We start from the raw sequence: 72,089 nt of genomic DNA, 5'->3' as shown, positions 1-72,089 counted from the left end.
CCATACATCAAAGAGTAAGGGGTTGCCCTAGTTGATACTCGAATAGAAGTCTTGTAGCCCCATAAAGCGAAAGGGAGCTTTTTGGCTTAATCCTTATATATTACTACCATCTTGGTTTATATTCTTTGTTAAAGACATATTTTATGTAGTTGGCTAATCCTTTGACAAAATGCACTTTACTTGTATTTGGGTAGATCTAGGATGTGTTTAATACTTTAAAGAACATGTTGTTCAAGTCTAGTATTAAAGCCATGAAGATTGGACCAAGACACAAGTGAAGAAAAGGTGTTTACTAAAGCTGGACACCTGCGGATAGCTGCTGGACACCTGGTGGACAGTTGCTCGACAGCTGCTCAACAGATAGCTATCTATCGAGGTTTAATGAGGCTCGACAGATGCTATCTATCGAGGTTACGAAAATCAGAATTTTCAGATCTGATTTTTGGACCAGGCTTTTGTATTTGTGTAGGGTTTCTTTTCTCACAACCCTAGACATATATGAGGCATATTTTAGAGGCCGTTACATAAGAGAATACAAGGAGAACATATGCAAAAGGTGACTGAAGCCTTATTCTCTCATAAAGAAGCTACTGCGTCTTTGCGCCTTAGGGTTTTGTAACCAAGTGCTTCTTGATCTTCATTGTCGATGAAGTGAAGAATTTTGTAACCAACATCTTCTTCTCTAGTTGGTGATTGAAGTCGCGTACTGGGATCCGCGCAATTGGTTAGTCACGTACTGGGATTCGTGCATCAAAGGGTGGCGTTTATATATTGAAGAGTTCAGAGGTTCTGAAGTAGTAGAAGGTTTCTGTTGTGAGTTCATCTACGGGGATTGTAGATTCTAGGGACAAAGGTTTTGTACTAGATCTGAAATTTCTTTTTACTATAGTGAATTCCTTTTTAGGAAGGCTTCCCCCCAGGTTTTTTACTGTGAAACTGGTTGGTTTCATTGGTTTTCCTAGGTCATCATATCTTGTCTTATTTATTTTTCCGCTGCACTTAGTTTTGACATAATATTGGTGTTTATTTGTTTTAACAAGTTTTATGCATAATAAATCTAATTAACAACTTGGGTTTAAAACTTGTTAATTCTATCAACTGAGGTCTAGATTTCCCAACAAGTGGTATCAGAGCGGGTACACTCTAATTGGATTAATTTCTTGAGTGTGATCCTTGACCCCCGTTGTCATGGAAACTCTTGGCGAGTTATTAAAATTTTTGAGCTTTTTAACTCAATTTAAGGGGAATTCTGATTCCTCTATGTCTTTTAGTAGTCATACTAGGACACGTGCATTTTCATCTTCACGGCCAAAGACTCGTGCTGTGTGGGTGAGAAAGGAGCCTAAGACTTAATTGTCTTTTCTGTTTGTCCTCTGCTTTAATTCTTTCTATTTGTAGTAGGACTCTCTTTACTTGATTTCTTTTCTGCTTTTAGAATCATGCTTTCATGCATCTGCATCTTTTCTTTCTTGCTTTCATGCATTTGCATTTTTCTTTCATGCTTTCATGATTGTTTATCTGTTTTTGTTTGATTGTTTAGTTTTTATTTTGTTGTGTTTTCAAAATAAAAAAAAAGGAAAAATCAGAAAAATACAAAAACAGTGTGTGTGTGTGTATATCGGTTCTTGTGAACCTTAAAATGGCCATTGAAACAGAGTTTTCTAAACTTTGTATCTCTTGTAGCTTAGATGAGCATCTCTATGCACAACTAAGCAAGTGAGCTTTGTAGCTCTTTGTTTGTGATGAGTAAGGTTAAGTGATCTCTTGAACTTAACTTTCGTATCACACTTTTTGATGGGTTGAACTAGAAAATCCTAAGAGAAAGGCATAAATAACCATCTCACCACTGTTACTCACCAATCATGATATGACATCTGTATGCTTCAGCATAGCAAAAGTGCAATGTCAATGACATTTGTTTGCTTCGACATAGCAAAAGTGCAATGTCAAAAGCTTAACATAACTGGGTATCCCTTTTCTCTCTTTCATATACCCATGCATGATATGCTTAATAAAAAGAAAATATGCAAGGAAAATAAAAGTGAAAAGATCAAAAATGCTTTAAATATGATTGCAAGCGTGTTTTTTAGGAGATGTGGGAGTTATAAGATGTACCTTAAAGGTGATAGTCCCCATCAAACAAGTTATGATTGTGTGTGAGTTAAAGTGATTTTCTCATATCTCAAATCGTCATAACTTAGAGACACTTATGCAATCTTGCGATGTTTTACACACACAACACGCAATATTCTTTGCTACTTTTGATACATGTGCAAGTACAATGTGATTTGGCCATCACAAGGTTTACATGTGTTGATGTATACTCTCTAAACTGTCCTGACTTGTTTTTGAAATATAAAATCGGTTAGATTTGTTTAGTGTGTGTGTGTGTGTTTTGGATCAAATTGCATGACATTTTTCTTGTTGAGATATGTTTTTGAGAGGTTAAAATGTTGGTTGGATCATTGGCTGAGTTGCATGTTTGATTGCATTCATATTTGTGTTTTTCTTCTCTTTGAAAAAATGGTTTTAAGCCATTTCGACACCTCCTCAACACCTCTCGATACCTGGCTTATCTATCGAGCTCTTCTGTTGCATCTTATCGCAATCTTGACACCTCTCAATAGCTAGGTGGATCGATCGAGATAGTTCTTGTCCCCTCGACAGCTTCTCGATAGCTGTTCGATCCATCGAGGTATGCTCGATAGCTTCTCGACACCTCTCGATCCATCGAGATCCTCTGCATGCAATTTTTTTCATGTTTTGCATGTTTCTTTTATCTTGTCATCTATAGCATCTTGTTTGATTACATTCATGCATTATTTATGGATTCTTTGTGCCCCCTTGATCATTTTTTGTCATCTTTATGTTTCTCGAATGAAACTTTATAGCTTCATGTACCCTCTGTCAATCATGACAAAAAGGGGGAGAAATTGGAGAATTTGTGGTTTCTTTTTAAGATTCTACAAGTTAGGGAGAGAAATACATGACCTTGTAAGGAGGAGATGTGTTTCATCTTGTTAGGGGGAGTGTTTACCTCTTTGTTGTTATAGGAGCTACTTTTAGCTTCTTATTCTTGTACCTTAGGTCTTGTGACCATTTTTACATACATGATGCTTATCAAATGGTATATGTGATGATGTATGTTTTCTTCACCTACCTCTACATGTGTTGTTTCTTTTCTATCTTTATACACATGCTTCCTTATTTTGTATGCAATCTATTATTTCTATCTCGCATTAAGATGCCTTGATGAGTTTTGTTTAAAGTGTTTCAGAAATACAGGTTGTTAAAGTCTTCCATGCCATGAACTCTTTTCTTGCAAAGTTTTTCAAGAGTTTGTGTTAGGGTAGATTTTATTGTATTCAACAAGTGAGAATGAGTTGAGTGATTTATGACTTCTCTTATATATTCATTTGTTTGTTGTGGTTTTGTCACGGATTGCCAAAGGGGGAGATTGTTAAGGACATATTTTATGTAGTTGGTTAATCCTTTGACAAAACGCATTTTACTTGTATTTGGGCAGATCTAAGATGTGTTTAATACTTCAAAGAACATGTTGTTCAAGTCTAGTATTAAAGCCATGAAAATTGAACCAAGAAACAAGTGAAGAAAAGGTGTTTACTAAAGCTGGACACCTACTGGACACTTGCGGATAGCTGCTGGACACCTGGTGGACAGCTGCTCGATAGTTGCTCGACAGATAGCTATCTATCGAGGTTTAATGAGGCTCGACGGATGCTATCTACCGAGGCTATCTATCAAGGTTACGAAAATCAGAATTTTCAGATCTGATTTTTGGGCCAGGCTTTTGTATTTGTGCAGGGTTTCTTTTCTCACAACCCTAGACATATATAAGGCATATTTTAGAGGCCATCACACAAGAGAATACAAGGAGAACATATGCAAAAAGTGACTGAAGCCTTATTCTCTCAGAAAGAAGCTACTGCGTCTTTGCGCCTTAGGGTTTTGTAACCAAGTGCTTCTTGATCTTTATTGTTGATGAAGTGAAGAACTTTGCAACCAACATCTTCTTCTCTAGTTGGTGATTGAAGTCGCATACTAGGATTCGCGCAATTGGTTAGTCACGTACTGGGATTCGTGCATCAAAGGGTGGCGTTCATATATTGAAGAGTTCAGAGATTCTGAAGTAGTAGAAGGTTTCTGCTGTGAGTTCATCTATGGGGATTGTAGATTCTAAGGACAAAGGTTTTGTACTAGATCTGAAACTTCTCTTTACTATAGTGAATTGCTTTTCGTGAAAGTTTCCCCCTAGGTTTTTTACTGTGAAATTGATTGGTTTTATTAGTTTTCCTGGGTCATCATATCTTGTCTTATTTATTTTTCCTCTGCACTTAGTTTTGACATGATATTGATGTTTATTTGTTTTAAGTTTTATGCATAGTAAATCTAATTAACAACTTGGGTTTAAAACTTGTTAATTCTATCAACTGGGGTCCAAATTTTCCAACATTCTTGACGTTCTTGATGGCTGCTTCTACGGTCCCATTAGTCTGTGTTTGATACGGTGAAGACATATGATGCTCGATCTTGTACAATTCAATGATCTTTCAGACTTCTCGTTCAAAGTAAGACCCATTATCGAAGATGATCTCTTGTGGCATTTCAAATCAACAGATGATGTTGTTTTCTATAAATTGGGCCATATGCTTAGGTTTTAACACAAAATAAGAGGCAATTTCTACCTATTTAGTGAGGTAGTCAATTGTAACCAAAATTTACACATGTCCATTCAATGCTTTAGGAGCCTTCCAATTTCTACCCTTCCAATCACATTTATGCTCACTAGGTGGTACACGATTTAGATTAGCATATGTTTGGCAATCATGGCAACTCTTCACAAAGTCTATGCAATCGATCTCCACTGAGTCTATGCAATCGGTCTCCATTGTAATCTAGTAGTATCTCATCCTTAAGATTTTTTTCGCTTGCATCTTTCCATTCATATAAGGATCACAGATTCCTTGGTGGACTTCTTCCATGATTCTCCCAGCTTCATCTTTCTTCCATGATTCTATCATAATACCAAGGGACTCATTCTTCTTCTATGGCTAAGATGACTTGGTCTTCTTTACCCTTATGTACCATTTGATACTTCTACTCAATCTCCAAGAGATGCATCCACACTCCTTCAGGTGTCTCAACCATAAGGGCCAAAGTAGCTAATGTATCTACAAATTGATTCTAAGCTCTAGGGATGATAGTGTACTCAATCTTATCAAAAGTCCTTGTCAACTCCTCCTCCTCCAAGTATTGTTGGTAGGGCTTTAGATGTTCCTCTTTCACTTTCCACAACTTCTGGGCTTGGGCTATGACTAGAGTCTAATCTCCATAAACCTCGGCTTCCTTTGCCCCTAGCTCTTGTAGGGCTTCCATTCCGACGATACAAACCTGATATTTTGCCATGTTATTGGTTGCTTCAAAGTTCAATTTAACGGCCATGGGTATGTGTGATTTGTCGGGGGTAATCAACAATATTCCTATCCCATTTCCTTATTGGTTCACCGCTCCATCGAAATACATCTTCCTTGCTCCAAGTTCTATGTTTAGTATGCTCTCATTGGGAAAGTCTTCCATACTACTTTCTCCTTCCACAGGGTTCTCGACACAAAAGTCTGATATGCACTCCTCTTAATGGTTTTTCTGGCCACATACTTGAAATTGAACTTGGCCAATAAAACCAACCATCTCGATAATCTCCCACTCAAGGCAGGTTTTTCAAACAAGTACTCCAAAAGGTCCATTCTAGCAACTATCCACACTTGGAATGGTAGGATGATGTGTCTTAACTTCTGTACAGCCCACACAAGAGCAAAACAAGATTTCTCTTTGGGTGTGTACCTATTCTCATAATCATGCAGCCTCTTTCTCAAGTAGTACATGAGTCTCTCATTCTTACTGTTATCTTCATGGGACAACATGCTCCCTACAACATCCTTTATGATTGAAAGGTAAAGGAGTAAAGTTTTTCCGAGCTCCGGGGGTACCAAGACAAGTGGGTAGAGAAGGTATTCTTTAATGATCTCAAAGGCCTTTTGACACTCTTCGTTCCATGTATGAGTTTCATTCTTTCTCAAAAATATAAAAATAGGCTCACAAGTGGAAATGAGTTTAGTAATGAATCAGCTAATGTACTGTAATCAACCTAACAATCCCCTTATCTCTTTCTCACTCTTGGGTGAAGGCATGTCCAAGATGGATTTGATCTTTGATAGGTCAACTTCTATCCATCTATCACTCACTAGGAAGCCTAAAAATTTTTCGGTGGTCATTCCAAAGGTGCACTTTTATGGATTTAACCTAAGCTTGTATTCTTTGATCCTCTCGAAGAACTTTCTTAAGTTGGTTACGTGGCCTTCTCTATCTTTGGAATTTTCTATCATGTCATCAACATATACTTCTACCTCATTGTGCTTCATATCATCTAACAAGGTTGTACCCAAAGAAACCATCCTTGAAAGACATCAAAGCACTATCAGCAATTTTATCCACTGAAACATCTATGTAGGGTAAAGGGGAATCATCATAGAGACAAGCCTTGTTTAGGTCTCTAAAATTCACACACATTCCTATTTTCCCATCCTTTTTGGTACAAGCACAACATTGGCTATCCATTTAGCTTGGTACACGAGTTTGATGAACCCTACCTTCAGTTGCTTAGTAACCTCTTCTTTGATCTTAAGGAGTCATTCGGTTCTCATGCGCCTCAACTTCTGTTCGATAGGCATTGTGTAGGAGTGAGTATCAATATGGTGTTGTACTATTTTAGGATCAATGCTTGACATATCTTAATAGGACCATGCAAATAACTTTTGGAATTTAGTGAGGAGTTCTTTGAAATCTTTCTTTTCTTGTTCAATTAAAGTGGAGCCAATTTTAATTAACTGTGGATTCTCATCGTTGCCCAAATTAAGGGTTTCAAGTTTTGGTTCCATAGGTTCAATTTTCTTTTCCAATTATTTATTAATTTCATTTTCAAATTCATTGGAATCATTTAAGTTTAGAATTTAAATATTATGGGACACATTAAAATAAGCCAAATCAGAATTCATCTTATAAAAAGTGTTGAAAAGTACATTAGAACTTGCATTGCAGGACATTTTCCCGATGACTTTAGAAAAACCAACCTAAGTTCAAATGCTAAGGTGCTCATCAGTAGGCATGATGAATGTAGAAGGATCACTTGGCTCTTTATTACGTTCCTCTTCTCCTTAGATGTTGCTAGTGTCTCTCTTGCTCCCCTCCTCGAACAAATTCTTTAGCTTCATGGACCAATCTTCCTCTTCCCAAGGGCTTCATACATGCATTACATCCTCTTGATCAGAAAAGGTGTAATCTTCTCCTCCAACAGACCAATTATTCTCACTATCGGTCCAATTCTCCATATAGACAATCTCTTCATCTTCTTTCTCTTCCTCCTGGTCATTTTCAACCAAGATAAAGTATCGCCCTTCATTGGGTGGTAAAGTAGGATCTCATTCAATCAAGATGCAAGCTGGAGCATTCTGGATTGGGCCTTCTATCCTTAACCAATCTTGATCTTCCCAAGATCCAGCACTCCCCACTTCAAAAAAGTCGTTAACTTTTGTGAAGGTCTATGGCCCTAGAACATCCTTCAGCACCAAAAAAAGTAAGTGAACCACTCCTTCAATCACAACATGGTCAACCTTCTCTTGGGTTATGTAGCTAGACATCGTGGCAAGTGGAAAAAATTTACAAGAGACCTCTTGAAGATTAGTACATGTTCTAAAAGCTTCTTTCATGTCAAATGTACAAAGTCATTCATTTTCCTCTCATAAGCCTTGCTTCTTGTTTTATAGGGCATGCTCCATTTACAAAATGCTTTCATCTTACCATCATAGGCTTTCCTTAGAATGTGCTTATAGATTTTCAACCCCTTGTCTCAAACATGGGCCAACAATGTATTCATCTTTTTTAGGCTTTTCATTTCCATTTATTTTATTCATTTATTTTTTGAAGTAGCCTTCTAGTTATGATACATTATGCCCTTCCTCTCAAGGTCGATGAATCTCATATCATTTCGACCTTTACATGCAACATGGAGACCCAAAACTAGAGAGATACATTCGACTCTATAGGATCTTGGATGCTAGGTCCATAGCGTATTTGTTACCTTAGGCCCAAGACTTTCTTTTTCAAAAAGGCCTTAATTTGGAATTATGATAGCAACTGGGCTATAGCCCTATGAACCTTTCAAGTTAAGACATTCCTTTGAACTTTGGGACAAACCTCTTATATGTGAGATACTTTTTCTTCTTTTTTCCATCCCAAGGTCTTAGGGTGTGCCATAACCTTTGGGTCATCCTCTTAATTTTACATCTTTTATTTTTCCTTTGAAATTAGGTGACCATAAGGTATATGGTTGAACAAACGAGAGATATAAAGGATACCCTCTTTTGATAGGATTTAGGATCTCTCTATGTATGGGTAAGCTCCTTAAAGTTAAAGGGATAGATCAATAGATTACTCACAAGTAGGTGGGCCATTATTCCAACCTTGGGCCTAAGTGGACCCTATATGGATTGGTGGCAAACTAGTAATGTATTCAAAGCCCATCATAGGTAATGACATGGATTGTGAGTTGGTGGGATAAACTTCAGAAATTCTTGGCCCTAAATGGAGCCTCCACTTTCCCATTCATCACCAACCATTGCAAAAGGGACAAACAACCAAGTGATAATGTGTACAAAACCATATTAAAAAAGCCTTTGTTAGGATTAAGAAATGAAACACATTAGAGTCAAACTTCTTTATCCCCAATAAAGTCGCCATTGTAGGCACAACCACCCGCGACGAGTGGTTTCCTCGTGGGCAGTAGACCTTGGCCAAGGGTAGACCGGTCAGAGGGTATAAATGGAGTCATCATCTAGATTAGATCTAGGAATGATATGTATAACACCCTTATGTGAAGGACTGATCATACTAGAGCTCATGTCTAGAGTTTAGGTATGGGGATGGGAAGGTGTTAGGCACCTAATCCCACCTGACCCATAGGTTGGCCTCCACTCTTCATGTTCTAAATTCTAATCTTATCAGAAGGTCTTTTAATAGGCAATCTTAGACTCACACACTCACTAACATGAATATAACATACAACATGGCATATCGTCCCAAAACCCTATCATACTATCATGACATTCATTCGCATACATCAAATGGTAGAGAGTACATCACAAAGAAGTAGCTTTATAAGGCATCAATATCAAGACATCCTAAACATCCCATCATAGCAATATGGCATTAACCAAACATACTCATCGTGTCCAATAAACAAAACAAGTTAATTAATCAAATTCATGTCCATGTTATATGCATGACTTACCTCACTTACCTTATTGCACCACAACACCTATGCATTAATACATGTTTATATCCATATGCATGTTCATGGTGTTCATCCAATCAAGAACCCTAATCATGTAAGCTAACAAAAGGTATTTAAAACATGTGAGAAAGAATTAAACAGAACCTAAAAAGCATGCATTTAATCAGACAAAACAAATAAGAAAGATCTAGGTTTCTGGGCTTTAACCTACGTATACAACCCTGCCCAGAAACTTAGCAAACAATCATCAATCAAAACCTATTTTAAACAGTCTAACATGCTTCCTAAACAAATAAAAAATAAAACTAAGCTACACAAAGAGACAATAAAGCAATAAAACATAACAAAAAGCAAATAAACAAAGAGAAAAAAGCAAAACAAGTACCTCACACAAGAAGCTTTTGGAGCTTGATTTTGACCATTCCCCTCGATCATTCTACCAAAAAAAAACACAGAGGGTTAGTAAGTTTATCTAGAAGGCTTTGGACTAAAATAAGTCCTAGCCAAGAAACTTTAGTTTAGGATGCTTTTCTAAGTAACAAGCTTCTCTTTGAGTCACTTTTTGGGAGTGGATTCTCTGTCTATTGGGAAAAGAGTCATGGGGACCTCTTATAGTGTCCAAAGAGAAGGGGTGGAGGCAATTCCAAGTGATGTGGGATTTCCTCCACCAAGATTTTGTGAAAATACTTGCCTTACAGGGGTTTCTGGAACCCTAGTTGTGTATGCAGACTAACGGCCGCATACGCAGGAGTTAAGGATGCACATGCAGGCTCAAGGCCACGTAGGCACCCTTAGGGTTTTGTTAGGATTTTTCTTCTTTCAAAAAGCATCTTTCAACTAAACATTTCTATCGCTAGGCCCTAGATTAGCCCTAAACCTCCTAGTGTTATCATCATTGGGGAATAGAGGCTCACTTCGAAGCTCAAGTTTCTCTTTTCTTTTGATTCTTTTAAGAGCTTAAAACTTAAAGCAATGAGGTCTTAGATGACTAAAAGCACCACAATGATGAAAAACAATGTGTTTAGGTCCATTAGGCTTTCTAGGGAGGGATCTAGCAACATGTATTTATTCCTTTTCAACAATGAACATTGAGGTCTAATATGTCCAATCACACCGCAATGGTGGCATGTAGGAACAAACTTAGATTCGTCCAAATCCCTAGGATGAGGCCTAAACAAAGGTTTTGGCTTAAGAGCATCTCTCTCCACTTTATGATTCTTTTTATATGGAGGTATGAACACTAATTTGTTTTTAGAGCTAGAACTTACAATAGGCACAAAATCAGGTTTCACAACAAGATTACAACAAATAACTTCTTCCTTTTTAGCATGAGGTTCAACAATTAAACTCTTGGCATGCATATTAAGAGATTCATTTTCACAATTAAGATCATTAACAAGTTTAGCATCCAAGTCATTTTTCAAACATTTAACTCTTTCAACTTTATCAAATAATTTTCTTGAAGTTTCTTATACTTTTCAACCAACTTGTTAGATTCATCTAGTTTAGCGGTTAAGGTATCCTTTAATTATCTAACATAGCTCCAATATTAGTGATTTCAGTTAAATGTTTCATTTCTGACAACTTTACAGAATATATTATATTACTATTAAAACTATATGTAAGTGTTTTGTAAAGACTCTATTTTGTCAATGAAACTATTATTCTGTTTTGGGAGACATCATCTCATGTTGTATAGTCTCCTATTGAGCTTCTAGCTCACCTTCCTAGCTCCACCATTTCAAATTAGAGCAATGGAATTTCTTTTGGTGAATGATTATTGGAGCCATAGATTAAAGACTAAAATTGGAGCTATGTTAGTTAATTAACTATGTTATGATGTTTTCTTAGGATAGTGAGCTAAGTATTCTTGAAACTATTTGAGATTGTATTTAGAGACTTTATTGTTAAAGTTTCAATTTGATGGATTTTATAAGAATGACTTGATGTGGATTAATTCCTTAATTGTGTATATTTAATTACGCTCAGTTTCATTATTTTAATTTTTAATATGTATGAAAAAAGTTGTGTATCTAAATTTGGCTTTCGGGTTTGGGAAAAAAATAAAAAGGAAGAAGGGGAGGATTTTGGAAAGCTAGGAGCCATACCCCCACCCTAACTGCTAAGGGAGAGAAAGTCTAGCTTCCATAAATTTCACACAAAAAAAAAATATTAACCATGCATATTTTTCTCCATGAACATTTTTTTATTCCTTTCCTGAACATTTTAAGTAGAAATTTCTATTGCAATGGTAGTAAAATTCAAGAAACATTATTATTTCACGACTAAAAATGACATAAAGAAAAAAGGATTGCGAGCCAAATATATCAAAATGGACAAGAAATTTTGCAAGAAAAGTGTTTATGCTTACAATTTGAGAACTATCCCACTCCTTTTGACTCTATGAATTACCCTAGAATCCTGTTATCTCATGTTCCAACTAATTAAATGTGACTGCTATATAATAATTTTCCCTTTGTGGGTCATCTTTCCTGTTTTTTTAATCGGTATGTACAGCATTGTAAGTGCATTGCAAGCGCAAAATATCTGAGATAGAGAGAGGAGAGATGAGAGAGGAAAGAGAAAAGAGAAAAGACTGTCTAATAAACAATTCAAATTGCATGCTAGTTTGAGAGAGAAACTGAGTAGTATCGTGACAAAACTAGATAGGTATATATGTCTCACTGTATTGATTCAATACTAGTGTAAACATTCAGGTCACTAGCTATATATATTGATAACCTTATTATATGAGTAAAACTCAGACATTACTACCATACATTATTTATAGAAAAATAGAAAAATACGTACAATTCCACATGATTGCTACGTAGTTGGTGCAACATATTGGAAGATTCTAATATTTTCTTCAACCCTCCTCCATGATATCAAAAAGACTACTACTACTACTAGTAGAAAGTAAAACTCATAATGAAAATAACTATGCTGCTGGCGCCACATTTTTTCCATCATCATCGTCATCATCGTCATCCCCATCATTTTCTTCATAGGTAGTGACCCTGGTCACACAGCGGTCATAGCTGACGACCAACTTGGAAAATCCAGCAGGTTTGCTGCTATTAAAAATCACCATTGGAATTGTATAAATTTAATAAAGAAGTGCAATTCTAGAACTTAATAAGGAAGTGTATTGAAGGGAGCTAGTATTAATGTTTTATTATGAGCTTCGCAGCTACATTGATCTTATTATTTATAACCAAGGATAATGGCCTATCACAAAAAGATTCTACAGAGACGGATGGTAGCCTTTCCAAAGTCCCCTTGTTTCTTTCCTGCTCCATGTTTGATATCTTTTTTAATTGTCGAATTTTAACACTGTTTGGGTGACTTGGTGGACTGCTCTCCATACATTTTTCCAAAATGGCACGTAGTGTGAGCTAGGCTTATGGCAGGTGCCTGCACTTCACAATCCACGCGTGGAAGCAGCACCCCTACCACACTCTCTCGCTCCACTGTCACGTGCATGTCTTCTGACACGCTGGATTTCACATGACTTTTTTACCTTTTATCTTTTTCTTTTTTTCTTTCTTTCCCCTAAGGATTGGTCCATAACTCTTGACTCTCATTAGTTTCTCGGATGACCCAGCAAAGATCTGGTGAGACTAATAGAGGGCTCTCTGTTGAACATCATGGATTCAAAGAATCACAAGACTAATCTCCTTTTTGTTGACATAAATCATTGGTGATGGTATGTGTTGAAAGGTCAATTTAGTGTGAAAATACACGAGCTTGTTCAAACCCCAAATTAAAATTACGGCTAAATTGTTTTTACTTAAACTTAACAAAGTGCGAAACAAGAGTAAATATGCGCGATGAATCAATAACACTACTCTAAGTCATATCCATCCACAATGAACAATAAAATGAAAGTTTAAAGAGTAGGGAAGAAAAAATGCAAATACAAGATAACACCAAGATATGTTATCGAAAAGGAAACCGAAGAACTCGATGAAAAACCTTTCCGCGATCCTCCAAGTCAAAATCGATCCACTAGAGAATAAAGTTGGAGTACACGAATAACAAAAGACCCTCTAAGCCTAGTCTATTTCATGTACTTGAGCCCTCCAAGCTCCTGCTACTAACGGACTTTTTGACGTTTTGTCTTCTCTAGCTTTCCAGATCTTGCAATTCAGCCCGATTGCATCCGCAACTAAATGACTCCTTCCAATACTTCACAACAGCACCAAAACCTCACTTAACACTCAGATTGAGTATGGCAAGTGTTTGAGTTAAGAACCTCTCAAGGATCTAGAGATGGAGAGGTAGAAGTAAAGAAAAAACTACAAGGAAATGTGTAGATTGTGGGTATAACAATCTCTAACTCTCAAGTGTATTTGCTAGGGTTTTCTCTTTGAAAAGCACTCCTTACAACTCGTGGGTAATGAGGGTATTTATAGTATGTGTAAAGAATTCGGTAAAACACTTTATCTTTTTGCCAAATAGAAAGTTCCACGGGTACCTCACGGGATGGCCCTTCTCACGAACTTGACAGCCTGGCATGATTCTTCAACTTCTAGTCATGTGCTTCACACATACCTTTCTGTTAGGATTAGTGCCCTTAAATTCTATTATATGATGCTATGTATGACATTATGTATGACTTAATGTTGTGATTAATTAAGTTGTTTTATTATTATTTAAAATAATGGTAACATGAATATTTGGACATTATCATATAGTACATGAGATGCATAGTATGTGATTTATATTATTTAATCATTGAAGATATAGATCACAAGTTCTTTATAAACTCAAAATTTTAGTTTGTAGTTGGTGATGAAACTGGGCATTTTATCTGCGAAGACTATAATATATCAACTAAAATGATTTGTCTTGATCATGGAAGTGGAGACTTCTAGCTGATGTGTTGATATGTTTTAAAAGTTAAGACATATTGAACTGGACTGCTATGAGATTTATTATTCTCCTAACAACTGTCAAATGAATAATAAATCTCACAACTTCTATTTACATGAACTTTTAATCCTGAGAGAATAATGAACCTGATAATAAAGTGTAGGTTGCTTTGATATATCAGAAGTGAGATCTAAAGTCACGATCAAAACCTCAGTATGTTGGGCAGCCACATTTATTGTTATCCAATCATCCTTTTATTCCTATGCATGCAATCCTATTTTAGACACTAATTATCAACCAATCACAAAATTATTTAATTAATATTGTTCAAACAATCATCTTCTCTATCACTAGGGGGTTCACCCCAATCATCACCAGTTTACTGACTATCATAAATTCTACTGCTGTTGACATCACTATTGGTGCTGCTGTCATCATCATCATGTCCACTATCATTGCTACTGCTGTCACTACTACTTTCACTCTTGTCATTGGTTTCATCTTTATTATCACTAGGGGCTGCTCCCCCTTTCTCGCCTTCATCATTGGCTCTTAGTTCATATGGGCTCTTTAATGCATGCTGGCAAGCCTCCCAATATTCTTCTTCTTCTATGTTGCAAATAGGATCTCCAAGAAGCGTAGTCATGGCATCAGGATCCATGTAATTAGCCTAATCAGTAGGAACCTAAGTTGTGTCTTCTTCTTTTTAACTTTGGAGCCTTGTTGTGGCAGTCAAGTGGTATCTCGAATCCAGGTACCATTGTCTTTGTAATAGGATCAAATCTCGGTTCGAGGAATCCCTAATAACGTTGACTCTCTCTAGCTTTTACAAACTTCCTATTCAACATAGGAGTGTAGGGCTTTAGAGGTTCTAGAGGACAGGGGAGTCCTTTCGCTTTCGCTTTGGCTTTGGCTTTGGCTTGGGCCATCTTTCTCACTTCCATTTCTAGCAAATCATCATCAGTGGGCTTATAGCCTAGCCCAAAAGGTGGTGTGACAGTAGGGATCGTCGGGTCCTGAACAGTTGGCTTCTTCACTGTTCTCCCCAAATTCATCCCCCGAAGGTAGTTCATTCTCCTCATCATTGCTACCACATTGTTGTTACATAAGGAGCAAAGTCCATTGGGATCTTCTTAACTTCTTCTTCTCTCTTTTCAAAACTAGGTCTTTCAATCATAAAGTCATCCAAGGTTAATGGCTCTTTCTCAGAATCAATACCATAAATAGGCTTAGGCACAATCAGAGTATACCATAAATGGTCACAATAGCTCCTTCATGTGAAACCTAACCTTTTGATATAGAAAAGAAGGTACAACCTCTGTGTCATGGATCCAGGCTTGCCCAACGAGCATGTTGAAGCATGAGGCTATATTAAGGACTTGAAATCCACCTTCTTGACCATTGGTCCTATGGTAATCTCCAATGTTATGGTCCCCAAGACCTCTCTTTTACTATTGTCATATGCCCTCACATGTTGATCAGTAGGCACAAAGTCTTCAATGCTGAGGCCCAGGCAGCTTGCAGTCTTCAAAGGACACGCATTCAAAGAGCTTCCATCATCTATCAAAATCATCGGTATCCTCTTCCCCATGGAATCTATAGTAATATGTAAAGGATCATTGTGGTGATTCCCCTTCTTAGTCAGATCCTTATTAGAATAGGAGATGGTGAGTTCCCTATTTATGGACCCAATCATAGCATTCAGATCCTGGGAGGTTGTAGTTGTAAATACTTGGATTTGGTCGAACAGGTCTACTAGGTTTTGACGGTGTTTGTATGAGGCCATGAATAAACCCCATAGGGATATGTTGGCTTATGTCTTCTGTAGTTGCTTAAGGACTTCATCTTCCTCGGCAGGTGCTTGTTGGGTAGATCTATTCAAGGCTTCCACTGGGTTATCGGTCTCTAAATGTGGGGGTTTGAAGTGTCTCCCCCCTTTGTGATGTGGGCAATTTTTGTTGGACCATTGAGGTCGGTGTCTTGGGGTTTGAAGTGTCTCCCCCCATTTGTGGGTGTTTGGTTATTTATTTGAGGTTTGAAGTGTCTCCCCCCATTTGTGGATGTTGGATAATTTGATTGGGGTTCGAAGTGTCTCCCCCCATGTATGAGTGTTTGGTAATCCTTGGGTTCTAATACTTCATTCCATATGTCATATCCTGTGGTGGTGGTAAATGTCCTATCCATTAATTCTTCCTATGTCATCATGAAGCATTCGGGTAGGTCATAAATCAAGTCAGATGGATCTTCCTTATTTTCTTCTTCAATCATTAAGCAATTAATCCTTGGTCATTTCCCAAAATTGTGATTAGGCAAGGGATTATTAGTGATGCTAGGCCTTGTAGGCGGTGAAATCACCTTGTTGTCTATTAGGTCCTGAATTGCATGACGAAGGGCAAAACAACAGTCAGTGTCATGACCAGGGCCTTGGTGGTAAACACATCTTTTATTCACATCAAACTTTGAGGGCAAGGGGTTTGGAATTGGTCTTAAGTCTAAGGGTTTCAGTAACCCTTTTGCTTTTAGCTTGTCATACACTTGGTTTATGGGCATGTACAACTCATGAAATTTCCTCCTAGGTCTAGGCCCTTGTGGCACTTGCACAGGTGCAATAGGTACAATTAATTGATAAGGATCACTTTTATGGATGTTGGAAACTTCTGCAGTCTTAGATCCTACATTCTTTTTAAACCTTAGTGGGTTATCAATCTTTATAGTTCCATTGTTTATAGTATCCTCAATTTGGGTTCCAGCAGCAATTAAAGCTTTAAAATTTGGAAAGTATTATGGAAACAAATATTTATGATATACAGGTAATAAATTCTTTACAACCATGGCTAACTGTTCTTCCTCACTTGGCCTACTCATCATTTGTGCAGCCTTGGCTTTCCACTTGGTAATGAAAGTAGAGAAGGATTCCTTCAGCTCTTGCTTGGTAGTCTTGAGGTCTCTTCTTGTTATGTCCACTTCCATATTGTACTTATGCTTGTGAAACTCTCGACAAATGTCCTCCCAACTTCTTACTCTTGCATCATCCAGGTTGAGGAACCACCTAAGAGTGGCCCCGGTCAGTGTGTTTTGGAACATTTGAGCAAGTACTTCCTCGGTCACGCCTAAGGGCTGCATAGCCCTCATATACATCTTCAGATGGGATTTTGGGCAGCCAGTCCCATCAAACTTGTCCAGGGTTGGCATTTTGAATTTAGGAGGTAGCCTTGCATTGGGGAAAAGTGAAAGGGTGTCATAATCCATAAGGTCCTCCATCTTATGGGCTTTTCTAATCATCTCCTCCACTTTACTCACCCTCTCGTTGATCTTCTTCTCATTCTCTACAGCTAGTGGATCATGATTAGTCTTATCCTTTTCTTGATTACTCTTCAAATCTTGAAACTATTGGATCATACAATTCATGTCTTCCCTCAACTGAATCTGACTAGCTACCATAGTGTTGAGTAGCTTGGGTGTTCATGGGTTCCTCTGTGTTTGGGTGTTCTCCTTCTGCCATAGTGTGGGGAGCTTCAAACTTCTTGTGGCTTGAACTATCTTGGAGGTCAAAGATGAAGTTGTGATGTTGCAACAATGGAGTTTCTTCTATGCTTGACGACTTCAGTATTGTGATGGGAGTGACAAGCTTGGAACTAGAGCTACTAGCTTCAGTGTCAGGCTTAGGTTCTCTCTGCAACCTTCCTTCAGATTTTGACCAAATTCTCCCCTAATGACAGGCTTGGTCGAGTTAATCAAAGCTAAGACCCCATCCACATCCATCAATCAACCAAAACAAACACACACAACATGCAATGCAATTTTAATGGGACTGGCCTAAGGATAGGTTCTAAGTCATTACATTGTAGGGTAGGTTTGTTGTTTCATTATTTCCCATAGCTAGAATGTTACACCTCCCAACTTATAATGTAATGAACATTGCGTTGGTCCAAACGACATAGTTTGTCCTTTACAGTCAACAGGAAATGATACAATGACCTTAGGCTATGAGTTGGTGAGTTCGCCACTGAGTACTCGAATCTAATAAAGACCAGTGATCCATGGTTACTACCACCACAAAATTGTTGAAAAGGGGTGCATACATTGTTATTTGAATGGCACACACTATGACAGTTAGGGAAAGATTTTAATAAGCAATACATACAACAAATACCATACACTAAATTATCATACAACATCCCATCAAACATAAGCAAACAAACAAACAAACAATTATATCATGCAAGACCATGCAAAACAATGGTACACATTTGGTCACTTAAGTCTAATATGAAACTTTGCCCTCGACATCCCCAGTGGAGTTGCCACTGTGAGAGACCTCGCCAAAGAGTGCCTCTAAAAAAAAAAAAAGAGATTCTGTGGAGTGCTTTTTAGCGCACCTCTTTTTTTGGGTAAGTGGTGTGAAGTCGCCACTTATTTTTTTTACAAAAAAATAAGAAAAAATAAAATACAAACTTTCCTGATTGAAATGCCTCATTGTTATTGATTGGATAAAACTAAATACAAGTTTGATAAATTGAAGATTACATGGCTTTGGGTCCTAATTACAAACTACCAAAAATACATGGCTTTTTGTCCTAGTTACAATCTACCCAAAATAAACAAAGATAAAGTCTAGGTCTACCTATCCAAAGATACTAAATTCGAAGGCTAAATTACGAAATGGGAAGGTGTTAGACACCCATTTCGCCCAGACAGAGTCTAGTCTTCTAGACTCTTGTGACCAATGTATCATTTTTATGCATAACATGAATGATATGTTGAATACATGAATAAAATTAAATCACATGAATCTATTTTATGAATGCATCCCCTTCTTTATTAAAAATTCAGATCCGTTTTTGTGAAGAAATTGATTTTTGGTTTTTTTAAAAAAATCAGATCAGTTTATGTTTGTATAAATAAAAATTAGTTTTTGATAAAAGAAAAATTAGACCTGTTTTGGGATAAAGTAAAACAAAATCTTTTGATTAAAAAAATGTTAGATTTGTTTTTTGGGGAACGAGAAAAATTGGTTTTTGGGTTTGTAAAAAAACCAGATCTATTTTTGTGAACTTAAACAAAAAGGTTTTTTGATTAGTATTAAAAAAAAAATCAAATCTGTGTTGCGATAAAAAAAAATCGCATTTGTTTGTTAAAAGAAGTCAGATCTGTTTTTATGTGTACCAAATAAGAAAAAGATTTTTTTTTTTTTTTTTTTTGAGAAGGGGACTTTATCCATGAAATAAATTTATGCTACAATGCATTAAATAAGACAAATACAGCAAACATAATTATTCATGATCCCTTTTTTATTTTCAAAATCTATTATGTTAAAAAAAATCAGATCTACATCTAATAAAGATGCAGATCCGTTTTTGTTTTAAGAAAAATTCAGATCTACACCTAATGAAGATGTAGATCTGTTTTATTTTTAAGAAAAAATCAGATCTACACCTAATGAAGATGTAGATCCATTTAAAAAAAAAAATTTGATAACATGCAGATTTCAACACTAAGAAAGAGATCACAACAATAATAACAAAGAAAATCAAGAACATGCTTTAACAATATAGATTAACAATTCATGTTATGGATACTTGAAACAATTAAATTGAAAGAAATATACAAACATGCATTATCACAATAAAAGAAACATAAAAAGAAAAGAGTAATCAGAAAACAACCTCTTGCATGGAGCGCTCTTCTTCTTAAGAGGATGTTTTAGTGTTCAAAGAAATCTATGCAACTATTTTTGAAACTAAAAACCCTAGCTTTTAGAAAAAGAATATCAAAAAGGGGAGTCTAAGTATTCTGAGATTGTAAAAACGTATCCCCTCTCAGAGCAAAAAAGTCTATTCAATTCTGAGATCCAGTCCCTATTTATAGAGGCCACAAAACTCTAAAAAATAGCTCCTGATGTGTAGAACGCGAATCAGGACTCATCCTTTTGTGAAAAGATCGAAAAGGGTGTGCCTTATCATCACTCGAAGGGCGTTGGGCCAAAGCCCAAAAGAGGCCAATTTGGCACTTTCAAAGTGCCGTTCAGCACTCCAAAAGTGTCGAATGGTACTTTGGACGCCGAACGTACTTTCGTGTTTGGGTGAGTTTTGGACTCTTTTTTTATAGTTTTTTTTATTTGATCTTTGTATCTAGATGTGTTTTCATCCTTAGTCTATGATTTTTTATCTCTTTTCTAGATAATTCAGACTTTTAAGGAACAATTATATTGTAGATAAATCCCTTAAAATAAATCTTGATAAAATTTAGATTATCCATAATTTTATTGGTGTCCAATCATTCTTTTATTCCTACGCATGCAATCCTAATTTAGACACTAATTATCAACCAATCACAAAATTATTTAATTAATTTTGATTGTTTAACAATCAGTATTAATTTTAATTAATTGTGCATGGTCGACTATTTTTAGACATGATGCATATGGACCGTGCAAACTTGATCATGCGATATCTTTTGGTCCAATGGTTCGATTTAGAAACCGGACACACCATTGCGACCGTTAGAATCTCAAGATCATCTTATGATATGTAATGAATAAGCTAATGCATGCAATGCAAGAATAAATTGATGCATGTGATGCAAGAACATATTGATGCATGTAATGCAAGAACAAATTGATGCATGTAATGCAATCATAATTATTTGGGTACACGGATGGTCATTCCAGTCATCTTCCTTGATTAAACCATGGGTGCAAAATTGAGTGTCTACATAGGGTTTGTGCTTGATGAACACTATGAACATGCATATGAACATGAGCATGCATTGATGCATAAGTGTTGTAATGCAATGAGGTAAGTGAGGTAACTCATGCATAATTACATGAACATTCATTTGATTTGATTAATGCATAATGGTATGCTTGAATATGATGAGTATGCTTAGTTGATGCCATGGTACTATGCTCAAATATTTGGTTATGCTTGATGTTAATGTGATGCTATTGTTTTGTGATATAGTTGCTGCCCTTGAATAAATGAATGTGAATGCCGTGTTAGATCAATGGTAGGTTTCTTATGCAATTGGGATAATATGTCATGTTTGGATGTTAGATGTATGCTTGTGTGTGCGTGAGTTTAGAATAACATATTAGAAGACCCTTTGATGAGATTAGAATTTGGAACACAATGAGTGAAGGTCAACCTACGGGCTGGGTAAGGTTGGGTGCCTAATGCCTATTAAGGGGTTTCAGCCAAGCTAATGTCTATTGGGCTTCCATTTCCTAAATTCTTAACCACATGAAGAATTCCAAGATCCTCAAGAGGTGTTTCATGCACAAAGAAGAACCTTGTAAGAATGCAAAGGCAAAAAGTGTTGAGATAATGAGAACGCTTCATCCTAGCCAATGGAACATCTTTCTTAGAGAAGTACTTGAAAACAATGGAGACATTCAACTTGTTGGACTTACACCATCTCTTGGCCATAGCTAGATGAACTCCTAAAAGTTGATGAGCTAGGTCAAAAAGATCTTCCTCAAGAGTAGAAAGTGTTGTAAAATTTTAAAGTACTCGCAAGTGTACGAACCATACCGAAGTATAGTTTGATAAGAATGAGGTTGAACCCATAAGGACTTGAATGAACGTAAGAAAATTAATCAAATCCTAATCTAGTTTAATAAAAATTAGTTGTTTGAAATTAAATAAACTAAGAAAATAATTAAACTAAGCAAAGATATAATATAAAGCAGTAAAGAGATGTAAACAATCTAGAGAAAGGAATCGAGGTTTTGGAATCCACCATGTAAATCATATCAGCATATATTTGTGATTATTAATTTTTCTCCACTACTGCATGACAATCTAGAAATCAATCTTGCTATCATGGAAAATATTCTCATTAAAATCCCCATTTAAAAATTCTAAAGCGTGCTCTTTTTCGTTTCTTAGGTATAAAATCAAATCATCAATTATATCCATAACCAAACAAATCACAAAAGATATCCAATTTTAAAATCAAACAATTATAAAACCAAGCATTCAATTAATTACGTTAAATCCAAAATCATGAAGAAAAAAAATATGATTGAACTCATTTTAAGAATCCTATCTTAGTTAATTGTAATGAAGTAAGGACAATTTAAATCATTCAAGAACAACTATTGTGGGAACCTTAATTATAAATTTAGCTACTCATGGTAATTGAAATAAAACACACAAAATAAATATTGAACATTAAACTAGACAATTAAACTGCTAACTAGAATGAAAGAGAAAAGTTACAGTGCTAGCATAGAGAAAGGGTGAAGAAAAAGCCACATGCGGCCACATGCGGCCACATGCGACACAGCCTTTTGCTCTTGTTTTCTATCCTGCATTTCAACTCTCTTCTAGCTGCCCCTATTATTTTCTATTTTCCTCTATTTATATTTACATGCACATATTCGGCTAAGACCTAAAGGCTTATCATTAAAACCAATGTGGCCCAAAAGTAAGTACTCCTAGGTAGATGTTTTGGTGAAGAAGTCAAGAGGCCCATGTCAAACTTCCAAAGCCCATTTGTACATCTCTTACGCAGACAAGATTTTATTTTCTTCTGTCTACTTTTATTCACCATGCTAGGTTAACATTGGCCTCACTCTTTATTTTTCCTTTTTCTTTTCTTCACACCTTGTTGGACTTGCCAGTCTGTACCTGTGTAAGTCATTCCTTTGGACTGCTTTTATTCTTTTCTTTTATTTTTGCTTACTTCACTTCACGCCTAGGTTGGATCTCTCAAATTGGCTTGACTTAATTGACCATTATTCTGCCTCAAATAACACTTATTAGCATGTGAACCCTTTATTACCTATAAGACAAAAATAATCAATCACAAAATAATAGGAAAGTAATGATAAATATGCAAATATGAGAGTAATTTATTGTATATATTTCTGCACATCAGGAAGAATGATAGCACCAATGTTGTACTCACCCATGATTGCACCAAATTCCTCAAAAGTGGGGCATAACTCCACACCATTGAATTGGAAAACATGCCGAGTAGGAATCCAAAACTTAGTGGTAGTACATAGAAGGAGCTCGTCCACTTTGATTTGATGAAAAAAAGGAAATACAAGAGAGACCAAGAGGGATGAGAGCATCCTTGAAATTGAGATTTAGCCTGTTAATCCACATGGAGACCTCCAAAGAAGTGAATTATACCATTAGGAACCTTGTAGGATGATTCTTGAGCTTAAAACACATTTTATGAAGGTTTGGAAGCCTCTCACGACTGTTTTATAATGGAAAAGGTCAGTTAGGGTTTTCAGTTTAGCGGCATGTGTGCATATGGCCCCGTATACGTACGCACGATCAAAGCCCACATATGAATATGCATGTACACATGTGCATGGTCGCTAGGGTTTTAGAGTCCTTTTCCTATTTGGAGAGTGTTTTCTACACCAAGACCCTTTTCATGATTCCTGTGGCCTAAAGGATTGCTTAAGACAGATTTGAACTCAGAATTTCATTCATAAAAAAATAAAAAGAAAATAAAAGCAAGACAACATGAAATGCATACATATCCAAATCTCCCATGAGTTGTAAATAAGTACATGTCCTAAAATAAAAGCAGAAATATAAAGATGTTCTTAAATACAACCCAATGTCTCAAATAAAATAAAAGTGTAGAAGATATACGCTAAAAAGAAAGAAAAAAAAAAACAAACTGAAAATATGTCTATATGTCTGTCTGTCTGTCTAATTGCAAGGATCACGTCTAGTAATGCCTCTTCCTTAGTTGAGTGCTCATCATCATCATCGTCACCTAGTTGGGCATACCCACCAGGCCCATAGATCTGTTTGAAATACTCGATCACCTCCAACTTAAGGTTCCTAGCAATCTAGACTAGCTTCTTATGCTCCGTTACAGTGCGTTGAATTTGAAAATAAGACAATGTCAGGACAAGCCTAAGGAATGCAGAGAAGAAAGTGCAAAGAGTAAAGACAAAGAAAACTCCCAACTCATGCGCCCTAATGGAAGGGATAACCCATGACATTAGGGGTATGCCCCACAAGACGCTCCTAAGCGAATCCATCTAGGCCATAGGTATAGACCGACCAAGGTAGGCAAGGAGGATTAATAGGACCACCAGCAGCTAGACCAACCACACCCTAAAATATTCACAACAGTTGAGTGTTACCATATACATATTATGCAAGATAAAAGAAAATGGAAGAGAGAAAGTACATACCCCAATGGAAAAAGGAGACTTGAGGCAATCCTCAAGGAACTCATCATAGTCTTGGTCACCCAAGAGCTGCTAAGCATAGGCAATGTCTTCCCTCCACAGCTGGTACACAGTGTCCGACATCGAGAGTGGGGCAACCATGAATGCTGGAGAATCCATAGGCACCTTAGGCATGTCCTCATCCATCTAATGGCAAGAAGCTCACTCAGCCAAGTATAAGACCCATAGGCCAGCGCCCTCAAGTAGTTAAGAGGTTTTAGAAGAGACAATGGCGGCCGCCTCTAGATCTGGGTCAGCAATAGGAGGAACACCTGCCCAAGGTTCCCAAACAATCTGCAAGGATGTTTATGATTAAAAGGAAACCTTTAAAGCATGCAATAATAATTGAGAGAAAGGAATTTTACTCACTGAGTCAAAGGTTAGCCATTAAGATGAGTTCGGACTGAAAGGAAGACCTTCAGGTTCACATCCGTACCATGGGAGATGAGGCCATAGGATAAGGCCCAATGCTGCAAGAAACAAAAGGACAAATACAGTTTGCAAGAAAAAAAAAAAAGGCACAGATACAGTTTGCAAGATGATACTTTGCAAGAAAGAACATAGATATAGTTTACAAGATAGTTTGCAAGAAAAATGGGTACAATTTGCAAGATGACAGTTTGCAAGGAAGTAAGACACAATTTGCAAAAGCATGAAATGCAGTTTGTAAACCTAGATGACATCTTATAAATATGAAACAAATATAGTTTGCGAGAGTACGAAATACAATTCATAAACTACATGGGAAAGGGAAAAGAGTCTAACCTCAATGAGCTTCCAATGCCCTGCTAGCTAGCGTAAGTCCTTCAACTCAGTTTTTCCATAATCGAGTAAAGGTAGGTAAGGCAAGCATGGCCCCAGTTCACCTCTTGAGCTTGCTTAAAGTCACAGAAGAGAGCTAGCCACCTTAGGGACACTGTCTGGCCCCCATTGGCAAAGAGATATGCCCCTGGCGAATATATCAGAAATGCCTTAGCCATCCGAGCACAATTATCGTGAGTAGCTTGAGAGAGAGTCTTGTAGTCCCTCTCTAGATCAAAGTAGTAAACATGCTCACTAAGGTAGGCACACCATAGCAGGTCTATGCCCAGCTGAATGTCCAACTTATCCTTCAAGTTAATGATGGTCTCATGGGATCTCAAGTCGATCATTCGGTGGAAGTCATGAAGAGTCATAGTGATCTCCCTCCCAACAATGTGGAAAGTGTGGGTGGTATCCGACCACCTTTCAACGAGGGCTTGCACCAGTATGCTACTGGTTGCACCTTTAGGAAGGAGACGTAAGAGTGGCTCAAAGCCAGCCACATTCACCAAGGCTTTTGTCTCAACCGTTAAAGTTTGGTACCATGAGAATAGATGACTAGCACTACCCCTACTCGAGTAAGGTTGTAAACCTTATAGAAGAGAAAAACATGAGCATAAGAATCATTATGGAAAAAAAATTAGTGAAAAAAAAATCAAATTGGGCGAAAAATTGTGATTCTAAGTCTCAGTATGTGTACGCATGTCTTGTGTATGCATACGCAAGGTTTGTGTACACATGCGCATGCTAAGGCATGTGTCTGTGTGAATTTATGAACATCTATGTGCACGCATATTGCTTGGCCACACACGCATACAGCATGGCCGCGCACATATACGTGACACATGCATACGCATGGGTGCAACCAAAACGGGTTCCTCAATATTTTCGGCCTACCATAAATCAAAACTCATCCGAAACATATTCTTATCCCTCCTAAGACATTAGGTTTTCATCTAAACCTATCCACAGCAAAACCCAAGCATTTACAAGTCTATAAATGGATTAAAATAGAAGATCAAAGTAAAACTCGAAAATGAGAAAATTTGGGAAAACTTACCAATCTGGCCTATGCATTGTCTGAAAGATGATTTTGTGGTTTATAAAGTAGTGAAGGAGACTTATTCCGCCTTGTGGCTCTAACCCAGTGAATAAGGTTGAAACTTCGCCGGTGATCAAGTAGGAAGGCTTCTTGGTCTTAGGTGCCATGAGAGAAAATGAGAGAGTTTGAGAGAGGAAGAGATTTTAGTTTGTGAATGGGTAAAGAAATGAGATGAAGGTAGAGGTTTTTGTACGGAGAGAGAGGAAGTTGAAGAGATAGAGAGAAAATGAAAAGATGAAGAAGATGAAGAGAATGAATAGAAAAAGAAGAAACGAATGGTAACCGTTGAGAAAATGAAGAGGCAGGAAAGACACCTAGTGACTAAAGTCATCCTCATTGGGTCATGTAAACATCAAAAGTTACAAAGAGGCACTGAAATGACAGAAATCCCCTTCAGTGGGTCGAAAGGCATGAAGATTTCAAGAAAACTCCCTCATGAGTTAGAAATCACCAAGAAACCTCCCTCGTGGATCAAAACCACCAACACAACTCCCTAGTAAATCACAAAAGAAGATATTTTCCTTGCGGATCATACATCATCTAGGACTTCCCCATAGGTCAAAGAAGATATCCCAAGAAAACTCCCTCATGAGTTATAAATCACCCAGAGGCAAGAGCCATCCGGAGAAGTTTGAGGCAAGAGCCCCAAATTAACACCACAGATATGTATTTTTTTAGCTTGTAAGAGCACTTTGTTTGTTTGTTTGGTTGATGGTTAAGGTTGTTGGCCATTTTTTTTCTTTTTATGTGACTCTAGAATAGTGAGTCACTTGCTTTTTGCTTGCAATTGGCAAACCAAGTTATTGGATAGTGAACCTGTAGTTACTTGTTTCCCGAGTAATACTCATAGGATTTCGAACATACGAATCCCATGCAACTCTGCGGAGTTGCACCCCACACCATGTATGTGTGTTGTTTGCCGTGTGTGTGGGTTGGGCCTGAGCCGTATGTCTAAACAAAATGTTTTATCTTTTATTCTTTTGATTCCATTAGTGGAGCACATGAATCAAAAGAAAGACATTTATAAACACTTTATTTTATACCCTTTAAGAATCGGCCCCCCATTCCCTAGTGATGGTAGTACTCTAAGGCTCAAGGTTGGTTTAGAGCCCAATCAGATGAAAATTGACTTAAGGAAATATTTATGAAAAATATAACTTATTTTCAGAAGGAATAAAAACTACTTTTTGAAAAGAAAGGCCATATGAAACCTTGGGTGTGTGCACACGTACACCAGTATGCGTATGCATACTCAAGTCATCTATACACATGTTAATGACATGCGCACACGTGCACAGGTTTGCGTACACAGCTAAGGTTCTAGAAACTATGTAAGGAAAGTTTTTTGTACTTAATTCTAGTTTGGAACGAATCCACATCATCTAGGAGCCACCTCACACCCCTATTTGACCACTATAATAAAGCCATAAAAGGTAATTTTTCAAAAGGATAGAAAATAAACGGAAACAGAGGCAAGATTCACTAGAAAATAGTGAATCAAAGAGGGAGTTTTTTACAAAATATTATTTAGTCAAGTTTTATTTGATTGAGACATTTTTTGGTCTTGATCTTCTAGTTCTAAAGTTTGCTGACCTATTTTGATATGATTGTGAATACATTGACTAAGGAGAATGGTCAAAATCAAGCTCTAGAGAGTCTTTGTGTTAAGGTAAATGTTCTAACTTTGACTCTTCACTTTTCTTTTCTTTTCTTTTGTGTTTATATATATGTTTATGTGTTTATAACATGTCTATTTAGTATAAGTTTACTTGGTGTTATGTTAGAAGCATGTTAGGTTTTTAGATTTCTTGTTTTCTTTGCTTTTTAGTTCTAAGTTTTTGGGTTAGGGTTTTGGGTGTGTATGCATGCGCATGCTTTAAGCATGCATATGTATACCAGAAGTGTGCATACGCATACAGTTGGGACGCAGACGCATACCTTATGTTTGCACACGCACACTCGTGCCTAAAAACCCTAATTCATTTATGTTTGATCTTTCTTTACTCTCTTTTACATTTTTAGCCTCTATTCAACCTTGCTTTCATATCTTTAAGTATCTGTCTTTCTGTTTTGTTTTGCTTTATCCTTTTAATGTTGATTAGGGTTTGGTTTGTTTAAATACCATGAACATGAACATGCATTGATGTATAGATACTGTGTTGCAATGAGGTAAGTGAGGTAAGTCATGCATAAATCACATGAACGTGCATTCTAGCTTTGAATATAAAGTTGTTTAATATGCTTGGTTGCATACCATGAGTTTTGATGCTTGGATGTTTAGATGTGTTTGTTTAAATCTGTCTTAAGATGTTTTTGTCTTTGATGATGTATACTTAATGCCATGATAGATGAAGGCTAAGCTTGGAAATGATATGGCATGTTGTTTGCTTTTAGATGTATTACAGTGCGTGTGTGAGTTAGAATAACATGTTAAGTATGTCTTTAACGAGATTAAGACTTGAAATACAATAAGTGGAGGCCGACCCATGGGTTAGGTGGAGTTGGGTGCTTAACACCTTCCCATCCCCATACTTAAACTTTGGACATGTGTTCAGATGAAGATCATTTCTTCCACAATGGCGCTATATTTATGGTTCTTAGATCTAAACAAGGTAGCGACTCCATTTACACTCTTTGACATGGTCCACCCTAGGTTAAGACTTACTTCCCACGGATTCTTAAGGGAAACCCCAAAAGAGAGAAGCCCATTGCGGGTGCTTATACCCACACCCATCAATTAAAACTACCCAAAAACTCAAAATTCAAAAACTTAACAAAACTACCCAACAACTCAAAATTCAAAACTAATAAACCCATTAATTAAAACTACTTAACGAGTCAAAATTCAGAAACTTCACAAAGCAAGCAAGAATTTCCAATCAAAATCTAGAAATTTATTACCAAAAGAGGCCCCAACAACCCTCAAAAATTGAAAAAAAAAACCAACAAGTATTACAAAGATTATAAAACATATATCTCAAAGCCAATGATTAGTAATAAAAAAAGAAAAATTAAAAGATGCAAGCCACCACTTCTAACAGATTCCTTCAACATACATGTTTCCTTCATATCCCCAAAAATGATGAGCCATCACTTCTTTCTCAGTCTCTGCAGGACACCCATATAAGGATGACAATTTTTCCCCACCCCGCTTGACCCGCCCCTCCCCGCTTCGCTTCGTGCGGGTTTTTCCTGCCCCGCAAAGGTGATGGGGCGGGGATGGGTTTACACTTTTTAGACCCGCCCCGCCCCGCCCCATCCTCGCCCCACCCCGCGTTAATAAGGATTAAGTTATAATTTTTTCATACTCTAAAATCTTATTATTTAAACAAAAATATCATTAACTGATTTTATTCTACCTAATGTGGTTCTACCTCTCTTTTCTCTCAAGCAAAGTTGGAAATAAGGTATCGATTTTAACTCTTTTTTTTGTCTTTTCATTCATGATTCAAATGTCTTTCTCAACTTACTATTTATCATTAACATAATATGAGATTTTTGTGTCATACTATGAGATTTTTGTTGTGACATTGTCTCGTTAAACATTTAGATAATATTATTTAGTTTTTGCTAAAAATTAGTTTGATTTGATAGGATAAATTTATTTATAATTTCAAGTATATTTTTAATATTGAAACATGTCATTTTATTTGAAAAAATGGTAATAGTTATAGGGAAAATTAACAAAAATAAAGTTTTACGGTATAGGGCGGGGCTTCGCGGGGCCTTAAGGGGCGGGGATGGGGCAAGAAATTTTCCCCGTCATGCGGGGCGGGGTGGGGATGGGGCAAGAAAAATCTATATGGGGTGGGGGCGAAGATCCCATCATTCGGCCCCACCTTGCCCCATTCCCATCCCTACACCCATACCACATGACCATAACCCACCAAACACACACCCATAGACAAACAAACTCACAAGCTACCGACCATCTCTACGTTGCTAAAATCAATAAAATTTGGGGAAGAGAGAGAAAGAGGCATCATACCTAAGTCCTTGGGTCAATCTATGCAGTGCAAAAATCTCCTTTCTACACTGATGAGATCAACCACCTCCTCTTGTTAAAATTGGCACAAAATTGACAACTCCATAATGAAGCCGAGAGAGAGAGAGAGAGAGAGAGAGAGAGAGAGGGAGAGAAAAATAAATGTTTTGTTTCCTTTTTTATTCTGTAGTGAGGAAGAAAGGGTCACTAGGTTTGACGAGGTTTCTCTGTGATGTTAAAATTGTGGGTAAAATATTAAGATTGATGCATGAGTTTTTTTGAGCCTTTAGCTATATATTTGCTAAAATATTAAAATAGCCATATTGATGTGAATGCTCTAAATGCTATATAATTAAAAAGTAGGGATCAAAATAAGAATATCGTTAAAATTTAGAGATCAAAAAGGTATTTCTGTCCCCCTAAAATAAAAAGGTATTTCTGCCAAACAATAATGAAAACGAAAATAATTTAATAAAATAATTTTTAAAATCAGAAGTATAGAATTTTGTTTTTATTTTTTAATGTGGTTTTTAAAAAAATAATAAAATGTTAATGTGACATTTTTTTTTTATACAAGATATAATTTCTACTCTAGCTCAATTTAAGTGTATATGTGCGTGAAACTCCCTTCTAGAGACTTGAACCCTGACCCTAACCCTTACTCATTGCATCTCACAAGCACTTATATTTATAGAGTGACCATCGCATCAAGGGTGTGCGGTGGTTAATGTGACATTTTTAAATACCAAATAAAATTTATTATTATTATTTTGTTAATCACACCAACATCTAACATGTTAATCGTGCACTCTATATGCCACATAAGTAATAATTTCCATTACTGAGATAATGGTAAAGATGAAGGTGAGAACGATTTTTTATTTTTAAGGACTAATATAGGCTCTCCAAATAAGTAGAAACTAAAACTGCAATTGACCCAAATGTAAGAATAAAAATTGTATTTTCGCCTGATAATAATTTGTAGACTCATGTCATGACCCCACGTCGGGGTGACGTCGGATGGACCAGGTTAACCAAAAAAAAACTGGGTTTTTTTTTTTTTTTTTTTTTTTGAACTTTGAATCGAGGAGATGAGGCAATGTAGCCACTAGCCAGACGGCCCACACCCCAGACCGAAGCCCAAAAGCCTGGTTTTTTTTTTGAGTTTTATACAAATACATACATAATACAAGAATAATGATACTAATAATAATAAGAGTACTGAGCAGTTTTTAAGAGTTGAAACTCTAGTATAGTGCACAGAGACAAGTGTTGATCGAAATGTCATTGCGGCGAGTAGATGAGCAGGAAGAAGAGGAAGACGAGGAACGACGTCGTCGTCGGAAGGTTGAAGAAGCCCTCGAAGTCAAATCCCTTCGCCGCATCATTAGCGCCTACCTCAAGTACCTCTTCTTTTTCTTTTTTTAAAATAATTCCATTTTTCTTTCTTAATTATTTTTGGTTACGAAATTATAGCTATGCTCGATTTAATTATTTTTGTTACTCTGGGGGTGCTGTGCTTCTAATTGCAATTACTACTACTGCTTTAATAGAATTATCCATAGCTCTAATTAAATTGATTAATGTCTTTTCTGGCTGATTCATCGTATGGAAATTACAGTTAAAAAGAGCTTTTCCTCAAATTATTATAATTGCTGTAGTAATTAATTTAAGCCCCAAATAGCTTCAAAGTAAGGAGTATTTCTCAATTACCAAAGTTGTTCAGAGTCTGTTCCATAGAAAATTAGTGTCTTCTCTGCAAAGAAATGTCCTAAGGTTCAATACCAAAAAAACTGGATAATATAAGTGGAGGAAGTGAATTCACCTCTATATATTTTCTTAATAGGAAAAGAAAATATTTGTCTAGTCTAGTATTGGTATTTCATCTAAATTTTGCGTTTTTTCGATCACTTTATGACCGCTCATGTTATAGCGCGATAATGATTTGCAAAGTAATAATGTTGGGATTGATGCTTTGCTTTATCATTTACATTCAACTTATATGTGCAAGTATGTTACATGTTGTATTTTTTTTATTTGTGTCAAAATTCCTCCATCTAGTTTCTAATCGCTGAACTTTGCTTTTAATCTGTGTGCTGTCATTACTGTTTAAGACGGTGCATCTAATTCCTCTTTCCCTAGTGTTAATGCTAGTGGCTTTCTTGCATGGTCTTTTCATACAGCTATCCAGATGCTGCAGAAGAGGATGTCAAAAGATATGAGAGATCTTATAAAAAGCTTCCACCTGCTCACAAGGTATTTTGTCTTATCTTCTTGATTAGCAATTTCTTGTTGCTAGTGAATCCCTGGAGGCTGGAGGCATAATTTTCATACTTAATTTAAAAGAAATCAAACTCCTGTTTAGCTGCATTTTGTTGGCTAAGATTTCTTGTCCATGTTAAAGCAGATGTGCTTGATGTTTGATTCATGTAGCATTACTCATCTATTAATCTATTATGATTTTTTGTTTTTTTTTTCTCTATATCTTCTGATAGCCATCATAGGAGAAAAATACTATTAAATCTGGAGGTCAATGTATGTGGAATACTGAATGTTCTTATAAAATTCAACCCCAAAATATTAGACTCCTTGTCAATGAAAGTTTGGCCATTCCTCCCCTTCCATATCTTTTTTGGCACTTAAAGATCACTATGCTGGCCTAATGTTTGCTAAAACTGCATTATTACTGTTATGATTTTTATTTTATGAGACATCTATATATGATTGATATGTTCTATCTTAATTGTTCTTTTTGTTTCTCCATATAATGATCTTTTTCTGCTTTTCTAGGCTTTACTGTCGCATCACCCTTCAAAATTTCAAAGAATAAGACAGTAAGTTCTCTGTACTCACTCTTTTGTATTGTTCAATTACCATGATATACTTTACATGAGCTTATTATGATGCAATAAGGACTGGAGATCTTTTCTCAATTGAAGGTGGATTATTGAGTAGTGAAAATTAAGATAAACTTAATTCAGGAAGTCAGGTGACAATTTTTTATGACTAGTAGCTTTCGAGGGATGAATGTACATATTCTAATTTCAAGTTATAGATATGGGACTGAGATTAGGTATGGATGTGGAGTCTAGATGCTCCTTATTAATTATCATATTCTCTTTAATACATGGTTCAAATAGGTTATGAATTTCATGTCTTACTTTCTCTCTCTGTCTTACTGCTCAAAACTTTAAGCCCATAGATTAATAATTACTGCACTTTTATTTTTGAAATCCTGAAGAACTTTTATCATAATCCATTGTCTTCAGCCTTATATTCAGTGTTCTTTAGGGTCCACTCTCGCTATTATTTTAGTTACATCAATTCTTGGGAGAATGATTAGGACATACCAAAGTTTTCATAATACAATGCCACCTTAGGAACCAAATTTTGGGAAAACTCAATCTTGAACATGGTACAATGTTGTTCACACAAATTTTGGCAATCTTATTTATATCTTTGAAAGAAAATATTCTAAGTAATTCTAAAATCTTCTATAATTTTATAAATTTATGACAAAACCAGTCTACAAATAAAAGGGTTTTAACTTGAAGCTTGTAATGAAAAATTTGTAGAGTTTAATTCTTAGGGAAATTAGTGGTAATTTGACTGAATCAAGACAGTCACCCTCCAAGAAAAGAAAATGACATAAGAGAATGAGAGAAAGAATAGGTGGAAGGAAAGAGAAGTCTATGACTTATTTCTCATTCCTGTTCAACACTATTGACAAGTATTTATACAGGTTGGTTGGCCTCGAGTTCTTGAGTTTTTGGCTCTAATTGTATGTAAGTGTAACTAATTTAATGTAACATCCAACTACCTCACCAACCAACTAATTGTAATAAAACCCGGTTCTTGCATGCGATACCTATTCCAACAATTAGTAGTTGACAACTGGAAGTAAATGTTACAACATTTAGGTTCATTACATCTACCCTCCCCTTAAAGCACCTTGCTCACAAGGTGAGGATATTGTCATTGAAGAGTGTGTAGGAATTTCTAAGTAGCATCCTCATCCTGGGTGCCGTGCAACTTAACCAATACTTCAGTAACAACACAGTTCCCAACTCATTTTTTTTTCTCTCTCACACCCAATTAAATCTTTTATTCTCTATTATCTCTGCACTCCACAAAGAGAGAAAATTGAAGAGAAGTCCACGAGCCCGTAATTGTGGCCTTGGAGTACGGGTGGCCGGAAGCCCCGTGAGGTCACCGAGGGCTCGAAATCAGGCCGTTATTGGTGGTTTGTGCTTCTCGGTGCCTCCGATGGGCTCTGGGTTGCCGCTACAGGAGGTGGGTGGTAGCGGGTCTCAAGTGGTTTCGATGGTAGGAGTGTCGGGGTGCTCCGAGCCTTCTTCGACGATGGTTCGCAGGCTTGTGGCTGACCGGAACAGTAGTTTGGGCCTCTCTTTGATGCTGGGTGGGTTGGTCTCTGAAGGTAAGAGGATTTTGACTCTCATTTTAGTGCCACGGTCGTTAGGACCTTTCCTCCCTGACCTCATTCTGGAGTTGGTGCGAGCTAGACCAAGGGGAGCTAGACCAAGGGGCTTGGGGGTAGTGGGTCAGGAGGTCAATTTTTCTCATGGGAAGGAACTCGCCTTCCTGGGGAGGTTAGGATTGTGGAGGAACCAGCTTTTTTGATGCGGGTGTTGGTGAAACAAATTTGTCGGTTGTCTTTCCTCTCGCAAATCCTTGATCCAAATGCGCCAACAACCTTGGCAAGCCTGAGGAGGTCGATGAGGTTTTAAGTATTGAGACCAACACAGATATTTCTAGGTGGGTGAAACACAGTAATTCTGCTTTAGTAAGTTGGTTGGGTTATCGATGACTAGACATGAGACATTATGCATAGCTCTCTTACAGAGGCTTGAATCAGAGATGGAGGCAGCCAATGTGTTACACAGGAAAGTAATGGGCAGCAAAAAGGTGGCTAAGTCCAAGAATAAGGGATGCAGGGAACTGCAAAACTTGATTTCTTCGGTGAATTATGACAGAAGTTAGAGGGTGGTCTGTTGATGGTGTCTGTAGTTGGGGCTTTTTTTAGTGATTATGAAGATAAAAATGGTTTCGTAGAATGTTAGAGGATTAAATGATCCTCGGAAACGTCTTGTGGTGAAGAACTTGTTGCGGGAGTGGAAGTGTGATGTTGTCTGTTTACAAGAGACAAAAATTGCTAGCATGAATAGACAGCTGATTTGTAGTTTGTGGGGTTGTCCTTATGTGGATTGGGCTGTCTTGGAGGCTGATAGGACTGCTGGGGGTATTTTGCTTATGAAGGTGGAGGTTATGGTTGGTATATTTTGAGTGTCAGTAATGTGGAAAGGGGTGGGGGATGGGTTTATTTGGGCTTGCTCAGGTGTTTATGGCCCAAATGAGAATGTTGTGAGGGGTCTTATGTGGGATGAGTTAGTGGGAGTTCAAACAGTTGTTCGGAGGATTCCGTGGTGTTGCTTTGGGGACTTTAATATAGTCCGCTTTCCTAGCGAGCGGAGGGGCGAGACTCGTTTGACCACGGCTATGGAAATATTTTCTGAATTTGTTGAGGACCTTAACTTGGTTGATTTGCCTTTAGAAGGAGGTAGCTTTACTTGGTCCAAATGGTTTTCGATCAACCTTTGATGTCTAGGATTGACAGAGCTTTGGTCACCCCAGATTGGGAGGATCATTTCCCAGATGTTACTCAAAGGATTTTACCCCGTACTGTCTCAGATCACAGCCCTATTCTCTTGGAGGCAGGGGGAATGGCAAGGGGGAAAAGCCCATTCAGATTTGAGAACATGTGGCTGAAGTCGGAGGGATTTGTGGATAGAGTTCAAACATGGTGGAATCGTCACTCCTTTGTAGGCACTCCTAGTTTTGTGCTTGCGAAAAAATTAAAGGCTCTGAAACAGGACATTGTGCAATGGAATCGTCAAGAGTTTGGTAATGTAGCGCGTCATAAGAAGCAACTTCTGGAGGAGTTGACAACCTTAGACGCTAAGGAGGGGGATTCTGGTCTATCCGATGGGGAGAATGTTCATAGGGCTGGTTTGCGGTCCCAGGTGGAGCATCTTCTATCCTTAGAAGAAATTTCCTGGAGACAAAAATCTAGGATGTTATGTATCAAGGAAGGGGATAATAACACCAAGTTCTTTCACAAAATGGCTAACTCCCATAGAAGGTCTAATCTTTTAAGGAACTTGGAGGTAGATGGGGTGGTCTTTGAGGAGGCCTCCGAGGTAACTTACCAAGTTGTACAATTTTATAAAAAGTTGTACAAGGAGACTGAGGAGTGGAGGCCTTTGGTGGAGGGCTTGAATTTTGATCGTATTGGGAATATGGAGAGGGTTTGGCTTGAAAGGAAGTTTGAGAGAGAGGAGATTCTTCAAGTTGTTAGGGATTTGGAAGGGGACAAAGCCCCAGGTCCGGATGGGTTTACTATGGCGTTCTATCATAATTGTTGGAAGGTAGTGGAGAAAGATGTCCTAGCGGTCTTTGAAGAGTTTTTTCACCATTGCAATTTTGAAAAATCCCTCAATGCGACTTTCATTGCTTTAATTCCTAAAAAGAATGGTGCCTCCAATATTAGAGATTTTCGACCTATAAGTTTGGTGGGGAGTGTGTATAAAATCTTGGCCAAGGTCTTGGCTAATCGCTTGAGAGTGGTTTTAGATCAGTTGATTTCTGAGAATCAGAATAGCTTTGTGGGCGGGAGACAAATCCTAGACTCGGTTCTCATTGCAAATGAGTGTGTGGACAGCCGTGGGAAGAGGCAGTGGTTCCGGAGTCATTTGTAAGCTCGACATGGAGAAAGCTTACGACCATGTGAATTGGGAGGTGTTGTTATATCTGCGAATAGGATGGGTTTTGGAGTGAAGTGGTGTAAGTGGATTCGTTCTTGTATATCCAGTCAAGCTCTCTCGTTTTGATTAACGGGTCCCAACGATTTCTTTTGGCAAGCTCAAGGGGTTTACGACAAGGAGACCCGCTATCTCCTATGCTGTTCTTGATCTTGATGGAGGTGTTTAGCAAGATGTTGAGAAGAATGGAGGGAGCTGGCTTGATTCGTGGTTTTAATCTCGGGGGTAGGAGGGATGGTGGGGAACGTGTTTCTCATCTTTTATTTGCAGATGATACTATCCTTTTTTGTGATGCTAAGGTGGAGCAAATTCTCCATATTCGGTTGTTGCTCCTCAGCTTTCAGGCGGTTACAGGTTTGAAGGTTTATGTGCATAAGAGCGAGATGGTTCCTATAGGGGAGGTTGGTGATGTGCATGCTCTGGCTGATATCTTGGGCTGCAAAGTTGGATCTTTACCTATGTTGTATCTTGGCATGCCGCTGGGGGCTTCTCACAATTCCCTTTCAATTTGGAATACAATTTTGGAAAATTTCAAGCGGAAATTATCTGGGTGGAAGAAGTTGTACCTGTCTAAGGGGGGTCGATTGATGTTACTCAAGAGTACGCTTTCTAGTCTTCCGACTTACTTTCTATCGTTATTCACCATTCCTACTCTTGTGGCTAATAAAATTGAAAAGTTGCAAAGGGATTTCCTATGGGGAGATAGCAAGATTCATTTGGTAGGATGGGATAAAGTTTGTGCGCCTATAGCTAATGGTGACTTAGGGATAAGAAAACTCACTACCTTTAATAGAGCTCTATTGGGGAAATGGTTGTGGCGGTTTGGAAAGGAAGAGGGTCGGTTATGGAGGCGGGTAGTAGCCTCAAAATACGGGGAAGACTGGGGGGGATGGACCTCAAAACTGGGTAGGGGAGCTCATGGGTGTGGTTTGTGGAGAAGTATCCGCATGGGTTGGGAGGATTTCAGCAGAAATTGTCAGTTTGTGGCCGGATTGGGGAATAGGGTGAGATTCTGGCAGGATGGGTGGTACGGGGATCAACCTTTTCAATTGGCTTTTCCAAGGTTGTATGGCATTGCCATTGATAAGGAGGCTTCTATTGAAGCTTCTTTGCATTGGCAAAGGAGGGTAGAAGATCTTGGAATGTTCGTTTTAGCAGATTCTTTAATGATTGGGAGATGGATGAAGGGCTGCAATTTCTTCGTATTTTGGGTGCTTTAACCCTCCTATGGATGTTGGAGACCGGATGAGATGGAAATTGAAGCCTAATGGGGCTTTTGATATCCGGTCGTACTATTACAAATTAAGAAACTCCCCTTCAACTATCTTCCCTTGGAAAGCGATTTGGAGAGTAAAGGCCCCTAGGCGAGTTTCTTTTTTCGTTTGGTGTGTAGCTTGGAATAAGATCCTAACGGGAGACAATCTGAGATTGAGGAGATTGAATTTTGTGGATTGGTGCATTATGTGTCGTCATTGTGGAGAGACGGTAGATCACTTACTCCTTCATTGTGAGGTGGCCTATCGATTATGGAGCTTTGTCTTTGGAACTTTCGGCCTGGCTTGGGTTATGCCTAGATTGATTTCAGACTTGCTCTTTGGTTGGTGGAATTGGCTGGGAAAGCACTCATCTCAGATCTGGAATTTAGTCCCGTTGTGTCTCCTTTGGTGTATTTGGAAGGAGCGGAATCGGAGGACTTTTGAGGATTTGGATTGCTCCAATGATCAGTTGCTTGCTTCTTTTAGTGGAACTCTTTTTGATTGGTCTCGGGCGTGGGGACTCACGTCTAGTGACTCCCTCCCTTCTTTTCTATGCTCCCTTTTCCTTTTGTAATTTCTTAGTTGTTTGGTTCTCTCTCTTGTCTCTCTTTGTTTTTCCTCTTGTATTTTCTGGGTTGCTCTATGTTCTTCAGGCATAGAGTAGCCGCTCGTATATATATATATATATCTCTTACTTATCAAAAAAAAAAAAAAAGCATGGAAATTTGATTTGGTCATGGTGGGAGAATGATTAGATACTTGTTGAAATGGTGGGGACGGAGCTTTTCAATTCCATATATTACATAATCCATACTGAAATAATAATGAAATATCAGCAAGGGAATAGAGATGGACTATGGGGCAAATAGATGGTGGAGCCAGATCAAGCACCAACTCAATCAAATTCTTCCTTTTTTTTGAGCACTTTCAAAAGAAAAAAAGAAAAAAAAATGTTATGTTTTCTTTCATTATCAATTACTAAATATATATATATATATATATATATATATTTTATGAAAACTATTTTATCTTTCAACTAACCAAACAATTTTTATTTTTGTTCTTAAAGAAAAGTTTTTGAAAATAGAAACTCAAAACAGTTACCAAACATAGCTTTAAGGTTTCGCTAGTTAGTATTGGAAGATGAAGGACTTGCCTAGTGAATAAGGCCTCCGCTTTCCACTACATTGACTAAGGATAGCAGCTTTGTTTCATAGGTAGACAAGTGCAATGCCTTACCCTTCAACACCTGACCATGATAAGCTATTGGCCTTTGGTCTTGCAATAATACCGTCCATTGTTTTGAAAACTGGACCAAACTCGTCAGTCCAACTGGGTTATTTGGGAACCAACTTAAGGACCATTTTTTTTTAATCATACAAAACTGGATTTTTGAATAGAATTCAAGATCCAGATGACCCACAGATGAACTGATTGGTATGCAAGAACTGGTCACAGTTTGTGAGAACTGGTACAGTTCAGTCATGGTCTGTGAGTAACAGTCACAGTTCAATAACGGTCCAGACCAACCTTTTTGTTCAAAAAAATGAAGAATTTTTTATTGCTAGGTTTTGAACCTTGTTATTGGCTTGCATGCTAACCACTAAGGTAAACGTACTTCTTGATGCTCTTATATTAGCCCATGAATACACCAATGTGGACCAGCTACTAAATTGGAACATATGCTGGTGAAAGAAATTGCCAGTAGTGAGTGGGTGTTGGTGGAAAGTTGATTTGTTTCCCATCAGCTGACCCTTGAGCACTTCAAAAAGCTAATATTGGAGGGCTTTTGCTAGTATGAACCTTGAAAGAAGATTGAGCCAAGAAACATCACTAGAAAAGTTAGGGAGGATTTGGGTCGGGATCTGATATAGGAGTAGAAGATACAATGGGTCTAGACCAATGATTTGGGTTCGATTGGCATAAGGAGTGTTATTTGGGGAGTGACTATAGTTCGCATATCAACCAATATGTTCCAATCGGGTCTCTATTGCGTATATGATGGGAGGATTAATTTCTAGTCCTCTGATTTGTACTCCTTTGGCAATAGATGTTTCAGTAGTGGTACAATCACTAAATAAGCTAGAAGAGGGTGTATCAAAGATAAGGTAGTTTCAACGTGGGTTATAGGACATGTTGATCAACTTAGTCATCTTTTGAGTGTATCAATCAATGGATCTGAGGAGAAATTTTTGAAGACAATTGCTAATGGGTCACAACCAAGGTAAAAATCTAAGAGGGAGTAGAGAATTGAAAAAATTAGCATCATCCATTAACCAAGATGTTAGACGAAAAAGAGGGAGAAAGGAGAGGGAACCCTCAGAAAGCGTCAGGTTACTAGCAATTTATCAATGATATTACAAATAAATCATTGAATGAAAACATGCTACAGAAATGGATTGGAGATGTGATATGTTTGCAAAAGGCAAAGATGGAAAAAGTTACAAAAGAGGTTGGTTGTCTTTGAAAGCTATTGGAACTGCAAGTGGGTGTTCTACTAGTGTGGGATAAATGTGGGGCTGTGAGAATTAATTACTTTATGGGGGACCTTTCGTACTAATTTAGGATAGACATGGTGTGGAGGAGAAATTCCAATGTGCATATAATGGTGTCAATTCACAAATGTGATATAGAGAGGGTTGGCCTATCGGAGGGAGGAGTTGAAGATAGCTAGAAGGTGATGGGATGCAGCACAGTTCTTGGGGGTGAATTAATGTAGTGAGATTTCCCAAAGTGAGACAAAACTGTTACAGCTTGTGACAAGCAAGGTATAGATTTCATAAATAAATTTGAGCAGTTGGACTTTCTATCAGGAGGGGTTTCTTGTACAAGGGGTAATAGTTAGGAGCAGCTGATTTTTTCACATATTGACCTTTTTAGCATAGGTGCCATGGGAAGAGCATTATTAAGGTGTAATTCCAAGACTACTTCCAGAACCATTGTTGGATCACCTGCATATTTTACTGGGTTGTGGGAAATAAGGGTGAAACTAATGCAACCAAGGAGGTTTATGTGTGTTAAGGTTGAAACAATTTTCTTTTAATTTTTTAATTTGGGTTTTTTTAATAAGTTATGGTTCAACTTTGAATTCAGGGGCAAAATTGTATTTTTTGTAATCCCTGCAAATTAAGGGTATTTTGATAGTTAAGTTGAGTTTAGAATTTCTAGGAGATCCTAAGCATCTTATATTTTATTTTCTCAGTATAAGTTTGTCTTTTATTAGGTTTTTATTTTACTTGTCAAATGAGAGTCCTAATACTACTAGTATTAAGAAAGAGTCCTTATATATAATTCTATTCAATGTACTCAAAGATGGATATAATTGTTTAATAAACATATTGTGTTTTAAGCATTGAGGCATGTTGGCCTTCGTGTGATATTTACTTCATTTCTCTTCTCTTCTCTATTTTCTTATTCTCTTTCTTGTAGTACTGTTTATGGGTACTATTTGTACAACCCCTAACACCATAAAATTCTTTCTTTTCCTCCTTCTTTTCAACCCCAAATCAGGCCTTTTCTATTTACCTTTCAAAACCGTAAAATCCCATTTTCTTTCTTTTACCAAATAGCCATAAAAATAATTCATCAGACCACCTTTTGATTCTTGTCAGAACCCCATAACACTTTCTTCAACAATTCTGAAACCTAAATCCACAAATTCTTCTAACTCTAGACCCACCACAAGCGCACAACGACAAATACAACTGTTTTTTTCCTATGTCAATTGGGTATGCCAAAATCCTGCCACAAGTTCGTCGCTGAAATCTGTTCATTCCTTCGTATACTCGATCCATAGGTAGATATTTTTCCATTTGTAATTCTTCAGGCTAATTTGTGTCTATTTTCATAAGGCAGTCTTGTCTCAATAAAATTATTTTTACCTATAAAAAAAGGTTATTTGCTGAAATCTTCTTCTACCAAATGTTAAACAAAATTTCTCATCTGAGATATATTAGATCAATTCAAGATTGAGAATTGGAGAGCTTACAATCTTTCTTTGCTTTTCTATATTCCACTAATATTGGTCTGAATGGGGAAGATATAATGGTGTGGTTGCCTGCCAGTAATGGTTCTTCCAAAGTTAAGTCTTATTTTAAAGTTCTAATGGCCAAAGGATGTCGGTCTTTCCCTTGGAAATGTATTTGGAAGGTGAAAGCTCCTTCTAAGGTATCTTTTTTCACTTGGACAGTCGCAATGGGGAGGATTCTTACATTGGATAACCTGAAGAAGAGAAGTATGTGTTGTTAACTGGTGTTGTGAGTGTAAGAATAGTTGGGAATCAGTGGATCATCTACTCCTTCACTGTTCTTATGCATATAGTCTATGGACACTTGTGTTTAGCATGTTTGGTGTTTCTTGGTAATGCCTAAACGAGTGGTGGAATTGCTAGCTTGTTGGAACAGGGATGTTGGTTGGCATCGAACAGCAGTTACTTGGGGCTATTCTGTTGTGTATCATGTGGACTATTTGGAGAGAACAGAACCATTGAACTTTCGAGGGGGAGGAATGTTCCATACTTGAGTTGAAACCATTCTTCTTACTTTCTTTGTTTGATTGGATGACTACTATGAATGATCATTCTATTCCTTCCTTTTGGAATTCTTAGATTTATGTAATTTTATTTAGTTTTTTGTTACCAGGGGAGCAGTTTTTTGTACTTCTTTTTATGTTTTTTAATAAAGTTCTATTTACCTATTAAAAAAAAAAAGATAATGGTGTCTAATGCAGAATTAGAGTACAAGTTTAAGGTTTATTCTCAAGTGTACAAAGAAACATCGAAGGATATGAACCGATTGTGCGAAAGGGTGTCTTCAATAGAAGCAAAGTTAGAAGATTTGTCTACTATGCAAGAAGCTTTGGATAAGCTGGTAGTTGCTATTTTGGATAAATAACCTAATAGAAAATTAATATATCAAGAGCTTAGATATTCTAAGTTAGAGCCAAGTTTATCCCCACCCTTGTTAGCAAACATTGCACCTTTTATCCATTCAAAATCTTATGGATATGGCCCTGCCAATTTGCTGTGCAGCAACCTTGAGTGTTAGTTCAATGCATCAAGGTGTTACATCAAAGAGCAAAAATCCATTCTTGCAAGTCACACTTCCAATTTCAAGAATAGCTAGAAGAATGCATTACTAGGATAATGGAGACTGCAAGGGAGCAAGTTGAGCATAAGGTTGATCGTGGAAAAGTCAAGTTGGTTACATTCCAAACGAACTTACTGATATGGTGGGAAAGAAAAATTTGTTATCTTAAATACTTTTAAAGGCGTTTGAAGAGTTGGTGCAACTTTCAAGTTCAACGGTTCTTATACTCTCTGCACATCAAGAGGTTCAGTCTTGCTGATAAACCGTGAATCCTGTGGCTTCTTCTCCCTGTGTGGCGCCGTAGGGAGATCAAGTCACAAGTCTAGTAGATGGAATAAGGAAAAGGATCCAACGACTTCGAAAGAATTGAATGAGGAGCTGTATAAGGTGAAAATCTCATGTACGGTTCTGTAGAGTGGCAGTAAGGGTGACTAATCTGTCAACTATCACTATAAAACTCTAGGTGGATGTGTTTCTAACTGGGGGGGAAGAATTATGCAAAGATGGAAAATTAACTTTTTACCACTTCACAAATATTTCTAACCAGGGGAAGAATGATGTAGCGATGGAAAATTAACTTTTTACTACTTCACAAATTTGCCTGTTGAAGATTTATTTTATGGGGCCCATGTGTTAAGTCAAATTGAAGTACAAGTTATGTGGTTTTAAAGGTTTAGTTATGTATGTTTTAAGGTTTTTTTATTTTATTTTTTCATTTTTAATATGGTCAAATTTGAATTTATGGGCAACATTTTATTTTTGCAATCCCTGTGAAATTTTAAGTGTATTTTGGTAGTTTAGCAGTCTTAATACCATGGTTTTTAAAAACCGGATTGAACCGGCCGGTTTGATCAAGAATCGGACACTAACTTGATCTGATTGTTTTAGAAAACCACAAAAGTAAGTTTAACTGGAACTGGATGGTTTGACTGGAGGAACCGTGGATCAGGACAGTTCGACTGGTTATGGAGTGTTTTGCTTAAAACATCAAAATGCAGAAGCCATGACCGTCGTTTGCTACTGATTTGAATGATGGGAGTGTAAGATAAAGAAAAAAAGAAATTAGTTGAGGAGAGGGATGCAATGGAGACACCATCTGAGCAGGCACAAGCATGCCGACCAAGGCAATCAAGCCTAACAAAAGAGAGAAGAAGCAGATCTAAGTTGAGAGAGAAAGAAGAAACAAACTTTTAAGGCTTAGAAGAAGTGGGGGGATAATCGATGAGGTATCTAGCGAAAATAACAAAAAGATAAACAAGTGGGGTTGGTGGGGTATCTAATGGCTAGTTAGATTGTCTTTATCTTGTGGAGGAAGATGGCTTAAGAATGGAAGAGAGGAGTAGAGACAAATTGAAGATTGAGTTAGAAAAAAATTTCCTTTTTTTTGGAGGAAACTGAATAAAGACAAAAATGTGGGGCAATATGCTTTAGAAAGGGGATGGGAATACAAAGTTCTTTAACAAGTTGGCAAATTCCCATGGCCATTTGAACATTATTGAGAATTTTGAAGTGGATGGAATATTGTTTTGGAAGAAATGATGTCCAAGATGGCATCATTAACTGATATTAAGAATTTGTACAAGGAATCAGTTGAATTGAGTTCGAAGGTTGATGGTATTGAGTTTGTAACATTAGGGGAAGATAAAGAGTGGCCTGAGAGATGGTTTGATAAAGAGGAAGTTCTTGTAGTTGTAAAGCACATGCATTGGGATAATGTAGCAAGTCAGATACCTTCAATATAGCTTTCTACCAGAGGTTTTAGGGTGTGGTTAAAAAGAACATGCATTGAGATAAGGTATCCAGTCAGATACCTTCATTATTTCTTTCTATTAAAGTTGTTAGGGAGTGGTTAAAAAGGATGTGCGAAAGTATTCAAAAGAATTTAATATGGAAGACGATTGAAGAACATGAATTATCTCTGAAAGATTCAATTCTTAGTTTGTTGGACCATTATTCTATTGGTTGTCCTTGGGAACGTGAATTATCTTACTTATAAAAACAAAATGTATTATATATGAGAGATTCAAATCTTGGTTGTCCTTGGATGCTAGTAGATCACCCACGATACTTGATTTTATTGATTAATTGTATTTCTATTTTGCCGTAAAGAACCTTGGGTATACAACTTTTATACTCCACTAGTTTCCCATATTTGATTCCTTCTTTGCTAAATGAAATTATTTGTACCTATTCAAAATCAATAATAAAATAAAAGCAAAGTCCCTTAATTATGACCTATTACAACAATTACATGATTCTGAAAATGCCCTTGAAGAAACCAAGTAAAACATAATATGTGATATTAAATATCTAATTGACTTCCATGGACACTTATTTTTGGCCTTTGCCATCTTAGGATTCTAGAGTCTCTAACCATGCAATGATTGTGCCATTATGCATTCTCTTATAAGTTTCCTATCTTGTTTAATATAATTTTTTAGGAGAATCTTTTGAACAAATTGTGAGCGCAAGACTTGCGTGTTGCATGTCTTTTCTCTTTTCTTTGGTAGTCACCACCTAGTTTAGGTTCAGAACCAAAATGGAGGTCAACATACTAGAAACTAAGTCCAGAGTTAAGGTATAGAGATGGGAAGGTGTTTGTGGTCAGCCTTTACTAATATTGATGGGCTACTTTTAATTAAGGATATTATTAATAAAGCCCAACAATTCAAGATTCTAATCATGAATTTATTAAAACACACAAGGCAAATATCAAAATATAAAAGGAAATATATAAAAGAAATTAAATCAAATAAAGTCAAATCAATTATTCTTTTGTCTCTTAGAATAGATTTATGATTCCTTTATTTCTCTTTGTTTCTTTGTTGTTCTTTGTTCGCTACTGTGAACTATGTGTGTCTTTTCTTCTTTTCTTTTAATAATATTACTTACCTACCAAAAAAAAAAAAAAAATTATAGCCTAATTAAATAGCAATAAAATCAGACAAATTAATCAAACATTTATAAGGAAACAAAACATGTCTAATATATTTATTACCCTAACCCAAGATATTCATATTCAAACAGAATCATTAAACATGGAAAAATATCAAGGCAAATGAATTAGACAATTATCTTCTCTTTGTTGATGACATTCTAATTTTTTGTGATGCTGATCTTGATCAGTTTCTGATTCTCTGTATGGTGATTTTTTAGTTTGAGACGGTTTCTGGTCTAAAAATAAATCTAGGCAAGTCATAATTGGTTCCTGTGGGAGTGGTGCATAATATTGAGTTATTATTGAATGTTCTTGCCTGCAAGCAAGGTACTTTTCCAATGAAATATTTGGGCCCTCCTTTAAGTGTTAAATTTAAGGATATGACAATATGGAACCTGATTTTGGAGAAGATGGAAAGGAGATTAGCGGGATGGAAATGTTTGTACTAATTTAAGGGAGGTAGAGTCATTTTAATTAAAAGAACTCTTAACAAATTTACCTACTTATTTTTTATCTCTATTTCCTATCTCTGTTGCTGTAGCTAACTGAATTGTAAAACTTCAGCGGAATATCTTATGGGGTGGGCTAGGGATGAACCCAAATTTCACTTGGTTAAATGGGCTGCTGTTTGTGCTCCTCTTTCTTTAGGTGGCTTGGGGATAAGGAAAGTAAAAACTTTTAAATGAAGCTTTGCTCGGGAAGTGTCTATGAAGATTTGGGCTTGAAAGGGATGCTCTTTGGAGGCTTTGGAGGCAAGTGATAAGAGGCGAAATGTCGTTGTAGATGGGGTGGCTGGTGTACCAGTCCAGTTTCTGGTCCATATGGTGTTGGTTTGTGGAAAAATATTAGTCAGGGATGACCTTTTCTCTTGTTATATTTTGTATGATATTGGTGATGGGTCAATGGTGAAATTTTGGCAAGATTGTTGGTGTGGGGAGATACCTCTTGCTGTCTACTATCCTAAATTGTAGGGATGTACATAATCGGGAATTAGAAGCTTTTTGGAGCTTCATAAATACCATTTATAGCACTCCTGTAAGGGGGATTGGGCATAAGAGATGTTGGCTACTTTGTAAGAGTAAGGGGTTTATGGTTAGTGCGTACTACCATCTTCTAGTTGGCCACAGTGAGCAGTTTTTCCCTTGGAAAAGCATTTGGAAGTAGAAGATTCCTTCTAGAGTGGCTTTCTTTGTATGGACTGCTACCTTGGGGAAATGTCTGATAATTGACAATTTAAGGAAAAGAAAGTTATACATTTTAGATTGGTGTTATATGTGCAAGTGTAATAGTGAAATTGTTGACCATCTATTCCTTCATTGTTCGGCTGCTCTGGAGTTGTGGGATATGGTTTTTGGTTTATTTGGAGTTTGTTTGGTTATGCCAATGTCTGTTGTTGAGCTTCTTGCTTGTTGGCAAGGTCGATTTGGTCGCCATCGTAATGGAGATATATGGATGGTTGTTCGGTTGTTCCTCATTGTTTGATGTGGTGTATTTGGAAGGAAAGAAATAGTAGATGTTTTGAAGACAATGAGCGTTCTATGCCTGATCTCAAGCTTCAATTTTTCAAAACCTTATTGGACTGGTTCTTAGTGTGGAGAAACCAACATTTTTCTTCAATTTTGGATTTACTTGATTTATGTAATTTTTGTATTTGATATGTTATACCCCTGTATACTCCCTGTGTACTTCAGTGTCTTTTTTTTTTATATCAATAAATCTTTATTACTTATCAAAAAAAAAAAAACTATCCTAAATTGTTTAGATTTTGCAGAGATAAGGAGGCAAGTGTGGCCGAACTTATGAAAGTTCACTAATGGGGTCATTTTTTGGAATGTAATCTTTAGGGGTTTTCATGTTCGGGAATTGGGGCTGTGTTGAGCTTCATAGATACCATATATGGCTCTTCAATGAGGGGGTTTGGGGTAAATAAGATGAGTTGGAAACCAGATAGAAATAAGAGGTTCATGGTTAATGATTATTATAGTCTTTTAGTAGGCTATAATGATTTTTATTTTCCCTGGAAAAGCATTTGGAAGGAGAAGATCCTTTCTCGAGTGGCTTTCTTTGTCTGGACTGCTGCTTTGGGAAAATGCTTAACAATTGACAATTTAGGAAAAAGGAAGGTTTGAGTATTGGATTGGTGTTATATGTGCAAATGTAATGGTGAATCGGTTGATCATCTTTTCATTGTCTAGTTGCTATGGATTTGTGGTATATGGTTTTGGGTTTATTTAGAGTAAGTTGGTTATGCCACAGTTAGTTGTGGGGCTCATAGCTTGCTGGCAAGGTCGGTTTGGTTGTCATCGAAATAGGCATATGGATAATTGTTCCACATTGTCTAATGTGGTGTCTTTGGAAGGAAAAAAATAGTAGGTGTTTTGAAGATAATGAGATATCCATTCTAGACCTCAAGTTATTTTTCTTTAGAACTTTATTGGATTAGTTGTCTGCTTTGCGAAACCAATCATTCTCTTCTTTTCTTGATTGTGGTAATTTTTGTACTTGATTTCTTGACCCCTGTACACTCCCTATGTACTAGGGTGACCCTTTTTTTATATCAATAAAACTTATTACTTATCAAAAAAAGAAAAAACGTGAATTCAGCCTTTAAAGGCCAAGCTGCGCTCGAAAACCTGTGTACGCATCTTTAACCGTGCGTTCGCACCTTGATACAAAAACACAATCCCAGAAACGTTTTCCACATTCAACCATATTCACACATCTTAATATATCAATTCAACTCTTGAGAACGAACTAAAATAAACACAAACAAACCAAAGATAAATGAATAAAAACATATCATGCATAGAATCTCACATATATTCAATAACAAAAAAAATATGAAATAAAGCATTTTAAAAAATTCACACATCTATTCATTCAACTCTTCATTTGAAACAAAACAGAACATATGAATTAAACAAAAAAGATAAAAAATAAATTCTAAGCATGCATAAGACCTAAATCTAATCAAGAACACAAAAATGAATCATAAATACCAAAACCAAGGAGGAGTCATGGGCTGGGATGCACGGACGCGGCAAAACGCCCGCTGCACCCGCGTCTGACATAGCCCGATGTGGCGACGGACGAGGGACGCCGCTGCCTGCGCGTCGGTGCCGCATCCAGTTTTCTTCTTCTTTTTTTTTCACGACTCATGTTGACGCGGCGCAGACTCGGGCCGATTCGGGCTGAATTGGTCCCTATCGGCGTCGAAACAAACTGATTCAGGCCGTGTTGGCGCTGGCTGATTCAAGCTGAAATTTTTTTTTTTTTAAAAAGGTGCAAAACTCACTGTTTGGCGACATCTTCAGGTTCTCTCTCTACACAAGGTTATATGCTGATATGGGTTTATGCTATTGTTGGTCTGTTTGAGTTTTTGTTGTTATATATGTGAAAAAAATTTGTTCTTTACACTGTTGAGTTTTGGGCATCTTGAAGCTTGATACTGAGAGAGAGGAGTTTTCTGAATTGGGTTTGAGAGAGAGAGAGTTTGTGACAGCGCGGTCCACCTTCCCCATGATTGAGTCCTTGTTTTGTTTTGAAAGTAGAGCAGTTGTCGTTGTTGAAAGAAAGTTAAGGAAATAGTTGTTGGAGGCCAAAATTTGAAATTAAAAGGTGGGAACAGTTGTGTTGCTGGAGGAGGCTGCTGTTGTTGTTTTTGCTGCTGTGAAAAATAGCCGCCGCCGCTGCCGCTGGAGAGGTGGAAGCTAGAAGGGTGTCTGTACATAGGTGGTATTTTGTGAAAGAACCAGAGTCAAGAATGATTCCACTATTGGGAGTGATGGAGAAAGTATCTCTCTCTGGGTCAGCATCCTCTTTAGTGAGAGGCAAGCCAATAAAAAAAAAGAGACCAACTCAGGAAGGTTCCTTGAAAAGAAAAAAAGAGAGACCAACTTAGGTGTGAAACTGTGTAATGGAAGTGGGCCCCACTGCTTTGCTTGTGGGGTTTAAATTTGCTTTCTTTCTTTCTAAGGTGGAGGAGTCATGGGTTAAAATGAGAATTGGGAGGTTCAAATTTGTATGAAAGAAGTTTTGTATATTGCTTTTCTTGATGCTGTTATTTATTTACTTATGGTTGTCAGTTTTATGTGAAAAAGTATGCTTAGCAATATATTAAAAATATAAATAAAAATATTTTTAGAATTTTTTTAATCGCGGCACCCCGCCGCACCCGCACCCAACTTTTTCAAAAATTGCCGAGTCCCGCACCTGCACCCGAATTCGGAAACGCACCCGTGCTTCATAGACTCATGGGGAGAGACTCACCTTGCTTTGAATCTTGATTTGAATCTTTATAACCAGTCCCCCAGTGCCTACACAACAGTATTCAATGAGATATCAAGAGATCATATTAAAATCATTTGTTCTTTGCTAGTCACAATTCAAAATAAAAGATGTTCTTGAAAAGCTCTTTTGAAAACAATTTGGAAAATGATTTCTTTATGAAAATAACTCTTAGAGAGAGATGTATTATAGATAAAAAAAGGTGGCTGTGTAAATATTGTAATAAAACACAATATTCATCTCTCTCTCTCTCTCTCTAATGCTTTATTGAAAAAGGTTTTCTTGGAATGAGATAGAGTTTTCCTGTCCTAATGATCACCAGAGAGGTTTTAAAAAAATGCACTTAGAGCTGTGTGTGATATTAGATAAGAGGAAATAAGGTTTTAGAAAAGATGGAGGCACTCTCTCTAGCTAGATTTTGGATTGGAGGCATAATAGGATATATATATATATATATACACACACTCAAACTAGGGTTTTTGGAGTTATTTAGAGGGTTTTAGGGCTTCCAAAGGGTTTGGGGGTCGCCCCCCCCCCCCCCCCCTCCGAAGATTAGAGTGATTGGAGAGCTAAATATGGAAGTTTAGGCGACTTGGAAAGTGACCTGCGTACGCAGGTTCGCGAGCTGCGTACACAAGTTTGCTTAGAACCCTACTTTCTTGATAGCACTGATGGCCCGACTTCAAATGGCTATAACTCATTATAAATCTAAATTGGGAAAATTTGTGTTTAAATTAAAGCTCAAGATGTCTACTTTCCAACAAAAAAAACCTCATTAAAAAATTCTTTGTGGTTCAAAAGATATGGTCAAAACAGTGAACACATGTTATTTTTCAGCATCGTTTTCGAAGCGATTTTGAGTACTTTGAGCTGTGATTACTTCTGATCTATCAAGATAACTTCAATTACCCTTGCTTGACATATTTCAAGCTCATCATTAGGGCTAGGGACTAAAGGTTATTAGCCTGTACAAAATGAGGTGTCTACACACATCTTGTATATGAGGTGCCAATGAGTTATAGCTCAATTTGCACTTCCTTCTCCCATAGTAATAAGAAGGAGAGTGAGGTTGTGGGTTCAATAGCTACTAGGTGCGTGTGTAATTTGCTGATCAAAGAAATAAATAAAAAAGAGAAAATCTTGTGCACATGAGGTCTCTACTCCATCGTGATATGATTATTTATTTATTTATAACTTATGAAAAATAAGTTGCCTATCATATTTTCGACTTTCTTATTTTAATAAGAGTTTTTAATTAGTTTCCAATTCCATAGGTCTTAGTTTATTAATCAATTTAGAAGTCCTAATTTGACTACTAGTAGCCCACTAGGCAAGGAATTCCATTTACATATGAGGTCAATATACTCAAGAGATTCATACTTGATTAGAGAAGGTATTCCATTAACAAATGAGGTGAATATACTTTGCGAGTCATACTTTATTAGTGGAATATCACGTGTTGATTCATACCTAATGGAATGTTAAAGTGTGTCGAAGTATTGGGTCACATTAGCTTAATGTCTCCCTCTCTTTCTCCCTCTTGCTCCCTCACCCTTTTCATCTTCTTCTTCTTGGTGCCCTAAGCATGTTACTGTTCATAAGGTCCTGGAACATCCACTAATTCCCTTTTCTTTATTCCATATTAGCAAAGAGGGCTTGTGAGTTGCGATTTACTGACATGCTTGCTGGTTTGAGTTATGTTTATTGCCATTTCTTTTTAAAATAAACTATTTTCTATCTTGTATTTTTTGTCATTGCTGATGCAAATGCATATCATGCTCCACCAACTAATAATGTTCATTAATTTGATGTGGGGTGGCCATTATAAGTGCAAGTTTTGCTTTCAGTGGCTTCTCTATAATGTTTTTTATATGTAATATTCAAATTTAGATTTCCTATTATAACATCTTGGCAGATTTTAAATTAGTTGCACTTTTAATTTTGCAGGTGTGTCTCAATAAATTCATGTTTCATATTCAACATGCTTCAGGTTTGTTTCAGCTCCATCTTCTTTGTGATTCATTTCCTCCATGCTCTTTTATTGTACTTAGTGCTTTCTTTTCAGAAAATCTATATATTGATGATGTGTGGTACTACAACCAATGTTTTAAAAGCCATCTCGTCCAACCATTATGAACAGATTTTTTCATACCAATCACTAAACTGGTACAAACAGCCTCTCAATTCCATTAAAAAAAAGGTCGTACCCAATGCTCAGAGCTCCCAATTCCATCCCGGTTAAAAGATTAGGCTGAACCACTTGGTTCAAGGTATTTTGGGCTATTTTGGTTCTTCTGGCCAAAATTTATATCTTGGTCCAAAATGATTTTAAAACTTAAAAAAAGATAAAAGAAAAAAAAAAAAGCCTGAGGTTAAGGTTTGTAGAATGGTGCTTGGGCTTGATGATTTTCAAAACTTTGGCACCGATGGCTTGGACTAAACATGCTGAATGGTCAGGACAATCAGAGCTTCATCTTTGTCTCTTGACAACTATGGCTAGAGACCACCTTTCACGATTTTCAAAGATGATTCTCTCTCTATCTATGAGGCTATGCTCATGAAGCTTAAATAGGTTCTTAAATCTCAATGAGAGCTAAGTTCACCCTTTGAGCAGACATTGCAGATAGAAATTGACTGTGCTATTAGCTTATCTTGTGTTGGGGTCATGAAGCTCATCTTATGTTGGAAAGACAGAGAAAGGATGGGAGCATGTTTTCCAACAGAAATTCTTAGTGTTTGGTTGAATTCTTGAAAATGCTTCAAAAGACATTTCCATGTGTTCGGCACGATGTAAAATAAAATAAAAAATTTCTATTCTTTTACAGGGGAAAAAATCACCAAAATATACCTACACAGATGAGACACCTAATGGAGGAAAGACGAGTGTGTGAAATGTGTTGAGTGAGACATGAAAAAAAAAAAAAAAGAATGTGTTGTGTGAGAATGAGATAAAGATAAGATGTTAGGGAAATCTGAATAACCTATAAGAATGCGACAAATGGCAAGAAATAAAAATAAAGTATGCAAAACTTTATATACACAGGCACACATACACACATGCTCATCCACACATATTCACATACTTACCCACACACATATAAATAGCTTGGGTTGTTCACCCTCTCAATAAAACTTTTTCATCATATAAAAAAAAAATCTGAGTAAATATATATTGACTGCAACACTTTATCCCTTCTAGTGGGGATTGTATTTTAATTTTTATGAACATGAAGACATATTGCTTGTCAGGAATTTGAACCCCCGCTTGATATGAGCCAAGATGTAGATAGTGGTGAAGACTCACTTCGTGAGAATGTCCCAAATGGTCACCTCTTCTTGGGAGACAGGAATGTTCACTCTTGTCAATTGAACTCGACAATTGGAAGCTTGTGTTTCTCCGCATCTGATCATGGCTGTTCTGCGGAAGGGAGCAATGTGACGTGCAAATCACCCAAATGGGAAAACACCAATGAGGTTTCTGCAACTTCTATTTGAACTCAGTAACTTTTTAATACATGAGAATTTAATATATGGTTGGTTCCATATATGTCTTTTTCATTTAGAAGTTTGACCTCTGTAGATAACAACAGGAGATGGAAGCTGAAAGTCATCATGAGTCCATCATTGGGAGGTGTCCTCCAGGCTTCAATTTTGATGAAGAGAGAGATAAATGTGGTGGAAATGAGATTACTAATTTGAATGGAAATGTATGTCTTTGGTTTTTTTTCCCCATGTTATACATATGTGAACTGTTTTGTGAGTGGTTAGAGTTAGATCTATGTTTCTTGGTTATATTATAAGATTTTGGTGCATCACTGGATTGATTAGATATGTACAATTTAAACCTTCACATAGGGTGAGATAGTAACATCTTTTACTTTTTTATCACTTTTGTTGTTTCCTTTTGACTTGTCTCTTTATTTGTAATTATTTGTGATATAGATAGTGGACAGAGGCTTAAATGGGCTCAAATACCAATTTTGATTTAGGATCTTAGGAATTCAAAACATTTGATGTCTCTTAACATTTGATTTTTAAGGGTTTGGGTAGGTTTAGGTAATAAAAAGATTGGATATTAAATATATATATATATATATATATATTTTTTATGGCCGTTTGGTGTAAAAACAGTGGATGGAACAAAAAATGAAAGACAAGAGGCAACCACACTTTGGTTTTAGAAGACAATTACACCCTCAAAGCTAATAAGCTTTTGAAATTTTATTAAAATCAATCCCACTATGAATGTTATTGACTATGATCAAGCCTTTATATAGGCTGGTGGTAAAATCCTTTCCTGGAAGGACTATGATTCATAAATAACCAATTCCTAGAAAGACAAGTATTACTGATAACAAAGAGAAAGTTCTTAAGAACTTCTAAGCCAAATAGGAAAATGACTGAAACACAAAATAAGACTCATGGGTCTTTGGTATACAGCTAAGGACTGCCCATTCCTGAAATTTGGAAATTACCAATTTTGCCTTATTCTAGTAGAACTTAATTAAGACCACACCAGAAACTTTGTATTTACTTGATTTATGTAATTTTTATATTTGATCTGTACACCTCTATATACTCCCGTGTACTTGGGTGTCTCTTTTTTGATATCAATAAATTTTTATTACTTGTCAAAAAGACTGCACCAGCAACTTTCTAGTCTAAAATACATAATACTAACACTCAATAATAAGTAACGTAACCTATGAAAGGTGCCAAGAAAGCCCCACAAAAAATAGACCACAAATCTTGAATCTTATGGTATTTGATCTTGTTTTTCCTTGAGCTCTTTATTGTCCCCATCACTCAGGTTATGCTATTTAAATAGAGGGAGTTCCTTTGATGGGATGCATCTGTTGATGGTTAGGGAATGATTGTTTTGTCAACATCTCACCTTTTTCCTAGTCTCCAAAACCTGAATTTACCTTACAGTGAGAGAATGCAAGATTTTCATTCGCCTCACCTTTTAACATCTTCTAAACGTTGTCATAAATATTTTGTCTTCCCTCTCCACCGGTCGTCCCCTTCGTTGAAACACACCCACACACACACAGTCAATGCTTTTAAATAGAGGTAGTTCCTCCAATGGGATGCATCTGTTAATGGATAAGGAATGATTCTTGTGTGAACATCTCACTTTCCCTAGTCTCCAAAATTTGAATAGGCCCATACCGTTGTATGCTTCCAATGAGAGAAATGCAAGAATTTATATTGCCTCTTGACAGAGGGCCTACTCGAGATCAGTGACTGGGACCAGAAGTCAATAACTATAGTTAGTTGTCATAGTGAAAACTCTTAAAGAGTTGTTTCCAAACAAAGGGAGCAGAGGATTTTGATATGTTTTCTTAGAAAGGTAGATAGAGACCTCATAGTATTACCCTTTCTTTAGTGCTCAGAAAGGGCCAAACCAACCGAAAATAAGTTAATAATCTCACTCCTTCAAGCTGTGCGCCTTTTTTTCCCCTTTCAACAGAGGGAACTTCAAGTTTTTGGGAAAAATTCAGTTAAACTCAATGCCTAACCTCTTACTATATTTTTAACTATGCTGATTAAACTACTGCTTATACCTCCCTCTCTCTTGAAAAAATTGGGAGCTGATGGTGAATGGGAGGAGTGAGGAAAGGTAGTATTTGTTGAAAGTTGAAGCTAATAAAATAACTCTTAATTTTTCTTTACAAATGGATCAGAACTCTTCAGCCTGTCTCCTCCAACCGTATTGGTAGAGACTGCTACTTTCTAACTAATACTATTTTATATATACTTCTTTATTTATTATGATTATGGGTTTATGAGATATATGCATCGCATAGAGGAGATGCGTAGCATTTTCACAGTTTCACCCTCTCTTTATTTACTTGTTTGTTCAAGCAGACACTCATTTATGCATTTATTTTTTTTCCCATCAATTTTGTTTACTGTAAAAGCTCCTAGAATATACAATTTTTGAATATCTTTCTTGCTATTATTTCAGGTATCCTCATCAATTCACGAGTGGTTGGATCCCTCATTCCAGTTGAATGTTCCTTTAGTTGATGTTGACAAGGTATGTTGGTTTTATTGTTGATAAGAATTGGTTTTATGAGGCTTTTTGTTTTTAGTTGCTAATATTAGAGAATTTCTTTTGTCTCATTCCTTTATAATTTTATTTCTACATCATAACATGATTTAGCGCGCTCATTCTATTTGTAGCTATGTTGCTTTTGTGCCATATTCATAAGTCTATGATTTAAAATATGCATGGCGGCATTCTAACTTTCAACAGTTATTTAGAAATATATTTTAGAACAGTTTGGAAAAAAATAAGATGGATGTACAAGTAAATAAAGGAATGTATTTCCAGAAGAAAACGATAAAGAAATAATATTTAATAATTCAGGACTTCAGGAGTATGGTGGTATCATGTTCAATAGCTTAAAGAGAATGTGCAAGATGAGTTTTAAAATATGAGGGATTTAGGTCAAAGGAGTGAGATATTTGAGAAAAGGTTTAGGGCTACGTTAGTGAGTCCCTCATCTTTGCACATATTTATATTAGGCTTCTTATTGCATGATTACGAGAATACCCTTAGGCTAAAGTTAAATAACATGCTATTATAAAAAATAACAAGTAAGATTGTTAGCTTGATTTTCACATCTCGTAAGCAGTTAGAGCCATGGCTTGATTCTCAACTTCTGCACTAAAATGAGCAATAACATTTTTCTTTTTATTGCAAAAAGTAATTAGTACAATAGCCAAAGGTGGACCATCATGAGAATCACTACTAACCCAGTTGTCACCCTAAAACTTGTCACAGATAGAGAAGTAGAAATAGTCCTTGTCCAACAGCGCCTTTTAGGTAACACAATAGTGAGGGCATGCATATACTGGCTAACCACACCAATTGTATGAGTAATATTTGGACGAGCAAGACAAGGTAAATCAACTTCCCAGCTAGTCGTTGATAGAGATTGAGATTAGAGAACATATCACCTTGCTAACCATCAAGTTTAATAGTAGAGTCCAAAGGAGTATCAACAGTTGAGCACTTGAGAGACCAATCTTATATAGAAGATCAAGAATGTATTTCGAATCTCAAGAAAACGATGAGTGGCGAGGTCCTTGGTGTTGAATTGTTGTCTTCAATATATCTTTTAAAACATCAATACCTTTGGAGTCATTTCCAAATATAATAATGTCTTCCACAAATAACCAAGACAAGCAAGTGGCAAACGATGAACAAAGGCAAAATGATCGAAAATAATAACTTCATTGACTTGCCATTGGAAGGGAGTGCTTACCCGTGGTTTAGGGATTCAGACATTCCTTCTAAGTTCAGCAGTCTAGGATTGACAGAAATCTGGTTTCAGAAGGTTGGGAGGATCATTATCTGGATGTAATCCATAGATCTCTACCCCAGGTGGTGTCTGATCATTGTCCTCTTTTTGTAGAAGTAGGTGGTATGTCTAGGGGGGAATTTTCATTTAAATTTTAAAATATGTGGCTGAAGGTGGAGGGTTTTGGGGAGAAAGTTCAATAGTGATGGAATGTATGTCATTTCTTGGGTCCTCCCAGTTTTGTTCTAGCTTGTTAGCTAAAAGCCCTTAAAGAAGACTTAAAGCAGTGGAATAAGCAGGAATTGGGGATGTGTCATTTGGGAAAAAAAAGAAGAAGCTTGTTAACTGAGCTGTTGGGCTTGGATTTGAGAGATGGGGAGCAAGCTTTGACCCATGTTGAGAAAACTCGTAAAACTGCGATCAAGGCGGAGATTGATTAGTTAGCATCTTTGGAGATCTCTTGGAGACAAAAAGAAAGAGCACTATGGTTAAAGGAGGGGATAATAAATTAATAACACTTGATGGTAACCATATACAGTTCTTCAATAAGGGAGTTTGGTGAGGATAAGATGCGTTGGATTCCTAGCAAAGATAAGGGGTTCTTGGTGAAAGATTATTATAGAATTTTAGCTGGTCCTACTATCTTCGGTTTTCCTTGGAGAAGTATTTGGAAGCAGAAGATTCCCTCTAGAGTAGCTTTATTTGTATGGACCGCTGCCTTAGAGAAATTCTTGGCGATTGATAATTTAGGAAAAAGGAAGGTGTAGATTCTAGATTGGTGTTACATGTGCAAGAGTAATGGTGAATTGGTTGACCATCTCTTCCTTCATTGTCCTGTTGCTATGGATCTATAGTCTATGGTTTTGGGCTTATTTGGTGTTTCTTGGGTTATGCCACATTCTGTTTTGGGGCTGTTAGGCTGTTGGCAAGGCAGCTTTGGTTATCATCGAAATGGTTATATATGGTCCATTGTTCCCCATGCCTTAATGTGGTGTCTTTGGAGTGAGAGAAATAGTTGTTGTTTTGAAGATTTTGAGAGATCTATTTTGGACCTCAAGCTTCTCTTTTTTAGAACTTTGTTAGATTGGTTGTTTGCTTTGCAAAACCAATCATTTCCTTCTTTTATTGATTTCCTAGATTCTTGCAATTTTTGTATTTGATTTGTTGTTCCCTTGTTCACTCCTTGTGTACTAGGGTGCTTCCTTCCTTTTTGGTATCAATATATCTTATTACTTATCAAAACAAAAAAAATTAATAACACTTGTTTCTCTCATAGACTTGCTAATTCCCATGGATTGGTTAATTATATGAGAGGTTTGGAGGTAGATGGTGTTTTTTATAAGGGTGAGTCAGATATTTGGGATCATGTGGTGGAGTTTTACAAGAAATTATATCAGGAGACCGAATCTTGGCGGCCTATTGTTGATGGCCTAGACTTTGCTTGTCTAGATGAGACCGAGAGTTTATTGCTTGAGAGGGAGTTTGATAAGGATGAGACCATTGCAGTGTTAAGGGAGTCAAATGGTGATAAGGTGCTTGGGCTGAATGGTTTCACTGTGGCTCTCTCAGAAGTGTTGAAGTATGCTTGAAGATGTGATGGCTTATTTTGCAGATTATCATAGACATTGCGTCTTTGAAAAGTCTCTTAATGCCACTTTTCTTTCTTTAATTCCTAAGAAACATAATGTAGTTAATATCAAGGACTTTTGTCCTATTAGTCTTGTGGGGAGTTTATCTATTGTAAAAGGTTTTGGCTAATAGACTTCGTTGTATTCTGGATAAACTCATCTTTGATTCCCGGAATTCTTTTGTTGGAGGTAGACAGATTCTGGATTATGTTCTCTGTTAAAGACGAGAATAAATAATATAAAGTAGCGGAAGCAAGAAAGAGAGTAGAACACAAGGGATTATGTGGTTCAGCCAACAGCCTACATCCACAAAATAAATCCCTAGTGGTTACATCTTTACTATATACTCTAGTCATACTCCAGTCATCTATTATAGTGAACCCTTAACAGGGTATATATATAGAGACTAGAAGTTAGGGTTAGCCCAACATGGGCTTACAACATAATTGGGCCTCTTGGGCCATTACATCAACATAAACCCAATACTTTAACACTCCCCCTCAAGCTGGAGCATATGGTCATTTAGGTCCAACTTGTAACACACAACTGCCAACTTGCTTGAAGAAGCTAAATATAAAATTGATGCTGAATTGACCAAAAAAAGAGATGAACAGGCTGAAGTTCTTCAATACTAAACAAAAACAATGAAAGATTTTATAGGGGTTAGGTTATCCTTATCATGGGTAAGTGACAACCAAAACCTATACCCAAATAAACAAAATCACTAAAAAAATCTGAATAAGGAAGAGCCAAAACTTGCTGCTCCCAAACAATCCTTATGCACCAAAACAAATTTTATCCCTATCTAGGATTAAATTATCCTTATCCTGGAAAGGGAATAGCTCACACTATGAACCAAACAGGGGTATTCCCTGTTAACTCTGACCAACAACCATGTCAACTTCAACCAACAACCATATCAGTGGCCTCAGAACTCGCTGGCAACCAACAACTCCAGCAACTATTACCAACAAATCCGGCAACAACAATTACCGAGAAAACCACCCAAGACCCACTAGAAACTACCTAGAGATCGAGGCAATGCCACCATGATTTTCAGCAAGCAATCTCCATGACCGGAAAGCCACTGGGGAGAACCAGATATGCCAAGAACAGGCCAAAAACAACAAGCAAACAAGAAAAGGGCCACCAAGAAGCGTCGAGAACACCAAAAACAACCAAAATTGATGGAGGATGGTTGATAACCACCGTTGATTCGCCAAGAATAATAAAAACAAAGGCCAACCACTGAGATCTACCAAGCTGGGTTGTGGTTAGATCTGAATCTCGGGTCAGATCTATATCTCGGGTCAGATCTATATCTATTGATTGGATCCACAACACCAACAACAACAGCAACGAAAGCCACCGGCGACAACCACTAGTGACGGCAACGAGATAACAAGAACAGCCAACCTGCCAAGAACAACCAACAACTACCGAGAACAACCAACAAACTTAGACTTGAAGATTGCATTAGCAAACAACAATTGACAACCATTGGCTCTAATACTATGTTGATGACAAGAATAAAATAATATAGGAAGTGGAAGCAAGAAAGAGAGAAGAACACAAGGGATTACATGGTTTGGCCAATGGCCTACATCCCCAGAATAAAGCCCTAGTGGCTACTTCTTTATTGTATACTCATGTCATCTATTATAGTGAACCCTAAACAGGGTATATATAAAGACTAGAAGTTGGGGTTAGCCCAATATGCCATATGGGCTTACAACTTAATTGGGCCTCTTGGGCCATTACATCAACATAAACCCAATACTTTAACATTCTCATTGCAAACGAATGAGTGAATAGTAGAATCAAGAGTCATATACCAGGTGTGATTGTCAAGCTAGATATTGAGAAGGCTTATGATTACGTGAATTGGGACTCTTTGTTTTACCTAATGCAAAGGATGGGTATTGGGGAGAAATGGAGGATGTGGATGAAGGTTTATATCTCGATAGTTCGCTTTTTAGTTCCATTTAGTGGTTCTCTAGTAGAAATTTTTTGGTAATTCTGGGGGGCTTCATCAAAGGGATCCTTTGTCTCCAATCTTATTTCTTTTGGTGAAGGAGGTGTTGAGTAGGATGTTGAAGAGAACAGAGGAGGGAGGAATTATTTGTGGTTTCCAAGCAGGACTCAATGCGCCTGTGGGGTTGAGCATCTCACGTCTTTTTGGATGCTATTTTATTTTGTGATTCATTCAAGGAGCAACTTCTGTACATAAGGATGGTGCTGATTTACTTTGAAGTTGTCTTTAAGTCAATGTTGGAAAAAGGGGGATTGTCCTTGTAGTTGAGGTGGGCAATTTGAATGCTGTAGCTAATATTTTATGTTGTAAGATTGGTAGTTTGCCTATGACCTATTTAGGTATGCCTTTGAGGGCTCCTTGTAAGGCTATTTTTGATTTGGACTACTATTATAGAGTAGATGGAGATGAAACTATTGAGTTGGAAACACTTATATTTGTTGAAGAGTGGTAGACTTACTTTGTTAAAAAAGAACCTTATCAAGCCTTCCGACCTATTATCTCTCTTTGTTCACTATTCCCAAGTCTGTGGTAGATAGACTAGAAAGGATTCACATGAATTTCTTTGGGGGCTTTTAGAGGCAGAATTCAAATACCCTCTCGTGGTATGGAGTAAGATTTGCTCTCCTTTTGAAGCAAGTGGTTTGGGGATTCGGATGGTTGGGCTTTTTAATCAAGCTTACTAGGAAAGTGGTTTTGGTGCTTTGGGCATGAAGTTAATCTGGTAATTACTTCCAAATATGGTGAAGATAGAGGGGGTTGGAGTACTAGAGTGGTTAGAGAGACTTAGGTGTGGGTTGTGGAGGAGTATTAGAGCAGGTGGTCAATGGTGGTGAGTGTTTCTTCAAGTATGTGTTTTATGAGGTAGGTGAGGGCAGTCGTATGCAATTTTGGTATGATCCTTGATGTGGGTACCTCCCTCTGAAGGATCTTTACCTTGATTTGTTTGCGTGCTCTATTTTTAAGGAAGCCTTGATTTGTGATGTGCTTCTTTCTTCTCTGGATGGGGGGAGTAGAAGCTGGAATTTATAGTTCCAAAGAGCTTTTCATGATTTCTCCGTACCTTGGGTTCTAATCTTCCTCCTACTGAGAACGGAGATCGTATGCAATAGAAGTTGACAAAGAATGGGGACTTTGATATTCATTCGTTTTACAATAAGTTGAGAAGCCCCTTGCCCATTATTTTTCCTTGGAAAGTTGTTTGGAAGGTTAAGGCTCCTCGGCGTGTTTCTTTCTTTGTGTGGACTGCTGTATGGAATAGGATCCTTATGGGGGATAATTTGAGGGGTAGAGGGTTGGATTTTGTTGGCTGGTGTATCATGTGCCACAATAATGGGGAGACGGCGGATCATTTGTTACTACATTGTGGAAAGGCTTCTTGACTATGGAGTTTGGTGTTTAGATCCTTTGGGTTTTCTTGGGTCTTGCCTAGATCGGTTGCAGATACTCTATTCAGTTGGTGGAATTGGCCTGGAAAGCATTTGTCTAGCATTTGGAATTTAGCTCCTTTATGCTTGATGTAGTGTCTCTAGAGGGAGTGCAATAGGAGGATGTTTAAGGACATTGAAAGTTCGGGTGACCAGCTTTTGGCCTCTTTTAGCGGCACTCTGTTTGATTGGTCTAGGGCTTGGGGACTCACCTCTAGTGATTCTCTCCTTATGTTCCTTAGCCCTCTCCTGTGAACTTCGTTTCTTTTCCTTTCCTTTTCGTTTTACTCTTTTTATTCCCTTTGTATTTTTCTCTCTGCCTTATGTTTTTCTGTATAAGGTAGTGTTTTTGAATATATATCTTTATTACCTATCAAAAAAAAAAAAAAAAAAGAAGAAGAAGCAACGTGCTCATCTTAAGATTGTTGATAAGGAAGATTAAGTTGGGAAGCGAGAGGTACTAAAGGAGAGGGCTTAGATATCAACTAGGATGAAATCAGAAAAGAAACTTTGACTATGTGAGGAAATGAATGAGGTTGACTGAAAAAAGATAACATCAGCACTCACAAAGTTTGTGAGACTAAAGACTATAACAATGATAGCACTTCTGAGTACAAGAGTATTCAAAATAAAACACATTTCAGAGCCTGAGGAGATAATTTATCCTAACCAAGATCAAGGACATGAATGAAGGTAACACAAGGGGAAAAGGATGATGATCCAAATATAATAGAGAAAATGGATTCTTATGATGCAGGATAGTAGAGGTCATGCGATTAATTAAATTGCATGTGGTGAGAGTATCATCACCCGAAAAGTGTTTTTGTACATGCATAGAGCAACAAGGTGTGAGCAGCATCTAACAAATGTAATTTTTTTTTTTTTGATAAGTAACATACAAATTTTATTAAAAAGAACACAGCCTAGTACCTAGGAAGTGTACTAAAGAGGCAAAAATATCAAGAAACCAAATTACAATGATCAAGCAAAACAGGAAGGGAAAGACAAGAAAAAGATGGTAAAACTAAACACCGATCGAGAAGAGTAAAAAAGAAAAAAAGACTTGAACTCAAGAATGGACCATTCGCATCCCTCAAAACTTCTAGTATCCCGTTCCCACTAGATACACCACATCAAACAGTGCGGCACAATCCTCCATATAGCTATATTTCGATGTCGCTTGAAATTGCATGACCAAGAATCCAACAAATCCACTACCCTTTACGGCATCACCCAACAAATACCAAACAAGTAAAAGACCATACTCCGCATCTCATATGCTATAGGACAGTGAAGGAAGAGATGATCTATAGATTCCCCACACCTTTTGCACATATAACACCACTCAAGAACAACAAAATACCTCTTCCGAAGATTATCTGTAGTTAGAATCTTGCCTAAAGTAATAGTCCAAGAGAAAAAAGCTACTCGAGGAGGAACCTTCGATTGCCACACTATTTTCCATGGGAAAGAAATGACAGTAGAAGGGGATAGAGAATGATAATACCCACTCACCTCGAAACCTCAACCACTAGCTGGCTTCCAACAAAGTTTGTTAGAACCAACACCCCACACCTTCTTGGAATAGATCAAAACCATAAACAAATCTAAAGATTGTAACTCTTGATCATTTACTAAACGACAAAACTGTAAGTCCTAAAATATTTTCTCATTTGCGTAACGCATAACCTCAGAGGCCGAAGCATCCCTTGTCCTACTAATATTATATAACCTTAGAGGTCGAAGTATCGCCCTGTCTTCTCCAAAATAGGATTCCAAATCGTCTTATCTTAAAAGGTAGCACCCAATGGAAGACCTAAATATTTCAGCAGAAGAGCAGACTCCCTACAACCCAAAATCTCCACTAACTCATGTAGATTAGGCACATCCCGAACTGGAACCAATTTAGACTTTCCTAGATTAATTTTTAACCCTGACACCTCCTCAAATTTGGAGAGAATCCCACGCAGAGCTATTATATGATTGATGTCAGCATCACAGAAAACAAGGGTATCATCCGTAAACAACAAATGAGACACTGTCATCAAGGAACCAGTCGCATTCCCAATTGTGAAGCCCGAAAACTGTTCTGCTGTAGTAGTTGCAACCAACATATGGCTCAAGGCCTCCATGACAATATCAAAGAGACAAGGGAATAAAGGATTACCTTGCCGAAGTCCTCTAGAACTCCCAAAAAAATCAGATGGTGAGCCATTGATCAAAATGGAGAATTTAACAGTTGATATACAACACCTAATCTGCCGTCTCCACTTTTCAAAAAATCCACACCGTTGTAACAAAAACATGAGAAACTCCTAATTCACATGGTCGTACGCTTTCTCAATATCCAGTATGCACAACACCCCCGAAACCCTGCCTTCAATCTACTGTCTAACATAAATTCTTAATTCTTGCACTCAGCAACACCATTTTGTTAAGAGGTGTGAGCACATCTAGTTTGATGCATAATACGATCTACAATAAAAAGAATTCATCACAACTATGCATATCTGATGCATTGTCAATGTGTAGAACCTTAATGTGCTTATTAAATTGAACAAAAATTGCTTTATTGAATTTAGAAACAATTAGGTAATTCATACCTTTCATAAAAAGCAACAATGCATGTTATATTACTGATCAAACTCAAGATCTCCCACTTTTATACCATGTTAAATTATTGATTGTCCCAAAAACTTAAGCTGTTAAGAAATTTTAATTTAATCATTTGAGAATACTCATCAACAAATATAAAATTAAAAAAAAAAAAAAATCCACTCAAATTAGGAGTGCAAGGACGCTTTATGTCTCTATGGGTTACATCAAATAACTTAGATTAACAACTATGACTGTTACTTGAAAAGGTACTATGGATTCTTCACATTCTAGACTATAGGGATGACAGACGTGAGTTTTGCCAAAGACATGGTAGCACTCAATGTGGAGAAGGTGAGAGAGAGAGCCATCAGGATCAAATAATAGAGTCTGTCCTTTTCATTTCCTAAACCAATCATCTTATTTGTTTGAAGGTCCCAAAAGACATATGAAGTGGGATCAAAGGTTATAGAATGATGCAAATTCTTAGTCAATTGACTAACAGAAAGCAATTGAATGGAAAATCATGAATATGAAGACTAGATGGTAAAGATGATGACTTAGTGGGATGAAGAACACCCTTCCCATGGATAGGTTGAGAAGAACAGTTAGCTAAAATGATAAAGTGTTTAATAGGAATCAAATTAAAAAAAAGATGATCAAATATTTTTCTCAGCACCAGAATCAAGGACCCATGATGGGGATGAATTGGCCACATGCAACATTACCTAAATTATCTAATATAAAAGTAGAACACGGAAATGCAGTGCGCAATTGTTGAACAAGGACGAGCAGTGTGCAATTCAAGCTGTTGAGCTTCAATATATATTATCAATCCAACAAATACAGCTGAAAACATACTTAAGAGCAATTTGACTTCAATAGGTACAAAAATGAGCAGCTACGAGTTAATGTTAGCAACACATAAGAGAAGGTTTCTAGATGTATTGACATCTTTCTTCTTCTTTTTCAGGTTCGTTGTATAATAAGGAATATAGTTAGAGACTGGGCAGCAGAGGTACTGCTAGATTTTTTGTTGATTTTGGGGTTCAATGTTATCATATAAGAATTTTAATCCAAAGTGTATATGTACTACTGTAATTATTTTTAATACAGGGACAGAAAGAACGTGACCAGTGCTACAAACCTATTCTTGAGGAGCTTGATGTCCTATTCCCAAATCGCGAAACAAGCAGGTAACTAAATTTCTTCTTGTTGCTTTGACTACATTCAAAGTAGTTTCCTACTGCATCTTGAAATTGTTTATTCTAATGATCAATCTGTCATTTCTAATTTGGATCATTTGGATGGTTCTTATGTTTTGTTCAAAAAGTGTATTTTGTACTAAGAAAAAAAATGTTTAACAGCCCTCCTTCCTGTTTGGTTCCTGGTGCTGGACTTGGCCGGTTGGCTTTGGAGATTTCATGTCTAGGTAATATACATAATTGAAGATAGTTACACTTCTACTTTCACATGTATTTTATTTACTGCCTAATATTTCTCATATCATAAACAGGTTTTATAAGCCAAGGAAATGAGTTCTCATACTACATGATGATATGCTCAAGTTTTATTCTTAATCAGTGAGAATTCGTGACAAATTCTTTCTAATCTCAATCTTATGCATCTTCCAGCCTTGGTGAATTTATTTATTTATTTTTAACTGGAGAATTAATCATTGTGACACCTTTTTCCCCCAGTTTTCTTGTTTATTTTCTGTATTGAAGTCTTTTCTAATTGGATTGCTTAATTTATTAGTACACAAACTGCTGGAGAGTGGACTATATATCCGTGGATCCACAGCAATTGTAATTCACTTTCAGATAATGACCAACTTCGACCTGTTTCAATACCAGATATTCATCCAGCTAGGTATTCATACTACTTTTTATGCAAAGTCCTTTTGTTTTTGTTCTTTTTTTCCTTTTAAACCTTTGCAAGTATTATGATTTTCTTATTGTCTCTGAACACCATTGTGAATTTTCCCCATAATCTGATCATTTTTTACGCCAAGTTTGCTCAAACAAAAGCAAGTGCTATGTCAGTCTTTACAAGTTTGGGAACTTATTTACTGGTCTATAAAACAAGAATAAGAATAGATGTTCTGAATTAGCCTCATAATATTATGTTTCTAATTTCATATTGTTAGGCATTTTTCCTTGTAAATGGTGTCCATCTTATGTGTTTAAGGGATGAGAATTTCGGATATGAAGGTGTTTCTAAGGGTTCTTTATGGTGGAAATATAAAGGTTGGTGTTTAGGGATTGCTAGGGTTGAATGGAGATGAGTTTGGGGTTTAGGATTTGCATTGAATGGGTTTTGACTTTTTCAAGAGTCACATTTTCCATGATGTGAAAACTTATAAAAAATCTCTCCTAGAGAAAGAAAGATTAGAGAGAAACTTATACAAGGCAACAACTTGGGATGTGTTCATGTACATAAGAGGGGTGTTTGGGATTTGAGGTGCAGAGATGCACAAGGCAAAAACTTCATTATTATTCAACAAGATAGCAATGAGGGATTATATGGATCTATTTATCCAACTCATCCTTAATGTTGGATTGCTTTAGTTCATTAGAATTCGTGTTAGATGAATTCTAACTAGTTTCAACCAACTTATAACAATTTGGCACTCTTTATAGCTCTGAAAAATCAAATTCTGACCTAGAGAAGTTAGAGAAATCCTAAGAGAAGTCTAATATTTTAATTTTACTATTATACTATTAGATATTTGGGGCACTTGTTTTTTGTTGCACTAATGTTTTGTTTGATGTAAGTTATGAAAAAAAAAATGTTTTGTATTGATGTAAAGTGTCACATGTAGCTACAATATCCATGCGCATTCTTTATATATAATAATTTTATTGAGAAGATTAATGCTTAAGCGCACAGGATGTATACACAAGCTTTCCTAAAAAGTTGCACGCAAAAATTAGGCTATTAAATAAAGAGAGCCTGTAAATTCTACAAGTGAATGTTCAGCACTATTTATTTTAATTTTTTAAATTATGTTCCAACTTTCCATCAATGCAGTGCAGGAATTACTGAAGGCTTTTCAATGTGCGGTGGTGACTTTGTTGAAGTTTACAGTGATCCAAGCCAAATGGGTAAGAGAATACTATGACTTCATTGTATTACATGAGATTATCGTTCAAAAATGATTGGTTTTGACTGCTAAGATCTTGAATTAACATTGGATAAGTGCTGCCAAAGCAAGTCAGTTGGGGTAGATCACTGAGGAGCCTTAGCTGGAATTTTCTATTTACTTCTGTTTATAATAATTAATTTAATTTTCGGTTATTCAATAATTATTTGAATTGAAGGGATGGATGAACTTATGTTCGTCTTGTAAATTGGCCAATAGTTTTGTGTTATTTCATGTGGGTGGATTGGGGATTAGAAAGCTATTTGTTTTTAACTAAGCTTTACTTGGCAAATGGTTGGGGAAATATGTTCCACAGAGAGATCTGTACCTGTAGTACTCTCTTATGGAGCAAATTTTGTGGTACATGCAGGGTCTTGGGATGCTGTTGTGACATGTTTCTTTATTGATACGGCTCACAATATCATTGAATATATTGAAATCATATCGAGGATACTTAAAGATGGGGGAGTAAGTTCCTCAATTTGTATGGAACAATTTCATAGATTTTTTATTTTTTTATTTTTTTCTCAATGTTTTGATTAATTGGGGTTACAGGTTTGGATAAATTTGGGTCCCCTACTATATCACTTTGCGGATATATATGGACAAGAAGATGTAAGCTTCTCCCTATGCTTTATTAATATTATTATTATTTATTTTAATAATAAATTTCCACATGCTCTAATAGATGAAATAAGTGTAGAGTAAGTTGTTATCATCATTATTGCTTTTAGGAAATGTCCATTGAACTGAGTTTGGAAGATGTGAAGAGCATAGCATTGAATTATGGATTTCAGATTGAGGTAGTGACAGTATCTTGGCCCATATATATTCTGTTCCCTTTTGTATGTGTCAATGAACGTAATTGTATTTGATTTATTTATGGACTGCAGAAGGAGAAGACTATTGAGACAACATACAGTACAAATCCTAAATCAATGATGCAAGTAAGCTTCTTCTCTCCATGTGTCGCAGCATTTCTTACAACCTTATTGGTTTGAGTAGCTTACAGTTTGATTATCTTTGCAGAACCGTTACTATGCTGCTTTTTGGACTATGAGAAAGAAATCAGCAACAGCGAAGGAGGTTTCACTTAATTAATTAATTCTCGGCTGTTACGTGGCTTCAAATTCTCAAGTGTTATAAGATTTACAGCTGGCTTTTCAAGTTTTTTTTATTTTTATTTTTTATCTACTTATAAAAGGTATATATATCATAGTATAATATTTAATAATTACAAAATGGAGTCAAAAAGTGTTGGCATAAATGCATCAATTAATTTTTTTATTTAGGGTAAATTTCACAAACCTCCCTTGAGGTTTGTGATAATAGGTCCAAAACATTCTAAAAACATTCTAAAACCTACCAATTGAGTCTTCAAAAGACAATTTTGTCCTTAACTTTCTTTCACTTTCTCTATTCTATCTTTGATCCTCTCCCTCTCTCTTCTCTAAGTTATCTCTCTCTAACCGGCAAAACCCACTGCCAAACAAACCCATATCACCCACAATCGTTAGAAAACCCACCACCCAACAAACTTATATCACCCACACTCACTGCCGCCTAGAAAAACTATTGCCCAGCAAACCCATATCACCTACACCCACATCTGGCTAGGAAAACCACCTCCCAACAAACCCATATCACCCACTAGTCCCACACCCACAACCATCAGACTTGAACCACCCAGAGAGCTTTAGCACCATCGTAGCCTTTCTTTCCAATCACCTCCGGCGCCACATAAGCCAGTGTGCCACACGTTGTGTGTAGCAACCCATCTTGTTTTAAATGCTTAGTGAAAGAGTTGAGACTGAAATCAGTGACTTTCAAATTACCTTCTTCGTCTAAGAGCAGGGTTCTCTGGCTTGAGATCTCGGTGGTAGGCTCCACGGTTGTGGCAGAATCAATGGCAGAGATGAGTTTTTGGAAATAGACTCTCGCCACTTCTTCTCCAGAACAGCTCACCTCCATAGACGAGTTCCATGGCGAAGTAGATCTTGAATTTGCTCGCCTTAACTTCGTGGAGCTCGACTATGTTTGGATGTTGTACCATCTTCACACCGAGATTTCTCTACTGATTTTCTCCATCAGACCCACTTTACAACCTTCATCACCACGCTCTTCCCTAATTGTAAGTTTCTGGCATGGTGATATGAGTTTGTTGGGTGGTGGCTTTTTAGCGACAGGTTTGTTTGGTGGTGGGTTTTGCTAATTAGAGCGAGATCAGAGAGATAGAGAACTCAAAGAAGAGAGAGGGAGAGGAACAAAGACAGAACAAAATAGAGAAAGAGAAAGAAAGTGTAGGGCAAAATTGTCTTTTAAGAACCAAATTGGTGGGTTTTAGAATTTTTTGGACCTAGTTGATATTATCACAAACCTTAGGGGAGGTTTGTGAAATTTATCCTCTTATTTATAATTGTAAGAGTTTCTTAGAAAGGGGTGCAAAAGTGGACATAACATGTGAAGCATTGAAGGTTGAGTTAAAAAGAAAAGAAAATACACATAAATTAACGTCCAAATTTTTTTATATATATAATTTAGAAATTTAGGATTCCCAGGGAACAATCTTTAGAGGTACATCCATATAGATATATGTGTGTGTGTGAAGGCTTTTTCTTGATTTCTTTTGATGTTCACACGAAGATCTTTAAAAGCTTACATTTTTCTACAGCATTATTTTAATATATAGTTTTAATTTAGTTTAAATTCTAAATAGTAGGATAAATATACAAAGATAATCATAATAAAATATATAAGGTACTTTTTTTTTTATGTTGAAAGATAGTGATTTGTTGATTCTAAATAATAATAATAATAATAATATTTTTGAAATGATCTTTGCGCTTCGTTTGTTTCGATGAAATACTTTATGTAAAAATAGTTTTTGGTGTTTTTCAGTATTTGGTACCAAAAAAAAATCAAAAAAAAATTATTTTTGATTAATAGAAAAATTTTGATTTATCTTTTGAAATTTTTTTCCACTAAAATATTTTTGAAAAACAACTTTATCTAACTGGACGCTAAATAAGAGAAGTTAGGTGTTCTTTTTCCAACTCTTTTAAGATTTTTTATCTTTTTTTGCTAATACATTTAAGATTGCTATTAAACATCCAAAAATGATATAGTTTTATAAAATATACTATTTTGAAAATGACTTATTTTTTAAGAAAAGTCTAAACAAGTAATTTATAGAATTACT

General features: G+C 36.7%; 2 protein-coding genes across 3 annotated transcripts; one reads left to right on the top strand and one right to left on the bottom strand.

Annotated features, from left to right (window-relative positions):
• Positions 1 to 16,531: 16,531 nt before the first annotated feature.
• On the bottom strand, positions 16,532 to 17,506 carry LOC142616305 (uncharacterized). Its single transcript, XM_075789183.1, has 2 exons — positions 17,098 to 17,506; positions 16,532 to 17,007 (listed from the first exon to the last, which is right to left on the bottom strand). The coding sequence occupies exons 1-2, from the start codon at positions 17,504 to 17,506 to the stop codon at positions 16,532 to 16,534; spliced, it is 885 nt and encodes a 294-aa protein (XP_075645298.1).
• Positions 17,507 to 31,535: 14,029 nt separating this feature from the next.
• On the top strand, positions 31,536 to 70,157 carry LOC142615868 (uncharacterized). Of its 2 annotated transcripts, none has more exons than XM_075788782.1 (18): positions 31,536 to 31,746; positions 32,527 to 32,599; positions 33,134 to 33,177; positions 52,698 to 52,740; positions 54,000 to 54,224; positions 54,341 to 54,457; positions 56,722 to 56,793; positions 66,719 to 66,763; positions 66,862 to 66,941; positions 67,113 to 67,177; positions 67,262 to 67,328; positions 67,504 to 67,617; positions 68,779 to 68,852; positions 69,261 to 69,358; positions 69,446 to 69,505; positions 69,625 to 69,693; positions 69,765 to 69,837; positions 69,920 to 70,157. In XM_075788782.1, the coding sequence occupies exons 1-17, from the start codon at positions 31,625 to 31,627 to the stop codon at positions 69,798 to 69,800; spliced, it is 1,404 nt and encodes a 467-aa protein (XP_075644897.1). In that variant the 5' UTR covers positions 31,536 to 31,624; the 3' UTR covers positions 69,801 to 69,837; positions 69,920 to 70,157. The 2 variants fall into 2 exon arrangements, with proteins under 2 accessions (XP_075644897.1, XP_075644896.1); XM_075788781.1 differs by having other exon boundaries at positions 31,537 to 31,746; positions 69,784 to 69,837.
• Positions 70,158 to 72,089: the final 1,932 nt, after the last annotated feature.

The sequence above is a fragment of the Castanea sativa genome, chromosome 11 (assembly GCF_040712315.1).
Source record: "Castanea sativa cultivar Marrone di Chiusa Pesio chromosome 11, ASM4071231v1".
Lineage (NCBI taxonomy): Eukaryota > Viridiplantae > Streptophyta > Magnoliopsida > Fagales > Fagaceae > Castanea > Castanea sativa.
This window is presented reverse-complemented; position numbering and strand designations above follow the sequence as displayed.

Excerpts from the sequence above, each read along its gene's own strand:
- LOC142615868 (XM_075788781.1), top strand. The coding sequence starts at position 31,625 with ATGTCATTGCGGCGAGTAGATGAGCAGGAAGAAGAGGAAGACGAGGAA. Across the intron at positions 67,618-68,778 it reads CCAGATATTCATCCAGCTAG|TGCAGGAATTACTGAAGGCT; the intron begins GTATTCATACTA and ends CCATCAATGCAG. Across the intron at positions 69,359-69,445 it reads GGATACTTAAAGATGGGGGA|GTTTGGATAAATTTGGGTCC; the intron begins GTAAGTTCCTCA and ends TTGGGGTTACAG.
- LOC142616305 (XM_075789183.1), bottom strand. The coding sequence starts at position 17,506 with ATGGAGGACCTTATGGATTATGACACCCTTTCACTTTTCCCCAATGCA. Across the intron at positions 17,008-17,097 it reads ACAAATGATGAGTAGGCCAA|CTTTAATTGCTGCTGGAACC; the intron begins GTGAGGAAGAAC and ends CAAATTTTAAAG.